Below are 61,456 nucleotides of genomic sequence, written 5' to 3'. Positions count from 1 at the left end.
GTTATTTGAAAACACGCCTACATAATACATACTAGATTCCTAAGCAAACATCAGATTCAACTTCCAGAAAAAACTCTAATCTTAAAAGACAATGGCATAAATTGGATGCCAATATATACATGCTTTCGTATATGGCAATGGCTGAGCTTGTTGTCTTAAGTGTTCCCAAAAATCAATTAGTGAACCATTATGACATTGCTTAAGAAAAAGTTAACAGGTGCAACAAATGCAATTTTTTTATAAATGAAAAATATAAATAACAAATTGCTAGTTGAATATGAAATTTAACCTGCGGGTAGTCTGGAGCACTAAAAATTGCATATAGTTTTCCTGATTGTCCATCGTGATCTATGCTGTATCCATTCAACATATCCCCAAAACCATCCCTTCCAGCCCTTGCATCTGGTCCTTCATGTGATCTGATGATCAGTTATGCAGGAAGAATAATATTTACTAAGCTAGAAGAATATTTGTTGGGCGATCAAATGATATTTATAACTTGCATTGCTTCTTTTATTCACATCTAAACATGTAATTCATCTTGTTGAACAATGACAGTTATTGTTGGTAACAATTTTTATTGACATTTCCAACCATCTAATAAAAAGCTAATTAAGTGTGGGATTTTAGTGATTGCATTCTAGGTAAGCAGAGAGATATAAAGAACATGAATTGGAGCAATATATCAAGTGTGTGCAAATTCAGATACATGAATAATACCATTGTCTTGCAGGAAAGGATGATACTGATGTTTTTATTTTCATTTAGCGCTGAAATTTCCGGTCCTAGGAATAACAAAAGAAACTAGAAAGACAAGTAGACTAAGCTTTAAGAAAGAAAGTAAAAAGAGAGAAGGGCAAGGGATAGAGATAAGAATGCCTAGAACATGATTATAGCTTGCTGACAGAAGAAGCATAATTTGGTAGGATAGACATAAATGACACCAAACACAACTTAAAAAACAGAAGACCAAGAAATCTTAATCAAACTACTTATTACAATAAAATAAAATAAAATAAATAGGAATTTTGTTATTCTTTACTAGTCAAAATATTATTATTTGGAATATTACCTTTAAACTATGTTTCTTTAAGAAAGCCTCGGTGCAATCAGGACCCCACCATAATCCTAATTTTCGACCTGCATTACCCCTCAGACCATCTCTGTTAGATGGTTTTGACCAGAGAATGTCACTCAATAATATATTAGGACCCTCAGGAGGAGAATCTATGCAAGCTCTTTTAACTTGAGATAAATCTGCTAAAGAACCAAGGTCCACTCTGTGTCTTCTTCCGTTTTGGCTTTCCTGAAGGGAAAACAGCGGCATGATTGCTGCGGAAAAGCCCTTCGTGAGTAGTATAAACACGGTCAGCAATAACCGAAGCTAATGGAAGCTCCTTGAAACACTCTAAGAATTTATTGTACACATCTTCGCTTTGATTGCCATATTTGGTCTGCACCTCCTTCTTAAAACCATACCTTGTAGTGCAATATCTTGATTTGTGATTTCCACGGAGTAGATACACTCTTTGAGGCATCAAGATCTGAAAATATAATGACAGAGTTAACATACTGATAAGTCAGGTATAGCATTTGGTCACTATAAAAGTTGCTAGGTCATTTAATATTTCTTTTTCTTTTTTTGACACAAGTCGTTTAATATTTCTATGTGGTACTCTTCTGTGTTCTTCTTTCTCCTCCTGGAGAATATGCACCAACAGGCCAATAACTGCAGAAAATTCATTGAAGATCTAAACAATTCTATATTAAGTATCATAACTGTCACCTTACCTTCCAAACCAGCAAGACCAAGAATACTTCAACGCCCCAAGCTCCTTTATCTACATAATTTCCATTGAAAACATAAAATTGGTTCTCAGAAGGCACTCCTGCATGCTTCAATAGAAGCATTAAATCATGAAACTGCCCGTGTATGTCGCCTACAAGTACAACAATGACTCTTGAATCCTCTCCAAGACAATTAATCTCCACACAGTTTGTTTCCTTACGGAAAATACTACGAGCAGCATCTATCAATTTGTACACCACAAAGCTCTGCACAACATGACATAATTCAGTTGGCGTCTTCTGTGAAGCCTTCTCAAGGATGAAAGTCATGTCCTGAACCCACTCTAAGGTGACGTAATCATCAGGAGGCCACAAAAGAAACTGCTGAAAGCATGATGACAACAGAGATTCTTCTACTTCATCTATCCCATTTTCAAATCCTAAAACATGATCGACGTCCAACATGTCATCTTCATGTATCATGCTTTGCGTCTCGTCAATTAGAGCATCCCCATTGCAGATCTTGGTTGACTCAACAACAGGAGTATTGTCTCTTGTCCGTTCATCCACAAAGCAAACCTGTAAAACTGATCAATGTATCTTAAGGAAAATCTTAAATGTAGACAAAAGAGGGGGAAGAAGTCAAAAAGATACTGAGCAGGCATCTGGAAGAACTTATTTGCACTTATCTTACAAGTTACAACACAAGCACTATCATAAGTGTCTAGAAGAGCTTATTAAATTAGCTTAGTATAAGTCCATGAGCTATTTTTAGCTTAGAGGAGTGCTATCAGTGTGGGTGATATCAATGTGGGTCCCACACTTATCTTTCGCACGCTCACTCTAACACTCGCTCTCTTATTGGGTGGTATCAATGTGGGTCCCATACTTCGGAAATGGGTCTCACATAAAGCGGTGGAACCCATATGGGTTTTGCTTAATAAGAGAGTAATTGTTAGAGTGAGTGTTGAGAAGAGGGTGTGCCTAACAATCCTCTTTTAGCTTATTTTCATAAGATCCAGAGGATGGATTATGCAAACTGATCATTGATGTCGAGGTTAAACTTGTTTCCTCTGTGATTATAAAAACAGCTTAAATAAGTTCCTACCTACTAGGACCTTATTGAATAAACACTTAATTCAGCTTTTTACTAAAACATCCAGTGCAGTTTAATCCTTACTTGGTCGGCAAGTAACTCAGGCCTAGCTGTTGATACTCTAGGTTGCTTATCAACAATCCCATGAGCAATTTCTTTCATCCTCAATACTAAATGCACCCTCTGGTCATCCAAGCCTTCATAGGACATCCTACTTAACATATGAATGATATCTCTGGATGCACACACTTGCAAAATGCCTCAAGTCAGTTCAAAGATAGACCAAAAAAACACCAATATTAACAAAATCCATCATGAATGAATACATGAAAGAAGCAAAGTCAACCATTTTCTCAATGTTGTATCGCAAGGCAGTGATCATGTCATTCTTAGTCACTTGTAAAATTTAAATAGCACTCACTTAATGACAGCTATGCCAAGAACAACGAATATTGTGTACAAAAACATAATTAACTTCTGATACACCCTCTATATACCAACCTTTCTATCTCGATCCTCAACAACTCCACGCGCTATTTCTCTCATCATCACTAAAGAATGAACTTGCTGATCATCTAAATTCACCAAAGACATTGAATTGATTCCTTCTATAATCTTATGACACCCACTCTTAATTATCTCTTTGTGATGCTCCATAACTAAAAAAAACTGGCAAATGTGGCAAACCCCCAGATGAAAATTTCACTCGAAACAGCATTAATATAGCTTTGCACAATGATTCAAGTCATTTGAGAAAGGAAAGGTAAAAACTTTGAAGAGTACCATATAGTGAAAAATGAAAACCAAAATTAGGGGAATGAAAAAAGGAACTCACTCAGTGTGTGTGCAATCGGAGCTTCAAAATTCTACTTTTTACGGTGAATGATGCATGTTTCCGGAATGAAATGAAATTAGGGTTTCTTTGCCAGTGATTCAAATTGGACAGGAGAAAGATGAGTGACGTTGAACATTAATAAAAAAACAAATATTTTTCTGCCGAAAATATATTTTATGGTGTTTTTTTTTTTACAAAGTTGGTAAAAAAAATTGTAAGAAATATGATTTTTAACATCCTGACAAAAAGATATTGTAAATTGGTTCTTCTTAACATCAATCTTCAAATCTAAAAAAATAATCAATCTTAAGAGATTATTAGTTAAAATGTTTGGTCATAGGTGTTATATCCCAAAAGATAAAAATGTTAAAATTGCTAGAATTGTGATTAGAGTTTGAACTTCATCTACTCTACTAATATATTGTTAGTTTTCAAGGGTAATTGTCATTTCGTTTGTTTGTAATATTAAATATTAGTTTGATTTTCATTCAAAAAATGGTCTTTAAATGTTTATGAAGGGGGATGTCAAATACATTGTTCTAATACTTTATTCATCAACTGCTTTTTTAACAAATAGAACGAAGGAATTGTTCTTGACCAAAAAAAAAAATAGGAACGAGGGATTGTTGAGGTGAGAAATATTTTTAGATCAAAAAAAACATTTACAAATGATTTATTTTTACTAATTTTAATGACACAAACGAAGCTCATATATTGGAGGTTGAATCCAAAATTTTCATATCTGACATATTTTTTTATGGTTAGTTTAGACTTTTTAAATTTTTATCATTAACTATTACGGTTAGTCACCAACAATCAATTCATCCAAATGGTAAGGGACTTGAGTCCCTTGAGCACTGGGTCATATTCTCCTATGAAGATTAATAAGTGTTAAACAACGATGAAAACTTTCTATGAATAATATAGTAACTCTAGATAAATAAATAAAAACTATTACAATTAGCAACAGTTACCGATAAAATATGTGTGGAAGGAAATTTAAAGTAAAAACAAAGGCTTGATTAGATATTATGTTTTTAAGGTTTTTGTATTTCTTACCATTTTTATGTCTTTTATGCTTGTTAGGTACCAAATATTGCTCAGAAACACCTTAAATTATCTTACATACCTTCGAGGACGATTAATTGCCGCTCGAATCATTTTCTTAAATCGGTTAGTGTCGTTCGATACATGTTTGTGAGCAATTGTTAGATATTTGAAGAGCAATCTTCTTCGGCTAAACCTTGATGGGCTTAGAACTTGCAATGTTAGAAAGTAAGTGGGCCACTTTACTTCATCTCTTCTGACAAAAATATAAAACTAATTTTCCACCCTCCAATTTTATTATACGTCCTCTGTATTTTCAATTTTATCTTGTTTAGATTATATAATTTGAACTATTTCTTCGATATTTCAGATTATATAATCCGAGCATCATAAAATTTCAAAAAAATACCTGCAAATTTCCCTCGTCATGTTATTCTTTTTTCAAACAGTTTGTAAACCATAATTCAAATTGTGTTAGTATATGGGCTCCAGTTATTTTTTAAAACTAATATGATAGGGGTTTGACATAATTTGGATTGTATAATTTGAATTAGTACCGTCATTTTTAAGATTATAGTTTCCGAACCGTTCAAAAAAAGAATTACATAAACCATGGAAATTTGTGGGTGTTTTCTAAATTTTTAAAGAGAAATTCTTACATGAACTCATACCTAAGAGATCATTCTTACACCCAACCAATTAAAATCAAACATCTCATTAAAATAATAAAAATAATTAATATCATAATTTTTTCTCATTATTTTTAATATTTCTCTCTCCTTTTTCCACTTTCTTTAACCAACAAAAACCACCCACCACCATTTATTGTTTCCATTTCCTTAATTAAAATCACATTTTTTTTAAAGTTAATAACATGTGTCATATTTTTATTGGTTGGGTGTAAGAATAATCTCTTAGGTAAGAGTTCATGCAAGAATATCTCATTTTTAAAATGTTCAGATTATTTAATTCGAACGGGGGCAAAATGGGAAATTCAAGCGGTGCACGAGAAGCTAATAAGGTAGAAAAAATATCAAAACTAAACTAGAGTTATGGACTTGGCAAAGATTTATAGAACAACACTCGTAAACCTAACTCCCTGCATATTGCTCAATATCTTGGAGGGTCATGCATTTGTATGGCGTCTAAATGCAGATGTGATGAAGAATGTTGAAGATTTGGCAAACCGATATATGTTTCATTAAGACGCATGCTTTTGTTGTTGAAAGACCGAGACAAGAATAATGTCACTCGTGTTGCACAAATAAGCAAGGGAGTATGCACCAATTAGAAGTGAGAGGTACTAGAAAAGAGATACAATGTTTTTCGAAGTTGATCGAAATTTAGAATCATGTTAGTTGGAAGAGAAGAAATTGTTTGGTTCTAAACTACTCACATATAATCTTGAAGAAAGTTTATGATTGACATTTGTGAACCGGTTCAAAAAATGATCATATAATCTTCCTCCGAGTTTATATCTCATTATGGAAAACGAATGAACTTACAATTTTTGTTCTAAGAACCTCATGAAAAATTTGATGAAATATGAAAAAGAAAATGAGATGTTTAAATTTACATATGAGGGTAAAATGGATAGTTTAATCAAAATAAATAAGAATAAGAGGATAAACATTGGGGCATAGAGCAAATTTTTCCTATAATCCACTATAGTTATAGAACCTAATTTAAATTAGAAAAGTTATTGTAGGAAATTAATTTCACCAAGCGTTATGAATCCGATTCAAAATGATAGCACTCGTGGTAGTTTAAGTATTTCTAGATTTATAGTATAAGATACAAAAAATACGCAAGAAATAATGAGTTAATATAAGTAGTAAGAGATTTAAACCTCCTAAATGAATGATTCATTGATCCGACTCTTGTTTTGGTTGAAAAAGAAAAACCACCTTACATGCTGAACATATTTTCTAGCAAAAATTAGTCAAATATATATAATTTTACCAAGGTAATCAAATCGCAAAAATTAGTCAAATATATATAATTTTACCAAGGTAATCAAATCTTAATTAGTAATAAAAAAGGGTGACAGATTGAATAAAATGCTAAGTATTTTTTTTTTTTTGGGTACAAAAATGCCAAGTATTTTCTAACAAAAATATAAAACTATAGAACTTGCAATGTTAGAAAGCAAGTTGGCCACTTTACTTCATCTCTTCTAACAAAAATATAAAACTAAAGAGATTTTGTTTTTGCATCCTCCAAGTTTCTTATACGTCCTCCGTATTTTCAACTCTATCTTGTTTAGGTTATATAATTTGAACCGTTTCTTCAATATTTCATACTGTATAATTCGAGTATCCTAAAATTTCAGAAAATACCTGCAAATTCCCCTCGTCATGTTATTCTTTTTTCAAACGGTTCGGAAACCATAATTCAAATTGTGTCAATATATGGGCTCCAATTATTTTTTTTAAACTAATCTCATGGGGGGTTTGACATAATTTGGATTATATAATTTGAATTGGTGTTGTCTTTTTTAAGATTATAGTTTCCGAACCGTTTGGAAAAAGAATTACATGAACCATGGAAATTTGTGAGTGTTTTTTGAATTTTTAAAATGTTCAGATTATATAATTCGAACGGGGGCAAAATGGGAAATTCAAGCGGCGCGCAAGAAGCTAATAAGGTAGAAAAAATATCAAAACTAAACTAGAGTTATGGACTTGGCAAAGATTTATAGAACAACACTCGTAAACCTAACTCCCTGCATATTGCTCAATATCTTGGAGGGTCATGCATTTGTATGGCGTCTAAATGCAGATGCAAAAAAGAATGTTGAAGATTTGGCAAACTGGTATATGCTTCACTGAGACACATGCTTTTGTAGTTGAAAGACCGAGACAAGGATAATGTCACTCGTGTTGCACAAATAAGCAAGGGAGCATGCACCAATTAGAAGTGTGAGGTTCTAGAAAAGAGACACAATGTTTTTTTGAAGTTGATCGAAATTTTGAATTATGTTAGTTGGAAGAGAAGAAATTGTTTGGTTCTAAACTACTCACATATACACCCTCCGATCATTATTACAAGTAAAAATCAACATTTTAGATTCATTCATTAAATGATGTATATAGTCTATAATAAAGACCATATACATCATTAATTGAATGAATATAAAATATAGATTTTTGCTTATAATAGTGACCGAAGGGTGTAATCTTGAAGAAAGTTTATGGTTGACATTTGTGAACCGGTTCAAAAAATGATCATATAATCTTCCTCCGAGTTTATATCTCATTATGGAAAACGAATGAACTTACAATTTTTGTTCTAAGAAACTCATGGAAAATTTGATGAAATATGAAAAACAAATTGAGATGTTTTAATTTACATATAAGGGTAAAATGGATAGTTCACTCAAAATATATAAGAATAAGAGGATAAACATTGGGGCACAGAGTAAAAATTTCCAATAATATACGATAGTTATAGGGAAGTTTTACCATGCACCCATGCAATTATACCTTCACCCCTACATTTTTTGTAAACTGTCCATTTTACCCTCATATTAGGAAAACATTTGCGGGGGTTTTCACTATCAATTCTCTTTCTGGGCTTCACCCTTACATCTGCTCCTTCTTCTTCTCTCTACGTCTGGACAAAAGTACAGGTAGTAAAAAGACCCTTTCATATACCGTTCATATGCTTCTAGTGCATAATTCAGTCCTGTTATTCCAATAAAATACTCATGTTTTATGGCTAATTCATCTCAAAGGGGGTGCCTATCAATTCATACCAACACCATCAAATTCCTATTCATGCCAATTTAATAAATTTCATATTATAATATCCCACCTCAATCAAATTCCAATACCTGCTACACCACCACTACAATGAACCATTTGAGGTTGCATTTGTGGGTCATATTGCCGATGTCTTTGAATAATTGTGAAACTGAGTAAATTCAAAAAACCATCACTATTGCAACCTCTCATAAAAAAGACGATAAAAAAATAGCTTTATGAAAAAACCAATTCTTTTTTTGAAGAAATGAAAAATCAATTCTTAATTATTCTTTATGTGAATCGTTTTTGTGTACAATTGGAAAGGATTGGAATCAATCGATACTGGAACTGGATGTCAAATCCAGAAAACTTCTTTACGCGTTAGCAAATTCTGGAAAATTTGGAACCATGCTCTGAGGGTGAATGGGTGTAATTTTTTAAAGGGTTAAAATTGGTATTTTTTATTATTTGTAGGGTGGGAGTATAATTGTTGGGGTATATGGTAAAATTTCCTAGTTATAGAACCTAATTTAAATTAGAAAAGTTATTCTAGAAAATTAATTTCACCAAACGTTATGAATCCAATTCAAATTGATATCACTCGTGGTAGTTTAATATTTCTAGATTTATTTTTATAATATCCAAAAATATACAAAAAAAAAATAGTGAGTTAGTCTAAGTAGCAAGAGTGATTCATTGATCAAAAATTAGTCAAATATATATAATTTTACCAAGGTGATCAAATCTTAATTACTAATAAAAAGGGTGACTAAAGTAGATTGAATAAAATGCTAAGTATTTTTTTTTGTTGGGTACAAAAATGCTAAGTATTTTCTATGCAATGGCGTGCTGCGTGCACCTTGCACGGCATGTTTTACCCGTTTCTTTAATTAAAGTGGTGGGTCAATGAGGAACATGCCGTTAAGGTCCTATCATAGTTAAAGTCTGCAAGCTTCTTGGAAATTATGGTCAATAGACATTGAAGTTAATGTGAATTGAGTGTTTGTAGAAACGTATTCTAAACGCTCAAGTCTTTCTTACAATTTTTTTGCTTTTTTTCATAACAAATACTTACTTTGGTGGCATTTCACATGGGAAAGGGCAATCCTTTCCCACCATGGGAAAGTCAATTCCATCCATTAGATCAAGAAAGGAACATAGTTTTATCATACATTCTCAACACTTTATTTTATTGTCACTATCTTCCACCATCTCTCTCCTTCATCCCCACCAACCCACCACCGGCAACACCATCATAACCAGTCCCAGCAACATCAGACTGTGGTGGCAAGAAGCTTTCACTGTACCTGGTTACTTTAGAACTTCGTTGATTGGTGTCTTGCCACACTCAAACTCTTTCCTTCAAAACATACTTGCAGTCAACTAAAAAGCTTCTGAAATTTGATCCACATCTTACTAAGAACGCTAAAACTGACGAATTCAGGGTGCTGTCTCATTAAAATTTATAAATCTTAAATATATATTGATTAATTCAATTACTCATGGCACTCCTATCATTATTGAGTTACTCCAAAGATTTAAAATTATTAATTAAAAATTAAAATATTTATATTCATAGAAAACTGGTATAGTGAAAATAATTGCTAATTGAGAACATATAGATGCATCGTTCCAAAGAAATGGAATTAAAGTTAAAGGAAAATTTAGATTCACCGGTGAAGTAATTGCTAGTTCACTGAACAGAAATGAAAATCAAGTGAAAAGGTAAAACAAAATTTTATATATTGATTCTAGAGATGCAATAGTGAAATTAGTGATCAACGATTGTGTCATTGGAACATTTGAAATGAATCACTCATATACAGTTAGATTCATTCCTCTGATCTTCATTTTTCAGCTTTAAACAACAAAATATTTACATCTAAAAAGGTAAAACATTTCAGATCTTCATTTTTCAAAAAATATTTCCTTTTTTTAATCTGATTTTGTTTGGCTTGTTTGATTTTCATTTGACTGTAAGGTGGTTTTGATGGTGTTGCACCGTTGATGGTGGTGGGTTGGTGGGGATGAGGGAGAAAGATGATGATGGAAGATAGTGACAATAAAATCTAGTGTTGAGAGTGTATGATAAGACTGTGTTCCTTACTTGATCTAATGGATGAAATTGACTTTCCCATGGTGGGAAAAGATTGCCCTTTCCCATGTGAAATGCCACCAAATACTTTTATGTTTAAAAATTACCAAGGTTTATAAACTCTACAACTATGGCTATTTTACTTTAGTTAAAATAAGATGTATTGCAGAAAGTCACACTGTATCTATCAAAAGAAAAGAAAAGTAAAGAGAAAGGAAATTACAAAGTTAGTAAGCCACTTATTCTCCACTTCTTTTTAAGCCATTCCATTTCCATGTCGTAATAACTTTACGCGATTTTGAAGTTGAGAACCGCGACTTAGAAAAGAAAAGAGAAACGAATATACAAAGGTATGAGATAGATGTGACCAAATGTCAACAATGAGTGGAACCCATGACACAACCAAATACACTTGAGCCTTAGCATGCACGTTATCAAAGTTAGGTATGCTAACTCAATTTTTATTTGACTAAAGCAGTGGAAAATACCTAGAAGTGGGTAACACAACACGACGCAGCTGCACCTTTATTTCCTATCAACTATAGTAGAAACAGCATTGCTTGCTATGCTTGCTATAACAATCATTCATTGAAAAAAAAAAATATCCATGTTGCTAACTTATAATAAATGCTGCTTAATTTGTTTACTTAATTAGCCACGTGAATTTTTTTGCAATAAATTGTACGCGCAAGCTAATTTTTACTCGATTTGGAGATTTACTCATGTACTCTCTCGATCACTGTATTATAAACAAAATTTTGTATTTTAAATACATTGAATAATTAATGTATCTCGTCTATAATAAAGACTAGATACATTAATTATTTAATATATTTAAAAAGTGAAGTTTTACTTATAATAATGACCGGAGATAGTAGTTTATTGTTATTAGTTGTTGAGAAAATTGCCTATAACTTTTCAAATACAACCTAAGTCTCACACATACACATATATATATATATATATATATATATATATATATATATATATATATATATATATATATATATATATATTTTTCCTTTGAGATATATTGAAGTTTAATTTTGGTAGAATAAAAAAAAATCACTTTGAACCTTCAAGATTTTTGTTCTATTTTGGTTTGTTAAGTTTCAAACGTAAGACACTTAGTCATTTAAATCAAAGTTACAAACTTCTACACCTTGACATTTTAAGTTACACACATGATAAAAAAAGTATCTCAAAATTGTAACTCCACAAAATTCTTCTTATATATAAAAGTTAACACGGGTGATTATTTTAACCCTAATTTTAACCTAAACCCTAATGCTTGGATTTACTGTTTTAACCCTAATGCTTATTTTCAAATATAACTTTATCTGCTTCTTACTCTTTCTCCTTGATCTTAAACAACTTATCTTCTTATATATCTTCTTATATATAAAAGTTACCCCGTGTGATTATTTTAACCTAAACCCTGCTGCTTGGATTTACTGTTTTAACCCTAATGCTTATTTTCAAATATAACCTCTTATACAACTTCTTATATATCTTCCTATATATAAAAGTTAACACGGGTGATTGTTTTAGCCCTAATTCTAACATAAACCTTAATGCTTGGATTTACTGTTTTAACTCTAATGCTTATTTTCAAATACAACCTTATCTGCTTCTTACTCTTTCTCCTTGATCTTAAACAACTTCTCTTTCTCCTAAGGACGACAAAGATGTTTAGCTTGCTCGAATGCTGTAGTCGTTTGATTTGTTATCGAATTCCTTCAATCTGCATAAATCAGACATTTAATAATTCATGTTTGGTTCACTCTTTGAAAAATGTTGCTGTCTACCTATTGTCTCCTGTTTTTTCACATGGACAATTGTATTTTGCAATATCGAAGGTTACTTTAAGGGATGGTTTAAAGATGTTGATCAATGATGAGGACGGCCAAGATACTGATGTGACATCAAATGTGGTCTACATAGAAGTTTTTCGTAATGTGTAGCACTTTGTTTTGTAGTATTGTTGTTATTGCATATTGGTACTATTTTTATGTTGACAGACGTTGGATTTTTTTTTCTTCAATAAACTATGTCATGTAATCGTAATAGGGTCGATGTCGTGGAGATTGTTTAATATGGTACATTACAAAAGTTTCTGGCAATTTATTTTATGAATTCAATTATACTATTTTTTCGATTCAAGTAAAATGTTTACTTTCATATTTACGTAATATTTGTTCTTTCGTATGACCCGTGCGTTAGCACGGGTCGATGGTCTAGTACTACTAATACACAATCAAACTCAACGTGTTTTAGAATTTATCCATAAATAAACCCGTATTAATTCTTGGGTTAAATATGTTTTTGGTCCCTATAAATATGTCAATTTTTCGTTTTAGTCCCTCTAAAATTTTCCTTCAACTTTTAGTCCCTATAAAATTTTCAATCTTCACTTTTGGTCCATCTTTTAAAGTAAACTCGTATGTAGAATTCATATTTTTTAATAAAATTTTCCAGAAAAATTCAAAATATTATAAGAATCACTCCAAAAAAAATTCAGAATTTTTTAACAAAACATGAATTTAATATGAATTTTTATATTTTTTACGGTTAAAAATTCATATTTAATTTATGTTTTGTTAAAAAATTCTAATTTTTTTTAGGAATTTTTTTTAGAATATTTTACACATTTCTGCATAATTTCATTAAAAAATACAAAAATTAAATTAAAAATAGGGACCAAAAGTAGTGATTGAAAATTTTATAGGGAATAAACGTCGAAGGAGTATTTTAGAGGGACTAAAAACATATTTAACCCTTAATTCTTTTATTGATTTTTTTATTAAAAGTACCAAAAAAGAAAATATACATTCATCTTTGGCATAAATTATGCGTGTCAATACACCAATTTCGTCTTGCTCATAAAGAGATAATGAATACATCCAAAACTGTAATTTGCTATAAGTAAACCAGTAAACAATCTGTTATTAATTTCTTAGGTAAAAAGTACCGGAACCCATGTGTAATATTTTTTTGGTTACAAGAACCCATGTGTGATCTGATCAACATTATAAATGCAGTCCTTTTTTTTTGTATGAGATTATGAATGCAGTCCTTTTTTTTTGTATGAGATTATGAATGCAGTCCTTGTAATGAGATGAGCATTATAAATGCAGTTTTTTTTTTAAGACAACATGACCCTAACAACATTTACAACGATAGTAAATTTCTTAAGGGTCTTGTTAATGAGTGCCCCCGGGGCACTCTTTAAGCATTCTATATTAAGTATAATTATTTTTTAAAAATGTTAAAATTTCAATTTCCAATGCACTTTATTACACAAACTTTCATAAAAAGTTACCATTTAAAGTGTTTAACCAGTGCCCCCAGGGGCACTAGTTAACATTTTCCATTTCTTAAATAGACTTCACGTATACATACTGTTTATTTATAATTTTTTTAATAAAAATACTTATTAATGGTTCAATGACTCTAATGATCATACATTAATAAAAACTCTAATTGAGAGTTCTTAAACGGGTATGACTGTATATGTGCATATGTATTGTGTCATTTATGTGCATTTTAAAAAAATTAAAAAGAAATTAAAGATTGTCGGAATAACATAAATTTAAAATGTGGGATCAACTTATATATTTTTTTTTATTGTGGAACCTATTTGTTGTTGAGTAGAGAGTCTTTATATAATTGACACTTGTAAGTAACTAATAGAGTTATAGAGGTATTCATTTTTTCTTTCTAATAAAATCCTTAACTTTTTGTGAAGTAAATGTCTCCTTATTAAAAACGTTAATAATATGAAATTTGGTTTAAGATTAGCCACATCTTTATATTCTAATCTAAAGATAATAGAGTAGACAAAGTAGGGCAAAGCCGTCTCATTCCAACAGTCGGACCTATTTTAAGTGGATATGTTCAAAAATGTTCAAAAGTAAAATCAAAATAATCTTTTACTGTGTGTTCAGTGTTATTTTTAGTAGGAAAATTGCTGTTGACAAATTGCATATGGCTGTGGCACACATGTAAAATACATTTTTGCCCCCTCGGCAGTTAACTGCCGAATTATGAAACCGGCTGCAGTTAACTATCGAGGAAAACTTCGGCAGTTAACTACCGCGGAAAATTGAAAACTTCGGCAGTTAACTGCCGAGGAATCCTCAAACCTTTTTTTTTTTTTTTTTTTACAAAAACCATTAATTTTTTTTATTCTTTAAACCTAAATTTTCCTTAATTAAATTTAATTCTTTAATCCTTTTAAGGAATTAAACACAATTTTTTTTTATGATTTCATTCATGTGATTTTGTTGCCATAAATGAAGAAATATGAGAGATGAATAATATTCGGTAGTTAATGGACCTAAAATGATAATTCAATAAAAAAAATGCAACAACAAAAAACGTTACAAATGATAGAATAATTATATTTGTAATTATTAGTAATTAATTATAATATTTAAGATATTTTTTTGTTGTTCACAGATTATAATATTTCAGATATTATTCATCTCTCTTTCAAATAATTATATTTGTAATTATTCTATCAATAATACCTTTTTTTTTGTACAAATAAAACCACTTTTCTATTCTTCAAAAAAAACATTTTTTTTAATTAATAAAAGTGATTGAATATGTAGTAATTCTATGATCTCATATTTTTTTATTTATGGCAACATAATCATATGAATGAAATCAACAACTTTATAAAAAGAATCGTGTATTTAATGGCAACAAAATTCATATTTCTTCATTTATGGCAACAAAATCACATGAATGAAATCATGAAAAGAATTATGTTTAATTCCTTAAAAGGATTAAAGAATTAAATTTAATTAAGGAAAATTTAAGTTTAAAGAATAAAAAGAATTAATGGTTTTTGTAAAAAAAAAAAAAAAAGGTTTGAGGATTCCTCGGCAGTTAACTGCCGAAGTTTTCAATTTTCCTAGGTAGTTAACTGCCGAAGTTTTCCTCGGTAGTTAACTGCAGCCGGTTTCATAATTCGGCAGTTAACTGCCGAGGGGGCAAAAACGTATTTTACATGTGTGCCACAGCCTTATGCAATGTGTCAACAACAATTTTCTTTTAGTAGTTTGATGGAATTGTTTTTTTTTTTGAAGGAAGTTTATTTTTAGTAGTTTGATGGAATTGTTCTTGCTTTATTGTATAATTCAATTAATTAATAATTTGAATAATATTATAAAAAATAAATTCTAAATAAATTAATTTAAGTGGCTGGTATAATTGAAAAAAGGGTAGTGTTAACTTATGCCCTTAGGGCACAAGTTAAGAGTCTAAAAATGGAATTAAATCATAAATTATGTCTTGAAAAGATAACATTTTAAATTTCTAGAATATTGAATGCACAATTTCCAACAAAATATTTCTATTTTTGGTTTCTTAAAAAAATATTGACATTTCCGTTAAAAAAATATTGTACCAAAATCATAGTCGCCAGTGTTTTTTAAGAACAAAAACACGTGTTCATTATTTTCACAATTTATTTATGGAAAACATAATTTTCGATTTTTCTCAAAATGATGATGAGGATGAAATTGGGTCAGGGACATTACTGTATCAGTACTGTAGTACTAGTACTCCTATGTGACGTAGACTCACCTAAATTGGTCCCAGCAACAAAACAAGAGTAGAGGAGTGCTTTTAATCCACGTCCTAAATCGTGGGGGCCACTAACATTCATCCAAAATCTCATAGTCAGTTTCTCTGACAACCCTACCATTATATCCTGTCTCTAGTTCTATTAGGACCTGCCTGCCACGTTGGATTTGTAGCAGCTCCCCTCTGCATTTTTTTATCTAAAAATATTTGTAGCTAAAAAATACTACACAATAATCACTAATTACAAATATTTCATCTGTTTATTAAAAAATCATTGGTCTTTTATTCTTTTAAGACAAATGCTAACCGATTCTCTCGAGACACTAGTTAAAAAATTATAAATAAAAATATTATTTTAAAAATTGTGTATTTTACTTTTTTAAATTTGAAAGTATTTTTTTTTAATGTCAATTTTGTTTTTTCTTGATATTTTTAAGAGCTCAATTAATGCTCTTGAAACACCGATTAACATAATTCTTCTTTTAAAGGCATCCATATCTTATTAGTTGATATACATACAAATTATGAAAATGTTAACCAGTGTCCCTGAGACACTGGTTAAGGAGTTATACAAAGAAATGTTATCTTGAAAATCATGCATTCTACTTTTTGAAAGTTAAAAAAATGTTAATTTCAATGTACATTTTATCTTTTTTTTTTTTTCTTTCTATTTTTAACCCCTTAACTCCTTTTGAAGTGTTTCAATCTCGTACTTTTGAATAGATTAAACGCAATATAAGATAAATAATTTTTAAACTTTTAAATAATTGATTAAGTGAATTTTTTTATTTTTTGAATTCCTCCAAAAAATTGAAAACATCTTATATATTTAATAAATATTTTATTAGTTTCATTATGATTATTTTTTATTATTTAAATTGATATATACTGTAATATAAAAATAGGTTATATTTTATCATGTAGATAATTATGAAGATATTTTTAAAAATTGGTGTTAAGATAAAGACATCTTAGATATTTTTTTATTAGTCAAATGCAAACAAACAAACAAAATTAAATACTAGTATTATTTCTACATACAATACAAAAAACTAAATTAAAAATATTTGAAAGAATATGTTACAGTAATTGTTATTATGCCATTTGTCATTGACTGGCGAGACGAATTCCAGCTTCCAGCTTAAGAAACCGTGTTTTCCCAATTTTTCCTTTAAAAAACAAACACAAAAAGTTACATAACAAATTCACCAAAACTAACTTTTTCAATTTTTCAATTCAATTCAATTCAAAAAAACTTAACTAAGAAATGATGTAGTAAAAAAAAAAAAAGTGGGAAATCTGGAATATAAGGGAAACTAAACATCGATTCCCTTAATTTCCTGCAGATTAGTACACAAACTCTCGTCAAGAGGAAGAAAAGAAACACACAGTTTCACACACCACGCGCCAATACATTCACGCGCCCCTTTCTCTCTCTCTCTCTCTCTAGACTTTGTCAATCTGCAAATCAAGCTTCTTCTATCGTCGTTTTCTATCTATCTTCGCCGTCCTTCACATCCACGATCACGCGTTTCAGGTTCGTTTTTTTCTTCTATTTATTGTTTTTCTCAATAATGCATTTTCTTGCTGAATTCATTGTTTTCGTAAGATTCATTGTTTTTGTAATGCATTCATGTTTTTTCGTTGATTTAGCTCCTTTTTTTTTTGCGTTTCTTTATTTACCTAATTCAAATTTGAAATTTCTTGAAGCTGCTTTGAATTCTTGAATTGGATATGATTTTAACGATTTTTTGTTCATGATTTTCAAAACCAAACATTGGATCACGATTTGCAAGATCTCTGTTCAGCTTTAATTTGATATGAATTTTGATTTGTTAAATGAAAATGAAAATTTATAACAATATGTTAACATGCGTTAAATTTGGATTATTTTTTCCGATTGCATGTTTTTTCTGTTTTTGTTGTATGAATTTTGATTTCTTGGGTTTATGTTGAATCTGACATTTTATAGGTTCAGTGTTAATTAATAGCATGCATTAAATGATCACTGTGTTTAATGATTTCTGTTTGTGTATTTTTTTTTTTTCAGGTTTTAGGAAAATCAAATTGGGGATGGAAGAGAGTGTTTGATTTTTCCTAGGGGAAAATATTTAGGTTTATGTTCTTGGTAGGTTGTGTGAGCTGTAAAGGAATTATCTTGAGCTGAAATCCCTTGGAGGTAAGATGCCACGGGTGAGGAGGATTAGGGCAAAGCTCCGGTGGAGCAATCTTTACACGTTTGGTTGTCTTCGGCCGAATACTGCCGATGAGGTGCCTCATCCACTTCAAGGTCCCGGTTACTCGAGAACCGTGTATTGCAACCAGCCTCAAATCCATGAAAAGAAATCTTTATTTTACTGCAAGAATAATATATCAACGACCAAATACAATGCTATTATGTTTTTTCCTAAGGCGCTGTTTGAACAGTTTCGAAGGGTTGCTAATATATACTTCCTTTTGGCTGCTTGCCTCTCGTTATCGCCAATTTCACCTTTCAGTCCACTGAGCATGATTGCTCCTTTGGCTTTTGTTGTGGGGCTTAGTATGGCAAAGGAAGCACTGGAGGATTCACGTAGGTTCCTTCAAGATGTTAAGGTTAATCGCCGGAAAGCTAGTTTCCATAAAGGCAATGGCGTTTTTGGTCTCAAGTCGTGGCAGAAAATTATGGTTGGGGATATAGTGAAAGTAGAAAAGGATCAATTTTTTCCAGCTGACTTGCTTCTATTGTCTTCAAGTTACGAGGATGGGATATGCTATGTGGAAACCATGAATTTAGATGGAGAGACCAACTTGAAGGTGAAAAGATCATTGGAGGCTACCTTTTCCCTTGATAATGATGGAGCTTTTAAGGATTTCTCTGGAACAATACGTTGCGAAGACCCAAATCCCAATCTTTACACTTTTGTTGGGAACTTTGAGTACGAACGTCAGGTTTATCCTCTTGATCCTGGTCATATACTCCTCCGAGATTCAAAGCTCAGGAACACAGAGTATGTCTATGGGGTGGTCATTTTCACTGGCCACGACAGCAAAGTCATGCAGAATTCTACAAAATCCCCTTCAAAAAGAAGCAGAATAGAGAAAAAGATGGATTATATCATATACACTCTTTTCTCTGTCCTTATAGCGATATCATTTATTAGTTCAGTAGGATTTGTTGTTAAGACTAAGTATGAGACCCCAAAGTGGTGGTATTTACGGCCCGACCAGATTGAATATCAGTATGATCCTAAGAAACTTGGATTTGCTGGGATGAGCCATCTGATCACTGCTCTTATTCTTTATGGATATTTGATACCCATCTCTCTCTATGTTTCAATTGAGGTTGTGAAGGTATTACAGGCCAGGTTCATTAACCAAGACCTTCACATGTATGATGAAGAAACCGGGACTCCTGCTGAAGCACGGACGTCAAATTTGAATGAAGAGTTGGGTCAGGTAGACACCATCCTCTCTGATAAAACTGGAACTTTAACCTGCAATCAGATGGACTTTTTGAAGTGCTCCATTGCTGGAACTTCCTATGGTGTACGTTCCAGTGAAGTTGAACTTGCTGCAGCAAAGCAGATGGCTACTGATCTTGAGGAGGAAGATTTTGATCTCTCTAATTTCCCCATGCAAAAGAAGGGTAAAGCGCCATGGGAAAATGTTGGAAGAGCTGAAGAAATTGAACTTGAGACAGTTGTTACTTCTAAGGATGGTGAGGATCAAAGGCCTGCCATAAAGGGATTTGGTTTTGATGACAGCCGGCTCATGAATGGTAATTGGTCGAAAGATCCCAATGCTGAAGTCATTTTGTTGTTTTTCCGGATACTAGCTGTTTGCCATACTGCCATTCCCGAGCTTAATGAGGAGAGCAACAGCTGTACTTATGAAGCTGAATCACCTGATGAAGGGGCTTTTCTTGTAGCTGCTAGAGAATTTGGTTTTCAATTTTGTAGAAGAACCCAATCAAGTGTTGTCGTACGCGAAAGAATTTCTGCTTCTGGACAAGTGGTTGAAAGGTGAGGTGGACATTTATGAAGTCTATTGTGCATTTCCGTTTTTTTTCTTCGGGAATACTTGCTATGGCTTTTACTTTTGAATCACCATGTCATATTTCTTGGCCTTAATATCCGATGTTTGTTTATTTTTGTGTTTCGGTTGAATTATACAGAGAGTATAAAATACTGAATCTGCTGGAATTTACTAGCAAAAGAAAGCGTATGTCAGTGATTGTACGTGATGAGGAGGGAAACATTATTCTTTTCTGCAAAGGAGCTGACAGGTTAGCCTAGTAATGTGATTTCTGTCTATTCTGTTTGTTGAACATATGAGGTTAATGATCAATTAAGACCTTCTATCGGTTTCAACATCAAAATTAAAATCCTCTTCAAGCTTGTGGAGTTTGTATTCGACTTACTGCTAGTAGTAGCACAGTTTAGTCTATATAACCACAGTAACTCTCTGCTTCCAGAGAAGAGGCTTGCATTAACACACACGCACACACACACACACACGAGCTGTCATAGATGGACTTTTATCTTTGCTCTCTAAACTTTGACATCCATTATTTTCTTGTTGTACAGTATCATATTTGATAGATTATCTAAGAATGGAAAGAAGTATTTGGAGACTACTTCTAGGCATTTGAATGAATATGGAGAGGTGGGTTTGAGAACATTAGCCCTGGCTTACAGAAAGCTTGATGAACAAGAGTACTCTGATTGGAACAACGAGTTTCAGAAAGCTAAGACAGCTGTTGGGCCTGATAGAGAGGCAATGCTTGAGAAGGTATCAGATAGTATGGAAAGAGAGTTGATTCTTGTTGGGGCTACTGCTGTGGAAGACAAGCTGCAGAAAGGGGTAGGCTTGATCATTACTTGTGGTCAATATATATTGCTGCTTTCCTATAATTTTTTCACGTACAAATTTTTATTCTTCTCAGGTGCCTCAATGCATTGATAAACTTGCTCAAGCTGGTCTCAAGATCTGGGTCTTGACAGGGGATAAGATGGAAACTGCAATCAACATCGGGTATGCGTACTGCAAATTATTTAACCCCACAACACTATCTGCATTTCAATTTTAAGTTTGAAGTTACTCAAGACAGCCTCTTCAAATGAGTTTGGTGATTTATTTTTTATATTTTCTGTGGTGCAGATTTGCATGTAGTTTACTTCGACAGGGCATGAAGCAAATCTGTATCTCTACTACAAATTCAGAATCAGTGATCAATGATGGGAAAGAGGTATTCCTTTCACTTAGATTGAGCAGAAAAAATTTACTATTTCACCAGGAGTCCATCTGATGTTAGGTTTACCCCTCACCCTCAGGCAATCAAAAGCAACATCTTGACTCAAATCACCAATGCCTCACAATTGATGAATCTGGAGAAGGACCCACATGCCGCTTTTGCATTAATTATTGACGGAAAAACTCTAACATATGCTTTAGAAGATGATATCAAACACCAATTTTTGGGATTAGCTGTTAATTGTGCATCTGTCATTTGCTGCCGTGTATCTCCCAAGCAAAAGGCCCTGGTAGGACCTTTTTTCTTTTCCCTTTGTATCTTTCTGGTTTCTATTTGATATTTTCTTACTACATTTTTTTAGTTGATCACTATAAATGGTGCTACTTGCCTAAGCTATCAAACTCGAGAGTCTTGGTAAACTTGTGTAGTCTCTGCAAACTAGACTCGTAAAATCGTAATAGTTAACTCAATATTGAAAAAACCTACATATGACATATATAGATGTTGTAATTATCATAAAAATAATAATAATTCAACATTTCAGCTCGAGAGTTTAACGACCATGCTACTTACACAAATATTGGAGTAACAATTGTGCGCTACTGCACTCTTGGCTCTATGTTGATGTTAGATGGGAAAAATTAGGTGTGGATCCAAGAGTTCTGCCATGCACTGTTATTGAAATACTTCTGTAGGTAGAATTTATATAGTATAAGTACTATCACTGTACCAACACTAAAAGTATGAAGTCGGTACTGTTTGATTGCATTTTCATTCCTCAATCTTTTGGCATCAGGTAACAAGGTTAGTGAAAGAAGGGACTGGGAAGACCACTTTAGCAATAGGTGATGGTGCAAATGATGTTGGCATGATTCAAGAAGCTGACATTGGTGTTGGAATCAGCGGGGTTGAAGGTATGCAGGTCAGTTCAAGCTCTTTAAATATAATTATGCAACACAAAATTATAACTGCAAATGGTGGATTACTGGATTTTTAACATTTATGTTTTTTAGTTGCAACAGCATATATTTCATAGTTATAAAACATACCAAGTTTTGATTTCATAAACCTTAAGCATTTTAAAAATGAATGGGGATGGTGACAGAGAAATCTATCATATTTACATATGTGGATGCTGAACCAGATTTCTTGTCAAGCCTTTTTGGTGATGTTCTTATTAATCAGTATTGACAATGCGATAGAGAAGTGAATCTCTCTTTGCTTTGTCAATCATTCATTTTGATTTCATATAGCTTAATCTCTACAAAATTAGAAAAGCTGAAAATCTGAAAAGATGAAGCTTCCCTTCTTTGATTGTTCTATGTTCTAATGTTTTTTAAAATATTTTACTATGGAGAACCATATGAGGAGCATCCAGTCTAAATTTAGTATTTACTTATTTCTGATGAGATGAAAAGCTAAAATTTCCAATTTAATACAAACAATACTATTGTGCAACCTATCTGCTGTCCATGATATGAACGTTTTGTTGAGGCACCATTACATGAAGTCGTGAGCATTAAAAGAACATGCTGATCAATGTTTTAAATTTAGGAAATTTCTTTGCTTCTGTTCATGTGAAATAGTGTAAATTGATTAACTTGTTGATTGGAGTTCATGTTCACTTCATCAATAATGAAAAATTATTTAGTTAAAATCTATGTTGGCCTGTAAACACTTCTTAATTGTTACGATCATCTCTGAAGTCAAGAAAACACGTGTTTTTCCTATTTGGAAAGCATGTAACATGTATAGAAGTTATATAACTCAATCTGGCAAATTCTTTTCAGGCGGTGATGGCTAGTGACTTTTCCATTGCTCAATTTCGGTTTTTGGAGCGGCTTCTGGTAGTCCATGGACACTGGTGTTACAAGAGAATTGCACAAATGGTAATTGGCATATGCATCTTAAATCTTGATTGTTATTCTCAGATTTTGAATGTCTTTCCTGCTTGTGCTGCTCATCCTGTTCAAGGACAGTAATGCATGTAACATTTTTTTCTTTTTGTATCTGTTATCCAATATTTCCCATCTAAACTGATTTTTTATGCATTCCAGATATGTTATTTCTTCTACAAAAATATAGCATTTGGCCTCACAATATTCTATTTTGAGGCCTTTGCGGGCTTCTCTGGTCAATCGGTTTATAATGATTGGTACATGATATTGTTTAACGTCATTCTTACATCGTTGCCTGTCATTTCACTTGGAGTTTTTGAACAAGATGTGCCATCTGAAGTTTGCTTACAGGTTTGTTTTCTTGAAATGCCTTATGGGTTTCATATTTTCATCCATGTTTGGATAACTCAGCCTCTGACATGCTAGTTCTATGCAGTTTCCTGCACTATATCAGCAAGGACCCAAAAATTTGTTCTTTGACTGGTATAGAATATTGGGATGGATGGGGAATGGTCTGTACTCCTCCCTCGCCATCTTCTTCCTTGTCATCATCATCTTCCATGACCAAGCATTTCGTCTGAATGGCCAGACTGCAGACATGGCTGCTGTTGGTACCACAATGTTCACCTGCATTATCTGGGCTGTCAACTGCCAGATTGCCTTGACAATGAGCCATTTTACATGGATACAACACCTCTTTGTGTGGGGCAGCATAGCCAGTTGGTACCTGTTTCTCTTATTATATGGCATGCTTTCTCCACATTATTCCATGACTGCGTACCAAATATTGGTTGAAGTGCTTGCTCCCGCTCCTATTTATTGGACAGCAACCATTTTAGTAACTGTTACATGCAATCTTCCTTATCTTGCCCACATATCGTTCCAAAGGTGTTTTAATCCCATGGATCATCACATTATCCAAGAAATCAAGTACTACAAGAAGGACGTTGAAGATCAACACATGTGGACGAGGGAGCGGTCTAAAGCAAGACAAGAAACAAAGATTGGATTCACAGCAAGAGTGGAAGCAACGATCAGGCAGCTGAAGGGGAAGTTGCAGAAGAAGCAAACATCAGGAGGGGTTTTTTCCCCATCATGACCGTTACAAAATGATTATTTAATAGGTTTCAATCTTTGTAGAGTTTGCGGGTTGTTCTTTTTTGGGCTCTAGTCTCATTCAAATTCTTTTTACATGCTTGTGTTGTTTGCTTTAGGGAGTGCGTTGAAGTCCCTTTCATTAAGGAAAAAAGCATGGGAGCCGTTGTAACATATTTAAGTAGAAGAGCTCACCACATTAGTTCATTCTGAGCGGTCAAAGTGTAATTCCCATATACCAACAGATGGTTACAATTCAAGTAAATTTTGAAGAAACGAGAGCAGCTACACAGTGTAATTACTACTAACTAGTGTTATATTTGTGGCAAGAGAATGGAAAAGTTGTCTTTTTTTGGTTTACTGCACTCTTGCCATTTTCTTTTGTACAATTTAAATTTACACACTAATGAATCAACGTGTATCTTGAACTCATTCATAATCATAACAACTCATTCATGATCATAAACACTTTTGGATGTCTATATTCACAGTCTAATCATATAAATAGTTAACATACACAGGGTTTACACACAAAAAAAGGGAAATTAAAAACAATGACAGGGCAGTCCGAGAAGTGAACAAAAATGGCTCGGAATTCTACAGAGAATTCACTTTCAATGTCTCAAAGAGACGCATAGTTTTACTTCAAACTTCTGGGGAAGAATTACGTTTGAAATACTACTAGTGGTAATAATTAATGCATCAACGGAACATGCTCTTGTAAAAATAAAAAAATGCCAAATATAGTAAGAGTCAATAATAGGATGGCGAAATGAAGAAACTACGCTTCCATATCCTGAACCGTCTAATTCTTGTCTTTTTATACTTAATTTCTTCTAGGCAAATAAAATCAATCCTCCTCGTAATCAGTGTCCGTTACTTACATAAATTTTATTGTAAGAATGCATATATTTCATGCTCCAAAATGAGCCATATACTTTTAGTTGAAGAAGCAGCTACGACATTTCTACGACACTGCCATTCATCTCCATGTGAAGGACATTTTAGAGGCACTATAACTAGAGGTGGTGGTAAATACATCATGCAAAAGAATTAGCTTGGATATATCTCATGGTGTTTGAGATTCAAACTCATAATCTTTCACTTTGTATGTTTTCTTTTTGTTCAAAACATCACCACTTAAATCGTCGTCTCGGCTGTGAGGGAAAAGAGGATAGTGAGTCTCTATTTCTGGAACAAGATCAATTGTCATTAGTTTTTTTAGCATTTTACTAGTATACATTTAAAAGATGGTCCACTGATCTTGTAAAAAAAAAGGTGTTCAACTAAAAACTTATCGTCAATAGAAATATTTTTTTTAAAGAAGCTAAGTTATATATAAAGAAAGAGTCTTGCTAACCAGTGCCCTCGAGGTAATGGTTAAGGAATCTACAAATAATATTTTTGTCTTGAAAATTTAAAATGTTATTTTTGATCAAGTAATGATTACACAACTTTTTCATTAAAACTTATTTGTTTTGGATACTTAACCATTGCCCCAAAGGCACCGGTTAGCATTATCCATAAAGAAATGATTAGCACCATTTAAGCACAAGTGTGTCTAAAATGGAGTCAACGGTAATAAGTACAAAAGATAAAGTTGCAAGACAAGAGATCGACACAACATCAAGTTGTTGAATAACTCAAATAAATAGACGAATTCAATCAGCAAGAATTAAAATCAAGACATGAAATAGATTTATGAAACTACCACCATAAATGAAGTTTGATCCTAGTGAACAATTGATCAAGAGACAAAGTTTTGTTGCTGAATATATGAATGTGTTTGGTAACACAAATAAGCTAGTTTATACTCCCTCTGGTCCTTATTACTATAAACAATTGACTTTTTAGGTTTATTTGTAAGTGATGTATTTAGTCTATATTTATAGCGAGATACATTAATTATTCAATGAACCTAAAAAGTCAATTGTTTCTTATAATAACTTAATAAGGACCCGAAGGAGTGACTTTGTTAACTAGCTTATAAACTTGTTTTAGTAGAATGAAACATGTTTGATAAAAAAAACTTTTTTCATTAGCTTATAGCGTTTTTTGAGATGCTATTTCAAGTAGCTTTTGAGCTTATAACTTATAGTTTTTTTTATATTTTCTTCCAATTTTAACCTCTTATTAATTTAATTTTAATTAAAAAAACTACCCACATTGTTATTCAACTGCCCACGTTTAGCATCATGGTATGGCTTTTCAAATATTCTTGTTCACTTTCTTTTTTATCTGCTCTTAATTAAATAATAAATAATTTTGTATAAAATTTACTATAAATAGTGAAGCAAGTTTAGTTAAGTAAAATTCATAAAAAGAAAGTTTTGTTAAATAAAAAATGTCAATTGAATTCATAAATACATTTATTATTTGGGAGATGGAAATATTTTGAAATAAATTTAAAAATTTAAAAAGAAATACATTAAGTAATAAAACTGTATATATGATTTATAAAAAAATACATCAAGTAATAAAAATTGTATATATGATTTATAAAAATAAAAATAAACAAACATGCCCTTTTATATTTATCAGCCACTTCAAAAACTAATTTTACTAAACACTTTTTATTTTAATAAGCCAACTTTTCAGCTATAAACTACTCATCAACTATCAGCCATCAACTATAAGTTAACTTTTCAACTATCAGTTAGCTTACTGATTATTTTCACCAAACACACCATATATATATATATATATATAAGAGTTTCTCTTCTTGCAAATGACCCAAATGTATCAAACCATTTAAAAATAATGACGAATATCTCTTCTAGCATCATGCATATGGATCTCATTAGGAAGAAAACATATATAAATGTATGCAGAAGACTTTAAACAAAAAGAAATACATCTTGGTAAATTTATTTTACTACAAGCAACAACAAAAATCTCATGCTAATTAAAAATAAATAATAATTGATCCATTTAATTTTGGTTTATGTAAGAAAAAAGAATTGGATTTTTCAAAACAAATTCCTTTATTTTTTTCAAAATAAATACCTTTATTAATATTGGAATTTATTTATGACATATAAATTAAAAGTTTTTTGTTACCAAAATAATTAAAAAAAATCAAAATTAACAAAATTAAGTATTAAAAAATATTTTTTTGAGTAAAGTATTAAAAAAAGGGTAAAATATGCATTTCATCCCTGCAATTATAGGCCATTTGATTTTTCATCCATGAACTTACTAATCCTCCCATTTTGCCCCTGTAAAAATTAATCATTTGAAAATTCGTCCCTCATCAGAGTTAATCACTGCCACGTCACTAATTTGATGACATGGCACTGCTAATTGAATCATATGCACGCGAAATGACCAAAATGCCCTTAGTAAGCTCAGGGATGAAAAATCAAATGGCCTATAATTGTAGGGATGGAATGCATATTTAAGCCTTTTTTTATCTATTTTAATTTTTTTGTAGAAAAAATTAATTAACAATGAAAAAAAAGGACTACAAGAGTCTTTACAATCAACAAAACAAATATCCTCGTGAGCATAGCTCAGTTGGTATGGACAATGCATAATATATGCATGGTCAGGGGTTCAAACCTCGACCACCACCAAAAAATCAACAAAACAAATTATCTAAAAGGAGACAAGAATGCTCAATAGGAACTTTACAAAGAAAAGGCCAAATAATCTAGAGAAGCAATTTGACAAATATATGGAGAGAGATAAAAAAAATGTTTATAAAATATACTCTATTAATTAATTAATTAATTAATTAATTAATCTCCTTTTCGTTATTAATTAATTGCTTATTTTTAATTTCATATGGCAATCTCTATCAATATTCAGTAGTACTTTGCAATTGCATGTCCTCCTTTTCTCAATCTCTTTCTTTAGGAAATCTAAATCATGAATCCTTAGCATTCCCTTTTGTGTCGTTATTAATTAAATTGTATTTTTTTTTTAAGTTTTATTAAATACGTGTCATATTGTAATTGGCTACGTTTAAAAGTTTCGTGTTAGGTTCACTCCCTTGTAAGAATTTCTCGTGACTAAAGATTTAAATGTGAGCCAATTATAATTTATAATTTTAATAAAAAAACACTTACAAAGATTATAATGCATGTTTTTTTTAATATTTATCATATATGCCTATGGTATTTAATGTAGTGTATTTTATAATAGTAAAAAAATAATAATTAATGGAGTATATTTTATAATCATTTTTTTTTATCTCTCTCCATATATCTGTCAAATTGCTTCTCTAGATTATTTGACCTTTTCTTTGTAAAGTTCTATTGAGCATTCTTGTCCCCTTTTAGATAATTTGTTCTGTTGATTTTTTGGTGGTGGCCGAGGTTTGAACCATTGACCTTGCATATATTATGCATTGTCCATACCAACTGAGCTATGCTCACTAGGACATTTGTTTTGTTGATTGTAAAGACTCTTGTAGTCCTTTTTTTCATTGTTAATTTATTTTTTCTACAGGAAAAATTAAAATAGATAAAAAAAGGCTTAAATATGCATTTCATCCCTACAATTATAGGCCATTTGATTTTTCATCCCTGAGCTTACTAAGGGCATTTTGGTCATTTCGCGTGCATATGATTCAATTAGCAGTGTCACGTCATCAAATTAGTGACGTGGCAGTAATTAACTCTGATGAGGGACGAATTTTCAAATGATTAATTTTTACATGGGCAAAATGGGAGGATTAGTAAACTCAAAAAATCAAATGACTTATAGTTGCAGGATGAAATGCATATTTTACCCTTAAAAAAAATATTGAAGCCCAAATATAATTTTCTAGTGTAAACCAAGTATCTCTACATGCAACTCCAACTCGAATAAACACGTAGCCAGGTGGTTTGATCTAGTTGCTGCTGGCTTGAGTCGTGAAAAGAAAGAAAACAAATTACGTTTGTTTGGATGCCAAAGCAACCCTGAGGGGAGGAGAGACAATCTCTCTCTCTCTCTCTCTCTCTCTCTCAATAATAATAAACATCTTCATTCCAGTGAGAGAAACTCTTTTTTTCTTCCAATTTTGTCCCTCGCCTTTTCTTCATTTTTCACTTCTATCCCGTTCCTTTTCCCCCTTCCCTTTCTCTTCACCAACTCCTTCAATTTCCAATCTCCAATTCCCAATTTCTAGGGTTTTATTAGGTTTTTACCCGATCCAATGGAACCTCGTATTGGTAACAAGTTCCGTCTTGGTCGCAAAATTGGTAGCGGATCCTTCGGCGAGATCTATCTCGGTATCATCATTTTCCTTCAATTTTTCAATCCATCATTATTATTATTATTTTCAATTATTATTATTATCACTAACTTTAAATTTAATTAATTTGAAAATTCAGGTACAAATATTCAGACAAATGAAGAGGTTGCAATTAAGCTTGTGAGTAACTTTCGATGTTTTTATGTTTAATTCCAAAACAAAACTTTCGATTTTCTTTTATGTTTAATTCCAAAACAAAACTTGCATGTTTGTTGGTCAAAGTTATTGATTCTAGCTCGTAAAGTTGTGATTTTTATGTGTATGTGTATGTTTGGTTTTGGGGTGACAATAATTGATTTCGAGTAAATTGATTATGTAAAGTGATTTGTGTTTGGATACATTCATGTAAAAGTGAGTTGGACAGTAAATTTGAGTGTGAAAATCAATTATTGAATCAAAAGCTACAAATCTTAGCTTCAAGTAGAATCAATTATGGAGGAAAATTCAGTTCTATTTGAAAGCAACAAAACATGTCAAAATCAATTCTACCCCTCTAGAATTGATTTTGGCTTCTCCTAAAATGGAACCAAACATTCATGTAGTTTTGTTTATTGTTCAATTTTAATGAGTTATGAGTGTGCAAAATTGAAATAAAGGTGTGCTTTATGGAATGTGTGGTGGAATGTTTTTTTGTTTGAACTTTTGTAGAGGAATTGATGTATCTAAAGGTGCTGATAGGTGTGTGTGACTAAGGTTGTTTGCCTGTGTCTAATTTAATTTGTCGCTTGTGTATTGGTTCGACAACTCAAAAGGGGTGTTTGGCTGTATACTCATTGTCGTTTATCTGCTGTTTTTAATGACATTAATGATAATTAACTTATTGAACAACGACGTTGATTGTTTAGGATTATAGATGTGTTTAATTGATGTTTAACTCTTTCTCATTGCTATTGGATTCAGGAAAATATCAAAACCAAGCATCCTCAGTTGTTGTACGAATCAAAGTTGTATAAAGTACTTCAAGGCGGAAGTAATTTCCTATCTTACCGAATTTATACCCTTACAATATCTTAGTTTACTTCATTAGACTTCATATTACTCGGATTAAATGTTTTCGGTTGGCTACTTTTATATGGCAGCTGGTATCCCGAATGTGAGATGGTTTGGCGTAGAAGGAGAGTACAATGTTCTTGTAATGGATTTACTGGGACCAAGTCTCGAGGATTTATTCAGTTTTTGTAGTCGGAAATTGTCCCTTAAAACTGTACTCATGCTGGCTGATCAGATGGTAGGATTTCCTTTATTGCTTCGTCTCTTTCCTATTTTTTATTTACCTAAATCTTAATATGGGGAAATCTCTAACTGTTTGCAGATAAATCGAGTTGAATATATTCATTCCAAATCATTTTTACATAGGGACATCAAACCAGACAACTTCCTCATGGGTCTGGGGAGGCGAGCTAATCAAGTATTAGTTAAATTCTCGCTTTTTCATTTAATTTTCTTATCCCTTTCTGTCATCTCTTGGATTGAATATATCCTTTTCAAATTTACCTCTTTTGTAGGTGTATGCCATTGACTTCGGTCTTGCTAAAAAATACAGGGACACCTCTACCCATCAGCATATACCTTACAGGTATTTTCTGCCATTTTTATTTAGTTTTTGTGAATTTATGTGTAATGGCCTAGTTGAATGTTGAAGCAAGTTTTAACTATATGAAATTAGAGGAAATTAGGACAACTATAATTTGATAATGACAAATGCATTATCTGAAACTTGAAAGTATTGTTTGTTGCATGACTTAACTATTCACTGGGAGTCGTTTATAATAAAAGTATTAGCTTTAATTCGGGTGATGACATTAGGTGGTGCTTTTTGTTTGGTTTTGTGTTTCATGCAGAGATGAATCTCTTGTTTACATTGTTGGAAGATTAAAAAATAATCTATTTCTCTCTAGAGCTTTGATGTTTAGAATACTATTGATAAATCGATTAACTACCAAATGTGGATGTGTAACAGAGAATTGCTGGAAGAATTTAATTTACCCACTATAGTAACAAGTTATATGAAAATTGGTAGTTCTGCACAGACAATCAATCAAGTCTAGATCCTTTTTGTCCCAATTGTGGGTGCTAGTTTCTATTTTTGTATTTATGAAAACATGTTTCTATACTTCGTGCATAACTAGCTGTTGTTAATTGTACAATAAGTAAAATCTCTTTAAGTAACTTCTTTAAAGATTGTTATAATCAATAGAAAGAAAATTAAGGTATTTTTCAACAGAGAAAATGGCGAGGTCTTAGGTGGATAGTCTAATAACTACAGGGAGGTGAAAGAAAACTGTAGGACTGACAATAGCGGTCTAACGCGGCGCGGAGCGGCTGAAAACAGCCTAGCGCGTCAGAACGCGACCGAGTCGCGCGTTAGGCAAAAGCGGAACAAAAGCGGGTCAGCGCGGGCAAAAAGCGGGTCAACGCGGGCAAAAAGCGGGTCAACAAAAAAATCTCATCAGAAACCACAAAATCTCATCTCTGTTCTCTGTTAATCATCCTTTTTTTTAAGTCAAAATGAAGAAGAAAGGGAAGAAGTGAAAGATTGATTAGAGATCTAGAGATCTAGGAATTAATATGATCAAGATGAAGTCTAAATGTGAATGCAAAATAAAATTTTCTCATCTATATTAATACTAAATATATTTTTTTCATACTTTTTTAGTTCTTAATTAATAATATAATATTTAGTTTTAGTGTCCGCGTCATGTAAAAGCGCCCGCGTCGCGCCCGCTTACCGCGCCGCGTCAATTTTTGGGGTGGCCGCGCCGCGCCGCGTTTCCGCTTTGACAACTATGGGACAAACCATTAGAAGAGATTTAGAGGATATTATTTTCGACCTAATATGTGATAGGACTTTGCGGTGTCAATTGATTCATGGAGCCAATCTCACCTGGTAGAAAAAGGCTTATATGTTGGGTTGATTGTGTTATTCATCTTTATTTATTTTAGTTTACTTTATTCGCTATTTTATCGAAAAACTTTATAATAAGTTTCTATTTATTGATTAAAATAGTACTTGCTTATTGTATTGTAGTCCCCAGTAATCAACTTAGTTGTGGGTTTTCGCTGAATTTTACTTGCTTATAATCCTTTTCAGAGAGAATAAGAACTTGACAGGAACTGCTAGATATGCTAGTATGAATACACATCTTGGAATTGGTACGTTCACACATCTCTTCTTCCAACTCACTTGCCTTTGTATCTATTGTTGGCGTTTGATTCTGAACTTGGGGAATGTTTGATCATTATTTATCAGAGCAAAGCCGTAGGGACGACTTAGAATCACTTGGATATGTTCTTATGTACTTTTTGAGAGGAAGGTATTTATCCTTGCCATTATGTTGTTTTATCTTCCTTATCAACTGCTTTTAAATTAATTATTTATTTACTTGGTATTTCTACAGCCTTCCATGGCAGGGATTAAAAGCAGGTACTAAAAAGCAGAAGTACGAGAAAATCAGTGAGAAGAAAGTTTCTACTTCTATTGAGGTACAACTGTATTTTAAAATATTGTTTTGGTACATACTATGTTTCAAACTCCTTTATCCTAATAAAGCGTGGCTTGCTTTTTTGTTAGTCCTTGTGTCGTGGCTACCCCTCAGAATTTGCTTCGTACTTCCATTACTGTCGGTCATTGCGGTTTGATGATAAACCAGATTATGCATATCTGAAAAGGCTGTTTCGCGACCTTTTCATTCGTGAAGGTTTAAGCCTCTTTGTTTTCTTATTTATATTTTACTTTTGAAATTATTAAGGTCTTTGATAACTAGATGGTCGGGTTTTGAATTTTAATGTTGTCTGTGTTTTGGCTTGTATTCTTTTGTTGCTGCAGGATTCCAGTTTGATTATGTCTTCGATTGGACCATTTTGAAGTATCAGCAATCTCAAATTGCCACTCCTTCTGCACGTGCCATTGTAAGTGGCGGTGTGCTATCTGGTAACGTTACTTGTTATTTTGTTTAGGTTAAATTGTCTTACTTAAGTGGCATATTGCAGGGTTCTGGTGCTGGGCCAAGTTCTGGCTTACCACCAGCTGTTGTGAGTGCTGAGAGACCATCAGGTATAATTATATTTACTTTTACGACCCTGGTCTATTATTTTAGGTGTGTGGCTTCATACTTTCTTAGCTTAACAATGTGTTGGACATTCTTTGTATATTTCTTGTTCTTCTATGTTTTTCATTTATCACAGTTTTTCCATTTCTTACTGTACTATTAGTATTTTTAATGGGGAAATTTCTTTTTTTTTTTTTGAAAAATTAATGGGGAAATTTCTGTTTAGGTGGGGAAGATGGTAGACATGCTGGTTGGTCTTCATCAGATCCTGCTCGTAGAAGAAACTCTGGACCTATTGTAAATGATGGAAACTTGTCTAGACAAAAAGCACCGGTACCAAGTGACTCAAATGGATCTAAAGAAGTTATGGTGAGTATATTCATTTATGGGACCACTTATGACCAAGTTATCTCTTGTAGAAAGCTACATGATGATGTTTTTTTTTTAACTATATTAAGCATACCACCTTTCTCATTACTTTCTGTTTAAGAAAATCAACGCTGTATTTCAAAATGGAAAAGAAATTATGAAGCTTCCCTTTTTTGCTTCTTTTCTTCTGTTCACAACTAGATTTATAAAGTATTGGCTGTTCCATGTGTGTCTGTGCAGAATTGAAGCATGAGCTAAGCAATTAACGCAAATATTTTTCAGAAGTCAGCTTTGTTTAGAAAAGTTATATATCATTCTTTGGACTCCGCTTCTTCAGATTTGCTACATCTAAGAGTTTTGTTCTGTGAATATACTTTGTAGTTTTTGCTTTTCAGCTGAAAGAAACTTAGTGTGTTAGTACTTTTGGGTTAGTTATGTCCTATGTGTTTGCCGAGGTTAATTCATGATTTTTGTCATGTATGACATAGCCTGCTTGTTGTCACAATACCCTGATTTTTTTTATTGCAGCTAGTTTTCATGTTATTTTTGACATTTTGGTCTATGGTTTATGCAGTTGTCTAGTTCTAATTTCTTCCGGCCTAGTGGATCTACAAGACGAGTAGGTGCTGTTTCCAACAGTCGTGATGCAGTTGTTAGCAGTGAAATTGAACCCTCTCTTCCTCTTGCCAGGGATGGTAGTCCTGGAGCACTCCTTAAAACCTCTGGTGCTCAAAGAAATTCACCTATCACATCATCGGAGCACAAAGCAACAACATCTTCTGGCAGAAACACATCAAACATGAAGAATTTTGAGTCAACTATCCGAGGTATTGAGAGCCTGAATTTCAATGACGAGAAGGTACAGTATTAGCAGCTGCCACTCTTGATCACCGTATCTTGTTGGTAAAATTTTAAAAAGTTTTATACTTTCTCACAAACTGCCGAGTGGATTGTTGTCTGTTGTTCATTTTGTTGAGGAAAGCTACTACAAGTTGGGACTTGTGACCACAAGTATATAAAAAAGATGCTTATGGGGTTGGTTTCCTGACAAAGCTTTACCCATAAAAAAGGCTTCTTCTGTTAATACAGTTTACATTTTACTCCCTTCAGCTTCAGCTTTATACAATCGTTCCTCTTTTATTTTCATTCTTTTTTTGTTGGTAAATTTATATTCATTCTTATCTTTAGAGGGTAAATCATCCATCTTTTTTACGTTCAAGTGGGAAATTTAATGCAACCAAAAAAATAATAAAATTTGAAGTTAATATTTATATTTGAGCAAATATTTATTGGCATCAAGTTTTTACACGTAGCATAGGTCACCTTCAATAATTTTGTTAAATATGAATATAATCCATTTAAATAATGAATGATATTATTTTATTTCGATAATTATTATTTATGTAAAACTTCATACAATTTAGAAGATCTTGAGCATGTAGTTTAATAGTAGACACTTACCTATATCTTAAGTGTCATATTATGCAATCGAATAGTGTTTCAACATTCATTTTAAGTTAAAAGTTAACATGATATAGATAATATGCATAAAAGTTTATGTTCATAAAAGGTCATTTCTTTTCAAATACTCCCTCCGTTTCAAAATGAGTGTCGCTTTAACCAATTGCACACAGATTAAGGAATGGAATAAAGTAGTCAAATGTCATAGCAATTTTACCAGATTATCCTAATCAACTATTGGTTTGTTTTTCATTAAAGCAAAAATAATACCTTGGAAGTAGTGTAACATAGTATTAATTGAAGGGTACAATTGAAAAGAAAATGTTATTATTGCATTGAAAATGTAAAACGACATTCATTTTGAAACAATTTTTTTTTGCTAAAACGACACTCATTTTGAAACGGAGGGAGTATATGAAAATATCCACCAGGGATGTTGTTTCTAACAGAAGCGCAACTAATTTCTCAGACGAAGAGCCAACGTTATGTTTTTGAAAGTATAAAAATAAGAATCATTGTTCTAAGGCCATTGTTGTTTAGATTTTATGTGATTTGATACAAATAGTCGATGTAAACGATAGATATTATTCAATGGTTGAATCAATAAAAATCACATTTTAAAAAAAATTAGTATTAATTAATAGTTTCACAATGCTCGAGTATAATATAATTTGATATCTTTTCATATTATTTGTCAACAAATAACCAAAAAATAATTTGTCAAAAAATAACCTAAATTTTAAAAAATAAATAGATTTGTTTTTAATATTGAACTTCAAGAGGTTAAAATCCTATAAAACTATAGAAGGTTATTGTTTGGAATCAGTCACTATTGAAAGGAAAAAAAAAACTTCCAATTTTGAGTGTCTATATAGTTTCTGTAATAATATAGCTGACACATTATTATGGGGTGAAAAGAAGGAAGTAAGTATGACCTAAAACAATATGGGACGTGATACTCTTTTTATCTTTTGTTTTACAGAATAGGAGCACTATATGGGATTGCGATCAGCTATAAGCAAATTTTATTGTATTAGGATACTTGCAAGTGGGAAAAACTTGAGGAAATGATATTGGAATCAAGGCCATTGATATATAAAAGGAGGATGATATTGAAATTTGAAATAATAGGAGAAAAAGTAGTTTAAAGGTTGAGATGTGAAAATTGAAAAAACTTTGAGAGAAAAGAAATGAAAAAATATGATTCCAATTTTATTTGCACGTTACACTTTTAATGATGAGTAAACTATCATTTTAGCCTCTAACTTTGTAGTGCACTTTCAAACAAGTCTTTAAGATTATGAGTTTTTAAAAAGATCACTATATTTAGTGCACTTTCAAATAAGTCTTTAAGATTTTTGGTATTTTAAAAAGATCATTCAATTTAATTATCAAGTCGATCTCTATATTTAACCACTTCCTGGCAATTAAGTTTTTAGATTTTAATAACTTACCATCAATTTTGTCCCTAAGTTTATCCGTTTACTATCAATTTACTCCTTTGACATATTTTTTAAAGGACCAATAAAAATAAAATTTGACCGAGTCGTGAACTTTTTTGAAATATTCATATAAGTCATAGACCTATTTGATAGTGTTATATAAAGTCGGGAACTAATTCGAAAATTTACTCTAGTTTTAATGAACGAATTTCATCTTATCTTCTATTTAGAACAAGAAAAACCTAGTTTTTAATTTATTGAATAACAGAATGATTGAAAATTTAATCATTCAAAGACAACAGCGGTGCGGTGCAAAGGTTTGAATAAAGAAAACTTTAATCATTCAATCTAGAAATGATAAAGCAAAAAGAGTGTTGAATTCTCACAAAACAAATCCAGTTTTTGACTTAGATAACGGATATTATTAATGAAACCACTAGTTATCAAAACTAAAGAAAATTACAAACTAATTAATCAAACTCTAGTTCAAACCAAGTAATGTCTCATTTTAATTCAGAACTGAGTATTATGAATTTTAGCAGCTACTAAGTGTATGTTTGATATTACAGTAGGTTTGTCAGAATCACGATGACTCGCCTTGATTTTGCAGAAGTTATAAAGTGCCGTTTTTGAAAAATCGTAGTTGGTCGCCGTGATTCTGACATACTCAATATCAAACATAAGCTAAAAAGATACTCATTAAGGCTATGACGGAGTTACATGCAAGAAATGAAAAGAAACAAGAAATTAAATAAAATACACATTAATAACCATTTCACCACCATCCATACATAGCTTGAGTGTAAGTATTTTTGATCCACCTGAGACTCTTTCTTAGAGACCCTTTCATTTTCCCTTCAGCACCATACATTTTGTAGCCAGCAATTCTCTTCTTCCTCTGCAATTCAGGATCATTCATGAAGCTCCAACTCTTTGATGGGATTTTCCCTTTCTTCATTTTCACCTCTTTATTACATGCCAGGTTTGGATTATAAACATAATTAGCACTGTAACATCTCAGTTCTTGCATGCTAGTTGGGGTCACCTTACCTTCAATTTGTAGCTTTTCATCTCTGCATGACTTTGATCTGAATTCCATGATGGGAACAAGAATAACCAAGAGGGAGAAAAAAATGAGGTTGTGTTTTAAGACAAGGCAAGAGGGTATAAGTTAAAAGAAATGGTTTGGTTGATGGATTTGCCGTTTTCTAGTTGTGTGTATGTGTGTGTGTGTGTGTGTGTGTATATATATATATATATATATATATATATATATATATATATATATATATATATATATATATATATCAATAAACCAAGTTAACTAAGGAGATTAATCTCTCGAGATATTTGAGATCAATTTAAGAGATTGACATCTCCCAACATATATTTTTCGACATGTATCATATATACTCCCTCCGTCCTGATATGTAACCACCCTTTCCCTCTAATAAAAGCATGACTTTGATCTGAATTCCATGATGGGAACAAGAATAACCAAGAGGGAGAAAAAAATGAGGTTGTGTTTTAAGACAAGGCAAGAGGGTATAAGTTAAAAGAAATGGTTTGGTTGATGGATTTGCCGTTTTCTAGTTGTGTGTATGTGTGTGTGTGTGTATATGTCTATATATATATATATATATATATATATATATATATATATATATATATATATATATATATATATCAATAAACCAAGTTAACTAAGGAGATTAATCTCTCGAGATATTTGAGATCAATTTAAGAGATTGACATCTCCCAACATATATTTTTCGACATGTATCATATATACTCCCTCCGTCCTTATATGTAACCACCCTTTCCCTCTAATAAAAGGGTGTTTACATATAGGGACGGAGGGAGTAGAACCTGAATTAAATGGTTAAGAGATTCAAATATCTACCAAACTACCACTTGTGCGTGTGCGGGAGGATGTTGGTTCTAATTGTATACTATTATTAGGATCATTTATGGCTTTTTCTTGCTAACTTCAATTCACATACTCCCTCAGTTTCAAAATACATGTCCAATTTTTGCAATGTGCGCTATTCACTTGACTTACTTTGACTATACTTTTTTACTAATGTATAAATACAAATATTAGCATGTAAGATGTTGTTTGATTTGTGTCGACAAATATTTTCAAAATATTATTTTTATAATTTTTTACTTTAGATAATTAAAGATATTAACAGTCAAAATTGTGCATTGACATATGTGAAGTAGTTGACTTGGACATATATTTTGAAACGGAGGGAGTACTAATTAAGTTCTAGTTTTCGTCTTCTAAAGTACACTCCATTAGTTTATGAGTTTTATTAACGAGTATCCCTGAGACATTCTTTAAAAATTCTAAAATAAAAAAAAATTCATAAAAAAAGTAAAATATTTCAATTTATAATGCACTGATCACACTGACTTTTATAAAAAGTTACTCCCTCAATCCTATATTAGATAACCAAGTTCACAATGTGCACCATTGACCTGACATATTTTGACCATGTTTTTCTACTAATATACAAAGATAAATAATATCAAATAAGATGTTGGATTCGTCTCGATGAATATTTTTCAAATATTAAATTTTCATAATTTTTTATAATAGATAATTAAAGATATTAAAGATAAAAAATATGCATTGGTATTTGTGATAGAGTCAACCGTGTCACTTAATATAGGACGGAGGGAGTATCATTTAAAGGTTTTAAAAGGGGACACTCGTTATCATTTGTCTTAGTTTATTTTTGAAGAAATTGTGAAATTACTTCATTTTCTTCTGTCAAATTAGGTAATAATTTGAGAGTATTAAATAAATGATTAAATTAAGGCCAGATACATCTTTTATGCATCAAAGTATTAGTTAAGTCATATGATTAAATCTTTTTAGCTGGAGGCAGTTGAAGATGATTTTAGTCTTTAATCTGTTGTTTTATTTGATGGAAACAGTGTCTGTGGGGTTGAGACTTATCCAAGTTTGCTTAACAGAGTAGAATTGTATGTGACTTTTTGGTTTGACTAGCTTTCACACGTTGTTGTAGTGCTAAAATCGATTGTGGGAAGCTGCCAAAGAGAAATTGGTCTTTTCACAAAAATACAAATTAATGGATAGACCCTTTTAACCTACTGCCTATTAACTTCAGTTCAAATTAACAAATTCCCCTAACAAAAATACAAATTAATGGACAATCATGAAAACACTATGATGTTTAAAAGGATAACCAACTCCACACACCCCACAATTTTACTTCTTGAAAATACCTTATATCTATATTATATATTATGTAACACCGACACTTCTAATGGAATGTATGTTTGATATCCGACACGTGTTGGTATTTGATACCGACGTGAAAACATGCATGTGATTATATTCAACTAATTCTTTTCCTAATATCTCTTCAACTTAACACTTTCAGAGAATTTACTAAAGGAGAATCGCCAATAATCCTACTTTCTTGCATTTCATCAATATTTTAATTTTTTGTAAAAAAAAATTTGGTACAAAAGAGGGCCAAAGGCCCAATCAATATTTTAATTTAATTCTAACATTATGGTTTATACATTCACTCATAAAAGAGTGTGTCTAATTGACACTTTTGGATGTGGTCCATATCTCGTATAGTGCCCTAGTTCCCTAGATGTTAAAAGTGATTGGTTTACCCTTCAAAAATTTAAAAGTGATTGGTTTATTTTCCCTGAAAATACTAATTAGAAAAGGCAACTATTGCCGAGTAAAATTGAATGAAAATGTTGCTCTCTATCATAGCATCAAGTGGTTGGACTTTGGACAGTAGCTTTTATTCATGTCTATAAGTTATGAACAACTTTCTCTGTAAGCTGATCAACGAATTTTCCATAAACTTCACTTTCAAGTTTTGGCCGAAAGTGCATACAGAATTCATTGTTTTTTCACAAGTGTAAGCAAAAGCAATTATGTGCGTACTAATAGCAAAGTCCCACTTTAAGATTTACTTGACAAAAAAGTCAAATTAACAGTACTTTAATGATTCATCTATGAAAGCAATTTTGACTCTATTATTTTGAATAATGATGCATCCTGATGCATCAAGAGCCTAACTTTAGGGTGAACAATCCAACTAAGTTACTATATAGTAGTGAAGTAGGCATTGACATAAATAGAATGGAACAAGATAATATCTTGTTCTTTGGTTCCCTTTTTATGGTATTATCAAAATGCTTTAATTAAATGCAATAGTTGAATACACAATTTCAAATACAATGTTTCAATAGTTGGTTCAGTAACAAATTCCCAACGTTGTAGATATAGACATGTCAGTATGATATTCACACTGATAAGGTGGAAACTGGAGAGCTCTTGCAATGTGGCTGGACACTCACGGAGTGCATTTTTACTAGGGGATTGAATCACCAAATCTTCCGAAAGTATTAAAAGAGGGAAAGCAAATTACTCTTAAGAGAAACAAACTTGCGAAGTGAACAGAGAAATCAGCAAGTGTTGATCATTGTCATATGCTTTAGATAAATAAATTATTATCAATGCTTAATAAAATTGATTTTGATGTTTTCAAATATTATTGATTTTAACTCCAGAGTAAATTCTACCTAGAAGCTGAAATATAAAAGAACCACTGTATCCAAACGAAATTACTAGCCTAGAATGAGCCCCATTCGAATCTGAATGCAGGACTAGTACCTTGGAGCTGATTTAAAAAATCCTCCCACTTTAAAGAGGTTCATCTCAAAAAAAATGTGAAAAAACAAGAAAGGAGATACTATCTTTTGGCAAATGCCCCCATACACAACTGAACTAAATCTCTGCTTTAGATCACCCCTTATTTTAGATAAAGTAAATAGTAGTCATGGAAATAAACTAAAATGCGACAAATCATGCATTAAACAAATATTTCTTAGATGTAGACACAGATTCATGTGACATGTATGATATAAATAAGGGTTGCTAGCATAAGGTTTAAATTTAAGGAAAAGAAATACACAAGACAGAAATAAAAAAAGGTCTAGAGCACCCTAATAATTAAGTGATTAAACAAAATTCATAGAATCCATTATAAATAGAGTCAGATGTCTTTGAACTCTAATGGGTAAAAATTGTAAAAGAAAATGAGCAGAAAATAGCACTTGTCAAAAACTAAAAAGCCCCCCGATGACTTAACAAAGAACAAAAATTAACTCATCAGAGTAGATCAGCAACATTTGAAGGCAGTTCCTCTACGATCACATTATAGAACTTCTGAATATCAGCCAGCATTCTTGCATCTTCCAATGTGACGAAGTTGATAGCAACACCTTTTCTTCCAAAACGCCCACTTCGCCCAATACGATGGAGATAGTTTTCAGGTTGGGTAGGCAAATCATAATTTATGACCAGAGACACTTGCTGAACATCAATACCACGGGCCAAAAGGTCAGTGGTAATGAGAACTCGAGAAGAGCCAGAGCGGAATTCACGCATGATGATATCACGAGTGTTTTGGTCCATGTCTCCATGGGTGGCTGAGACAGTATGGTCTCTGCCTCGCATCTTGTCAGTGAGCCAGTCCACCTTGCGCCTTGTGTTCACAAAAATGACACTCTGAGTGATGGCCAGAGTCTCATAAAGATCACACAATGTCTCTAGTTTCCACTCTTCCTTGTCAACATTCACGTAGAACTGCTTGATACCCTCAAGGGTCAATTCATCACGCTTTACCAGAATTCTAACTGGCTTATTCATGAACTTCCTTGTGATCTCCAGAGCCTCTGGAGGCATTGTAGCAGAGAACACTCCAACCTGAATTTTGGGTGGCAGCAACTGGAAGATGTCGTAGATCTGCATTTTTCAAACATATAAGAATATCAACTGTTAGTTATTTAAAACAAGATCAATTCATCTGGTGAGAAGTAGGTCAAATGAAGGTAAAGGGTTATAGAATATGGAAAAGTAGTGAGACATAACATGCATGAAACATGTGCATGAGAGCGCAACAAAAAAAAAAACATTTCAACCAAATTCAGTTCTAACAAACAATCAGAAACCCAACTCCAACCAAATTCAGTTCCAACAATCAGAAATCTAACACACCTGGTCCTTGAAACCACGTGAAAGCATTTCATCAGCTTCATCCAAAACAAACATTTTAATGCAATCTGACCGAAGAGACTGTCTTCGCAGCATGTCAAACACACGTCCAGGAGTACCAACAACAACATGGACACCAGTTTGGAGAATACGCTGATCCTCACGAACACTAGTGCCACCAACACAAGCATGAACCTTAACACCAAGGTAATCACCAAGTGCTCTCATAACCTTCTCAATCTGCTGTGCCAGCTCCCTTGTTGGGGCCAAAACCAAAGCCTGGCACTGAACCAAACCATAATCAAGCTGCTGCAAAATTCCAGAACAGAACGTCGCTGTCTTTCCAGTTCCTGACTGAGCCTGCTGAATCACATCGAGACCCTTGATAAAAGGAACAATTCCCCTTTGCTGTATTGCAGATGGCTTCTCAAAACCTTAAGCACAAGAACAGAACATCACACATGGTATGCTAGTGAGGTCAAGTGCATAAAAAGTTTCAATATTCTTTAAAATGAAATACTAGTACTACTACAGTGTATAGATGTATTTAGGTTAAAACGTAATAAGAACGGTTAAGAAAATACAATTTTAATCGTCTAAAATTTGAATATTAAGAAACAGAAATTTACAAAACATAACTTTCCGAACATGCGATTAAAGAAAAGAAGTAGCTGCCCTCGAAATTGTTTATATATACCAATGACAAGCATGGGGCTATATAGTGACAACTATCAAGGGGTCAAGTCAAACCCATTATATAACCTTGAGTTAATTAATTAATTGCCAAGCCCCCTGTCTAAAAATAAATGTCCATGATTTTTAAAGAGTTTTCAAAATATAGCTAGTCCAGCACCCAATTAATTTTTAAACTTTTGCCAAAAGGATTAAAAAATTGTGATAGGCACTAATTGGGTTAATGCTAATTGCATACTGACACTGTTATCATACATGCTTAATAAGGGCTTAAAGAAAAAAGGAAAAGTCATTTGTATACCATAAGCATATATGCCTCTCAGAAGATTTTCTATCAATCCCATTGCATCAAAAGTTTCATGAACTTCATCGTATGAGGTGAAGAATTCTTGTCCTTCAGTGGAAAGCCTGTAATTAAAATTATGCATTACTTCATGATTTACAGAATATAATACAGACAAAAATCATGCATTACTTCCTTACTTACAATTCATTCATCTTAGTGTCAAACTGCTTGGTATCAAATTGTGAACCTTCCGGAGCTAAACCTGCCATGACTATAGAACAAAACAGTACACTTTAGGTAAAAATTCAACAGATATACAACAAAAAGAACATATTCTACAAAAATAAACCAACAACAAAGGCATCCCCAGATATCACTGCAAGAAAACACATAACACAAGGGCAGTTCTAATAAAGCTAAATTTTTTAATTCCATGATTTAAAAAAAAAATTGAATTTCAAAACAATACAGATCCTCCAAATTTACAAAAAAAAAAAAAAAAATCAAACATTACTCTACATAACATAAACAAATAAACACATGAAAAAGCACCAATCAGAAAACAACAAATCCTCCATGAGATGATTCAAATCTTAAGGTAAAACTCAGTTTACAACAAATCATATCAAAATAATAATAAAAATTGATTTTTGCTTTTGTTTTTGTGTTAAAAATAATTGATTTCAAAAATCATAACTTCTATAAGAAACTGCATACAACAAACCTTACCACAAATCAAAACAAACTAATAATAAAAATTGAATTTTTGTGTTAATCGTGATTGATTTCAAAAATCAGAACTTGGACATTCGTAAAAAAGCAATCAGATCAAGCTCAGATTCAAAACACAAAAGTTCATGATTTAAAAGTAAAAAAGCAGATTAAAATCTAAAAGAATGAAAATTGGGGAGAAATTGAGAATTGAGATACGTATACCTGCTTGTGGAGTGAGCGAAGAAGAGAGAATTGAAGAGAGAATAGGATCGAAGAAAGATTGAAAATTAGGGTTTCCCAAACTCCTCGGATCTGCGCCGTGGAGTTGAAGGGAAGAGTGAGAGAGAGATTTAGGTTATATATGTGTGCTTTTTATTTGTAGTGTGTGTATGTATTCTACTACTACTAGGATTTGCTGATTGCACCCCAAAAAAGAACAAAATTTAGTTTTCATCTCCAAAATACCCCTAGTTTCATATTTTATTTTTTTTATTTTATTTGATGTTGGTATCCTCTAAAATTCTTGAACCAGGTGGGACCATAATCGATGTAAAACTATCCTTTAAAAGATTTATCATTGATTTTTTTTTTGAAGTAAAGTTGGATTCAAGGACCTCTAATTAAGTTGGATGAAAACTTTTTTTTTGAAGAATTGGATGAAAACTTTTATCATCTGATCCAAATATCCTTAATAATAATGTAAAACTCAAAATAGACAGTTTATTTATTTCGTAATCTTTCTTATTTATTTTTTTTTTTTTTTGTATTTAAGAATCGCTTGTAACTTATATAAAGTCAGTTTTGAGGCTTGATGTCCCAGGTTGAGCCCTATTTTTAGGGATTTTTTCTTTTGTCAGTCTACCAAAAAAATTAGGCATTTGAGTTTGATGATTTTATTAATTTTTTATAAACAGTTTTTCTTGAAAATATCAATGATTTTTTATTGATAGCTATGGCTGACGTTATGTTAAGGTAAAAAATATAGAATAAATCTTTTAAAAATTTGTTATAAAATATAATTAAGATATAAATGAAGTTATTATGCACTTTCATGTAAGTAGAAAAGAGCATGTTTGTGTCCATTCAGTAATGCTATTTGTCCCGATGCTATTCATCAAGAATTTGTCCCGATGCTATTTTAAACCAAATCACAATTCATGCATTCCCACCAAAAACGGGTAGTGGGGTAACGGGATAAGCAGCATTATTCTTAAACTCCGTGTTAAGCCAATGTATTAGCTAATAATGAGAGCTTATCAAAATACAGCAGAAGAGACTTATAAGATTGTGATAAGATCTTTTAATTGATTCACCCGAACACCATTAAATGACTTATGTTAATAGATAAGTTCACATAAGCTCGTAATAAGTCAATTCAAGCCTGCCCTAAATAGGGAAACCTGTAATATGAACTTGAATATTTGTAGAGTATTGTAGATTGTAGATTATGAAATATATGTGGAGGTTTTTGTAGAGAATATTGTTTATTATTTTGTTTTTGTTGAACAATTGTTTGTTAGGTTTTCGTAGCTCTTTATGTGGCGTGCGTTGATTTTACAAACTGGTGATGTGGATCGTATGATGTAAATGGCCTTTTGAATTTTGAAATGGAGTTTGGCTTCTCACTATTTGATGCTCATACAAGACCCTTCCCAATTTTTTAAGTAATGGAAGCAAGGTTCTAGAGACTGAGCTCATGGTTCATGGTGAATGAGGCTATGGCTATATGAGGGTGAAAACAGTGGCAACCAGTATGTAGTGTAGCAATTTGCTGAATTGGAATGGCTTAAGCACACATCAGGATTGGAATAGGATCAGCAAGAAGTTCAAGGGGGGACAATCATGTAAGCATTGCATTCTAAGACTAAGTCTAACTTTAGGGAAAAAAGTTAATCCAACCATGGATTTAAGGTTACAACACTATATCTTTCGGTAGCATTAGTTCAACTCACGATCTAGCATTTGATTGTAGTAATTCTAATTAGACTTTTGCCTTTCATTATTTAATAGACTATTCCAATAATTGTGAAGATGCTAGCCAATTTTATTCTCATGATGTAGGAGATGGCAAAATAGATTAATGTAGGAGCTTTTGCACTATCAATCATTCTCATGATTTTCTTTATCTTTTTTTTTTTAACAAGAAACTTCCATATTTTATATATCAAAGATTAATGAGACATTTTTTTCATCTATATTTTGGAGTATGAGTCATTGTACGTCTTGATATTGATAGTTCAAATGATGATCCACAAGAAGTAAAGCACATCACACGCAATGGAAAGAAAAAAATTCAAGTAAGATTCAAGAAAGAGTTTATATCACATCAGGTTGGATAGCTGATAAGTGCCAGAAAGTAGTAATTTAAACGAATATTCAAGGCACTTTTGTTACTTGTTTTGCAAGTTATTCAGGGAAAAGCCGAGAGAAAATCAATAATTGCCCTTTTACGCTTTATCTATCTTACTTTAACCAATTATGCAGGAAATTGACTCAAGCAAGACACTGAGCAAGAAGAAAAACAAAGAAGAAGTACAAAAGTCTACTCGCAATGGCGAGCAAAAGGAGATCAAAGGTGAGTCAGAGGCGAGCGATTCCAGTAAGTTCCAGAAAGTACTTGCCCCCAACTCACAATGGCGTGTGGATGGCGAGCAATTCCATTAAGTTCCAGTAAGTCCTCGCCACCAACTCGCAATGGCGTGTGGAAGGTGAGTAAGGAGGTCAAGAGTTCGCCATTGCGAACGATATTACTTGAGAGGCGAGTTTGGGCGGCCTAAACTCCCAAGAGTTGAAGTGGCACAAACCCACTGGTGAAGAAACCTCAATTCGCCATGGCGAATGAAGTTACTCGCGAGGCGAGTTGATGCAGAACATAATTCCTATAAAAGCCCACTTGATCATTTCATTTATATATCTTAGAATCTCATAGAATACTTGGCAATAGCTTTAGAGAGAGAGAGAGAGAGAGAGTGAGTGAGAGAGAGAGAGAGAGAGAGAGAGAGAGAGAGAGATAGGGCTTGTTCTTCATAGAGTGAGAGTGATAGAAGGTGGATTCTTCCTCATTTGTTGAGAAATCACAAAGTTGTAATGAATCTTTCTATTTCAATTCATTCTTGCAAAGCTTCCATGACAATGAGTAGCTAAATCTCCATTGTTGGGATTAGAGGTACTTGATTTTAGCTAAGCATGTAATATTTTGATCTTTAAATATACGGTTCTAGCATTTAATTTGATATTGAGATTATTCTTGCACTTTATTGTTTATGTTTGATTTAATTGTGATTGAAAAATACTCTTGAATCTAGGTTTAGAATAATCATCTATCAATACATAAATTCTAGACATGGAATTGATGTTTTGTTAATCACTCTTTGTATCCAAACTTAAAGCTTTCTTATCATTTAATAGATTGAGAAATCGTCGATTAAATGATAAGACCGACTCTTGGATCGTTTAATAGTTTGAAACATCGACGATTAAATGATACAATTGAAGTCACAATATTATTTGGACACAAATTGTAATATCCTGCCTGTCAGTATCAGATTATACCTGTTAAACGCGTCAGAGGATTAATGTAAAGTAAAGTAAGTTTATGGAGAATATTATTAAGTGATAACAGTCAAATACGAGCTAAGTCTCAGAGTCGTATTTAGCACGCTTAAGACAAAGGGTATTTTGGTAATTGCACGTCAAGGGAATATTTATATCATTTGGGGCCAAAATATCTTCATTCCACACTTGTCTTTCTCTCTCTAGGGTAGAGAGAAAGAATATTGCTCTTCCTTCTCTCTTCTTCTCTCCATCGATCTCTCCCTCTCTTCTCACCTCACCATGTCACCAAATCTTTCTCCTCAAGATCCACAATCAAGTTTTGGTTCCTATATTATCCTTCAAGTGATTGGTCACTTGGATGAAGCTTGTTTCCAATTCTTCTCCTCTCTTAAGAGAGTTTCAAGGTTGGGGTTTGATCCTTGGAAGTGGGAGCTTGAGCTTATTTATGTTATGGTTTTTCCCTTGATCAAAGAATGATTATGAAGATGGATTGGATTGTTATCCCTACTCTTTCTCACAAAGGGATTCTCTTGAAATTAGGGTTTGGTTGGATTTGAGTGAAGGTTGTGTTGGAAGTTGAGTTTTGTACATGTTATAGACTAAGCAAGATTAAGGGAAGCAACATGAAGTTTGGTTGGAGATGATTTTACCACTCCTCCTTAAGTAAAGAATTTCATGAGGTTAGGATATGTTTATGCTATGGTTTCATTATTGATTCAAGTATGGTTTCTTCATGATTAAGTAAAGAACATGATGCTTTGTATTGCAAGGAAACAACAAGATTGAAGTGGTTTGAACAAATGGAGCAAAAAGGATCAAGCTAGGGTTTTAGAAGATGGGAAGTGGTGATTGATGCTTGTAAGCTTGGGAATCAAATGCAAACATATTAGGTGAGTTCCTTAGATAGCTTACCACCCTTGGTTTATGTGTTTCATTCAAGTAAGAAAACTATATGAATTCTAGGATTTTAAGTGTAAGTTAGTTGCCCTTTTTCTTGCCATGCTTGCAATACTTGTATGTACTTGTTCCATGACTGTTTTTATAGGTTTCTAATGATCCTAAGGGTCATATAGCACTTGGAGATGCTTGGTTTGAGGTTTTTAAGTCAAAAATATCAATTTTGAAGTTGCTGGACTGTCACAGCTCGCCACGGCGAGTAAACTGCTCGCAAGGCGAGCTAGAAGGCCGAACAGGGGGTCCTGCTCGCCCCCAACTCGCCATGGCGAGTAAGAGCTCGCCTCCCCAGCAATTTTACTCGCCTAGGCGAGCAACACAGTGGGGGAACCCATTGTTTTGTTCGCCTCAGGTCGTTTCGGCATTTCGCGAGCGGTTTTTCTCGTGCAGTCTTTTTAAGAGAAATAAACCCCTCAAACCAAGATCCTAATTGTTAAACTTTGAAAGGAGATTTCTTTATAATGAAATGAGTATGTGACAAGTATGGTGAAGCATGGTAAATGAGAATGTTATGTTTGAATCGGGTAGTAAGCAAATCATTAAGCAAAGGAAAACTAGAACCTCGACATAGTCGTCGAGAACTAGCAAGTTAGTATGAATTCCTAGAATGATAGGATGCGAATTATATATTCGCACATGAACAAGAATAAGTTAGTAAGCATGATAAGTGTGGGTTGATTAGTCAATCACTCCACCATGATTAGGTATGTATATGAATAAGTAAGAGTTTACCACTAATCGGTTCGATTAAGGTTCCGAGGTAAACGATCAAGTATGTACATGTTTAATTTATGTATACGACAAGACCATGACTAATAAGTAGGTGGCATGTCTCTTGCTATCCACATCAGGGGGATACAAGAGGTTCTCGATCTAAGGGGAACGATTCAAGCCGTAAGGGACCCGCATGTCACTGAAATAAGCAAGACGTAGGTGCTCGTGTCTCTTGTTATCCACGCTAGGGGGATACGGGAGGTTCTCGACCTAAGGGGAACGGTTTAAGCCGCAAGGGACCCGCACGACACCGAGGGAGTCCGATGTACGTACATCGGTCATGTATGGGATTGTTCTCGGGGTTACTCCACCCGGGACTATCCGTAAAATGAACCAAGATAATAATGTTTGTTCAACGCTAACATAATGAATAATAAACTTAGACGCGATTATGTATGATATGTTTATGATCATGTATGTTTATGTTAAGTACAAGTTATGAAATAGATCAAGTAAAGAATGTTATGCCGATGACGATCTTAGGTTCCCCTAATCGTCCGGTTTAGGATTGTGTCATGAATATGTTATGTTAAGTCTTGATGCGTTTAACGTATCTTGAGTTAGCGGTCCTAGGATCCCTTGATCGCCATGACACGTATGATAGTAAGCCTATAACAAGTAAGATGAATTATGACGGCCCTAGTATGCACCACCGTCTAAGCATGCCAGTCCCCACACACGTATAATCAACCGTTAGGTTGTAAATTAGACACGTGGTGACCGTAGGTTTCCCCCGTGGTTGCCTATAGCCTAGGATTAGGTGGAACTCACTGAGACATTATGTCTCATCCCAATCCTTATTTTGTTCCAGGTATCAGGTTGGTTTAGCAAGCTAGTAGCCGAATGGATGATGCGACAAGTGTTCGTTTGTACCGCTGCAGGATGTATGGATATTCAAGGTTGCATACTGTATATTTATTAAGAGTTAAGTAGTATTTATGTTGTACAAACACATTTGTTGTATAAAATTATTCATTCGAAGTTTTAATGTTGTAAATTTCTATGTATCCAATACTAAACTAACGCACATGCTAGACTTTCTAGATACGTCTATTATGGGTGTTACACAAATGATATTGTCGAGGGATACGTGATAATATCAAAGAAAAGCTAGAATCCATATATGATCTCTAGGTTATGTGTGATGCTTGATCAAGGAACTCTATTCCTAACAAGTTTCACGCCTTATTAATCTCGACTTTTATTTTCACAAAATAGTTAACTTAGTTCTAAACAAACAAACAATCAATCTTTAACTTAAGATGATAACTGGTGTCGAACGGTCCGTGATATCGCACTAGTCCATGAGGAGACAATACATGTAATACTTACTTTTGATCGTATAAAAATACTACATCAATAGCTCAACTGGTTTGAACTAGGGAATTAAATGAATGAATTAAAAAGTTTAAGGTTCAAGTTTCGACAATTAAAAAAAAAATATTAACATAACATTTAACCTACTAACATTTACCTCCTTAAAAAAATACTGATATTTACCTTTAAAAAAAATACAAAATAGATTAATAATTTCCAACTGGCCACACTATATGTCTAGCAAGAAAATAAAAATTACCTGAAGAAACCTACTAAATGAAGCAAAACATCGTTGATTACTAACATAATATATATAGCTTAATTTTCCAAAAAGGCAACAACATATGTCTAGCTTAAAAATGAAAATTGCATGAAGAAACTGGGGAGCACTTCAGTGTCTTTAACGCGAAAAAGGCATGTGCCTTTGTACCAGTAAAAACCTACCATGTGGCAGTGCTTATTTAAAAATTAAAAAAAGGAAAAAATTGAATTTCTAGAACAGAAAAGGGGAAAACGCAAGAAGAAGGAACAAGAACATTACCCAGCCATCAACAAGTGCACAGCCGTCAACAAGTGCACCGCTGTCGCCTCTCTCTGATGTCGTCCTCCGCTGCACCGCCGTCACCTCTCTCCGGCACCGTCCTCTGCTTCGCCGCCGTCGGCAATTCACCTCCTCCGTAAAAAGAAAAACTGAAGAGTTTTTGTTTGGTTTTGTTGGTATTTTTCGAGGGAAAAAAGCACGACCAGTTGAGAAAAATGTTTCGTTCGTAAGAGTGAGGATTGAGTTTTGAATTGTTGCATTTGCATTAAGGTTTATCTTTGTTGAGTTGAAGTTTCTATTATAAACAAATTCAGTTGATGAAACTGAAGACCAAAAGTAATAGTGTTATGTTAAGGATTAAGAAAAGAGACATAGTTAAGATGATTTAAGGTTGTTTTGAACAAGAAGATCTTGTTGTGCTGAATTTTTTGATGAAATTAGATTCATTTATTTGGTTAGTATGAGAAATATAAGCTATGGTGGTGACCAAAAAGTTGAAGCTGAATTGACTTGAGGAAGATTAGTATGAAAGACAGGAAGAGTATTGGTGGGATATTCTCACTAAACTAGTGACAATACTGAGGAAGATTAGTATGAAAGACAAATTAGTATGAATTGACTTGAAATTGTTTATGTGAAAAGAAAACTAGTGACAATATTGTTTAGTAAAAAATTAATGAGAAACCATGTTTGTGTTCCTATGCATTTCTATCAATCTGTGAAGAAGAAAAAATATAGTCTGTTTGTAATATAGTGACAAACACAAACTGACTTGTTTTGTAATTGTTAAAAAAATACAGTGACAATCAGGAACAGAGCAATGAGGCTTTCATTGCATTCACTAAGGCAAAATATGCTTGTTCATTGCATTCAATGAGGCTTTCACCAAAAGTATTGTGATAAAAAAACAAATTCTATGTTACAAAAATCCATAGACATCGAATCTTCTTTAGGAGAGCAATAGCAGATAATTTCAAAAATTAGTCTCCAAAACATGTATATTGTCAACTTGAAATTACAAAATAAAAAATAAAAAATCGGTTCCATTTCTTTCGATGTAGACCAGAGGTCAATCAAAGTAATGCTCCAAAATTTGTATCATCAAGGGGTGCCTACATTAATAACAAACAAATAATTAGTATGGTGATTTTTGTAAATACAATGATAGTTCTTTATGAAAAGGATATGAAATTACCATCAACATGGTTGTGTAACTGAATTGATCCTCACGTGCTAGCAGGAACTCATAAGTTGGAGGTGCGGAACAAGAAACTCCATCGACCATATGGGTTGTAAATTCTTTATCCTAACATGATTATGTAAAATTAAAATAAGAAAAAAAATACATGTAAAACTAAAACAAATAATCTACACATCGACTTATATACCTAGGAACTTCTTCCTTGAGGTGGAGCGCATTTAGGTGCACGAGCTTTTTGCTTAGACTGTTGCTCAAGAAAACTTTTATGTCGCTTAGTTCTCCTTGAGCTGGGTCGTGTCCTGAATCCCTTTGGTTGCATAACATCATAATTCACAACTGTTGAATGATCGTTGTTATCACCGCCATTTTTTATAGCTTGTGTGTGATCCTCCATTACTTTCTTGAACAAGACAACTACACCATTATCAACAGACTTGAGGGATTCCTCACTATACGATGCTTCAGTTGTCGCTCTAATGAACTTAGAGACAACTTGTCTAAACATTTGATTTCTAGACAACTTAGGATCACCTTGAACCTCCTTTCCTCTAAAATCTTGCACAATACCACAACTAGCATCTCTTGTCCACCTTCCTAAAATATAACTACAAGCAATGGAAGTTGAAGCACAAATAAATGACACTTTTCAAGATTTTTCGTGGTTTTCATTAGTGACGACATATTCACAAAGAGAGTCAGATTCATGTTTATATGATATAGATAAAGCTAAGAATAACTTAAACCCAGATTGAAAAAACTCAAATATTGTGTGTGTGTACTTTTTCTATTTGGATTGGCATTGGTGAAGTTTCATATACTAACCTTGGAAGCTTATGTGAGGATGCATACACGCAACTCAGCTCATTTGCTGGCTTCTCCTCAACGACGCTTTTGAAATGTTTGAATAATTGTAGGATATCCACATTCCGTTTCATACAAGATTTGAAGTGAGAATTCAAACTTTCACCAAGCTGTGTACTTCGCATGCCAAGTGTTAACACTTCCTTCATAAAACATGCAACCCATTTTTTCTTAATGGCATAAGTTAAAATGATCCAAGTTTTATCATGAAGATTATAACCATTGACCAAGTCAAACCTTTTTCTCAAAATCCGCTTCAATCTCAATAGCAAAAAATGTTCCCCTTTCATTAAGCTCCCAAGATGTTTAACTCCATTCTGCAACAAGTGTCACATGCATAAATCATGACGAGTCTCGGGCATCACATCTGCAAGTGCCCTGGCCATTGCTTGATCTTGGTCAGTGAAGATCGTCTTTGGTTTTTTGTTGTTGTGTGCTTGTAACAATATATCAAACAACCATCTAAATGACTCACTTGTCTCATCAAACATTAGTGTTGCACCAAAAATGATTGTACCTCTATAGTGGTCTATTGACATGACTGGTACAATATGTGGTGTCCAATGAAACAACATCACTAAAATACCTGTAATCCAAAAGCATAGTTGCATCACACCAAAACACATTTGTAATTGGTTCTTTTATATCCATCTGATATGCATGAAAGAATGATGGATTCTCCACCAACTGTTGTTGAAAATATTACGAAACACATCCAACGTCATCGTACATCACACTTCTTTGTCTTTTTGCAATGATGTAGTTTCTTACATCCACTTGTGTAAATTCAACATTCGCTTTATGCCCTGCATGTGTACTCGTAAGTTGAAATGTAGCCTTCTGCCTTAATCCAGCGTCACCGGCCAGATCAACCTCATATGCTTGTACTTCAGTTATTTTTCTATGTAACTGAAGCACGTACGTTGTCTTGGTATTAGTAGATCGTGATTATGTTCTTCTACAAACTCATGGGTGGCCAACTTTCCATTTTTATCCGAAAGTGAAATTCTTGCTTTGCAGTTTGTTCTAGTCTCGGCTCTATGAATTTTTTCTTCATATGCATATTTTTTTTCCTTTATTCTGTAGCCCTTCCTTACAACAAACTAACCTAAATGACGATATACTAACGTCATTCTTCTCGTTTGCACATCTTATTCTAACTCTAAAGTCCGCACGTAAACTATAAGCAAGATAAAATTGATAAGTCTTATCTCGATTGTCAATGGATTGGAAAATAAACTTTATTGAATATATTACCAAAAACAGAGTTGATACAACAATAGTTTTTTTTGACAAAACTGATACAACACTAGCTGATACATATTAAAAGAAAACACTAGACATACCACATCAAAAGCAGAGACATATGTATTGTCATTATAAAAAAAACAGAGCATATGTAAACCATGGCAGGGGTTTACTTCAATCCTTAAATAAAACCCTAAATTTCCTAAAATTTGATCCTAATAAATTGAAATTGATCGACAAGGTTTACTTTCTATTCCTAATGAAGTGTAATTATTCTCTATTTTAATCTTGATTTTGGTTTGTTCATATTACCATAACCATTACAAAAGATAAAGAAAAAAACACAAACATAACAAAGAGTGGCGGCGGTTTCAATCTCATTTCGATTTGTTGTTTTCATTTGTTTTAGTTTTGTTTGATTACAGATGGAAAGATCTCGTTTGCGTTTCACATTCTTCTGGATGAAAATTGCATTCAAATAACATAACAAATATAATAAAGGCATACCTAGATAAAACGGTGGATGATGGTCTTTCAGTTTCAGATGACAGAGAGTGATTCTTTTACATACGACGTGATGAAGATGAAAAGTTAAATGAGTTAGAGAAAAATAATACAATAAGGGGATGCACATGTGATTTTTTTTTTTTTGAAGAAGTTAAAGTAGCCGACCCAAATTGGCACTGGAAAGAATCGAACCTAAGACCTCGAGGAGGAGCACACTCCCAAATCCCAAGCCAATACCACCAAGCCAACCCAAGTGGGTTAGGGGATGCACATGTGTTGTTTCTTAATCTCTCAACCATCTAAAATAAAGTTTCAACATCATCATTAGTTATATTTGAACCTAAAAAATAACATAAATACCAAAACATAAATAAATAGTTCATTCATCAATAAGCGCGCAGAGTAACACAAACAATCTAACCATTACTCACTTTCTATCTCACCTTATCTTCATTTCACCATCACTTTACTTTCTTTTTCTATTTACCATGAAGCATGTACGATTTGTTTAGAGTGTGTTTCAATTTCAATTTTTCTTCAAAAATAATTGTTTTATTTTATCAATTATATGCATCTTTTTCCAACACAACAGAGATGTTGTGTAGTTGAGGTGCAAAAAATTATTAAACATGTGATTTATACTTGTGTCCAATTAAGATTCTGATAATATTAAATAAATCAAAACTTAATTGTATCTCACAAGTAATAATAATAAATGTTAAATAATATGAGTTTTTTCTAACATGTGCAAATTTGCATTGCACATGTTAAGTTTAAATTGATAAGTTTGCATTGGAACTTGTATATTAATATTAAATATGTATCTTTTTCATAAATAATTTTTGTTTTTCATTAAAAGGTTTCCCATTTTAGTTACTCTAACATGTGTAATGTTGCACATGTTAGAACAAGAACCAAATAATATTATGATATCGAAACATGACATTAATAATATGAATCTATAAATTATACATTTATATAAAAAATTAAAAGTTAATGTTCTAAATCGTTAAACATCATTAACTAGAGTTATTATATAATAAAAATAAATTAACTAGAGTTATTACACATCATCATTCTTGCAGATAAACATCATCGGCTCTCAAGTACAAACGCGTTTTTACCAGTGAGGTCCAAAACACCCTGCGTGTATTGGATGGGGGCATCCTGATCTTTTTTAATCTTAAGCTGCCTGGAGAGTATAAATATGTGGATCAACATATGGACTGTTATCAAATGCCCAAATTAATATTCGTAGATAAGCTGCATCTCGAGGGACCCGAACCTTGGGAACTGATCGATGAGTTGAGGTCTAAAATGCATAATCGTCGTATGGCTGCTATCCAAGTTTCAATCGGCTTGGGGAAAAGATTTAAGGGACTGGTAGATATTGTCCAGTTCAAAGCATATTTTTTCTGTGGTTCAAATGGAAACTCCACTGTCACCAAAGTTCCAAATCATTTGGTAGGTTTGGTGTTAAAAAAAAGATGGGAACTCATAAGAACTTTGATATCAGTTGACGACTACAAGCTTGCTAAACCTTTTTCCATTAAGCTTGCTAAAGCTTTTTCCATCGGAATGCCTATATCATCTACTAATCTCGAGGAAGTTGTTCGTAGGGCTACAACGGCATTGAAGTTTACACCAATATTCATGAGCAGTTCTGAAAAAGCGAGTTTGCAAAACCTTTTAGATGCCATTGTTACGTACTTGCCATCTCCAACTGATGCTTTAGACGTGATGGGGGAAAAGATTGTGCTACCAGGAAACCCCTCAAGTCCGCTTGTAGCATTATGTTTCAAGCTAGGCAATCATCCTTTTCAGCTTGTCTTTACATATATATAAGAATCTATGCGGACTTTGTTAATGAAGGGGATATCATTGTTAATACTGAAACAGGAAAGACAAACAAGGTGCATCGTTTGTTCCTTATCCAGGATGATTTAAATATTCCAAATTTGCTTAATATTAAACACGCTCGTGCTGGGCAGCTTGTGGCCATGATTGACTTCCATTGCGAATCTCTGTTTTGTCAATCGGGGGACACGCTTTCTGATGGCACCATTAGATATGTTATGCCACCAATGAATCTTCCTGATCCTTCTAAAGAAGATTTAAAATCCATAAAATCCTTGAAAAATCATTGGCTCGCTTTGGGACTTGATCCAGAAATTGAGCAGGCGTTGATGACTTCGAAGACCAAGTCCTTTGTCAGAATGATCCACAAGCGTTTCATGACCTAGTTTTATTGTTGGTAATTGGCGGTTACAATGGACTTGATGTTTGGAGTCTATGTTATTTGTTTTGGTGAATTAAATTGTAGCATCTGTTTTATTACAGGAAATATTTTACTCTTTCAGTTATTCACATCCTCTGAAGAGGTTCAGCGTTTATTGTTCATTGAATTTGAGCTAGAATATTTACTCTTTTGATTGAATCTTATGGCATCTTAATTCTTAGCATTGCAATCTTATGAATGGCTATGATCAGTACTTGGTGGTCACATGTTTTGAGAAATGGGATCATAATATATGGATACAGGTTGATTGATGTTTATGTAAAATCTGCTCATTGTGCTGACACTTAAGATTTTGGACATAAAATGAGTGTAATGTTTATTTGTATGAGTGATGTAATTCATCTACACATCATCATTAGATATATTTGTGGTTAAAAAATAACACAATATACCAAAATACAAAAGAATAGTTCATTCTTTGTCAAAAAAAAAAAGAATAGTTCATTCAATAATAAGACGCAAAGTAACACAAACAATCAAACTCATGTTCGCTTTCTACCTCATCTCATTTTCATTATCTTCATTTCACTGTCACAATACTTTCTTTGTCTTTTTACCTTGTTGTATGTACGATTTTTTCAAAATGTGTTTCAATTTCAGTTTTTATTCGAAAATAGTTGTTTTCGTCTACACTTTATCTGCACCTTTTTTCCAACACAACACAAATACTGCATGTAACTGAGGTAGAGAAAATTATTAGGCATGTGGTTTATATATGTGTACCATTAGAATTAGAATTCTAATTAATATTAACTAAATCAAAACTTGCATGTAACAAGTAATAATAATAAATGTTAAATAATATTGTCATAACGAGATATGACATTAATACTATAGATCTATAAATTATAGATTTATGTAATAATTTAAAAGATTCTCTTCTAAATCATCAAACACCAATAACTATAGTTATTATATCATAAAAATAAATTAACTAGAGTTATTATACATTATCATTAGATATATTTGCAATTAACATAACACAGACAATCTTATCTCATTCTTACTTTCTACCTCATTACATCTTTATTATCTTCATTTCTCCATCACTTTATTTTTATTGTCTCTTTACCCTGTTGTATATACGATTTTACTGAAATGTGTTTCAATTTTTTTTTTAAACAATTGTTTTACTTTATCCTTTATTTGCATCTTTTTTCCAACCCAACAAACACGATGTATGTAGTTGAAGTGTAGAAATTATTAGATATGTGGTTTATATTTGTGTACAATTAGTAATGGTTATTAATATTGAATAATATTATCATATTGAGATACGACAATAGTATTGTAAATTTTTAATTTGTGAAAAATTCAAAAATTAATGTGCTAGTTCATTAAACATCATTGCCTATATTTATTATATCATAAAAAGAGATTAACTAGGGTTATTAGACATCATCCTTAAATGTTAAATAATAGAGATGACATTAGTAATAAATGTTAAATAAAATTTTCATAACGAGTTATGACATTAGTACTATAAATCTATAAATTATACATTTATCTAAAAATCTAAAAATTAATGTTCTAAATCTTTAAACATCATAAACTAGAAATATTATATCATAAAAATAAATTAACTAAAGTTATTATACATCATCATTAGATATATTTTTCGACTAATTTCTAATTAAATACATACTGTGGACTAAAGATCTAGTAAACTTAGCATAACCACCATCTCCTCAATTAGGGTCGTGGGAGTTACGTACAAGCCAGTAGCCTGGACCGAAACCCACAATCAAAACTCGATGTTTTTTTGCTCCGTCAAATGCCGATGCATCAAACAGTCCAACATAGATTTCATCCCCAGCTCCCAAATTCTCCATTTCTTCAATCCAGTCCAATTCCACCATCATAGATACTTCATCCCTGACATATGCTTTTCTTGGCTGCGCACAAGATTTAGATATCTGGTATCTCTTAAGTTAATTGTGAAGGTGAGAAAAACACAAGAAGGGGGGTTGAATTGTGTTTTAGAAAAATTCTTCGTTTCTCCTAAAAACTGAACACACTGATCAGAAGCTAAGCGAGACAGCTTCTGAAGTGATAATCAGAATCTAAATGCAGCGGAATAAAACAGAGAGAGAGAGAAGAAGAACGACACAAAGCAATTATACTGGTTCCTTCCACAATCCGGAAGTAGTCCAGTCCCCCTTGCACTTCCAAGGAGATTTCACTATGAGTAATATCTGATTACAAATGCTCAAGCACACAAGCAAGAGACTTCCAATGCTCAAGCACACAAGCAAGAGACTTCCTTTGCTCAAGAACACAATCAAGAGACTTCCTGCTCAAGCACAACTGCAAGAGACTTCCTAACTAAACAAAATTACACAGAAAATTGTTTAAGGTTGAACACTTGATATACAATCAGAGGTGCTCACAATACAAATCAGATACAGACTCAATGGACTTAAGAATTTCTAAGATATGACTTTGAGACACAGAAATTCTAAGTGAATGCAGAACAATTTCAGCAGAGGTTTGGTACTTGTGAAAATCTTGTGAGTCTTTCGTTCAGCGTTCTTGCATTACCAATTCTCTAGGTCTTCACTCCTTTATATAGTGGTGTGAAAGAGACGTTGTGAAATTGCCAGCACACCAAAGAGTCGTTGTTGAAGCTTGATCTTTCACCAATAATCTTTTGCCTGATTTGGCTGTTGTCCTATGAAGAACAAATTTGAAATCCATTCCTTATCCAAAGGAACATCTATGCAGGCGAAACCGTATTCTGGAGCTGTTTTCTTGTCCTGTAGCGCGGACACAAAACAGAGTAGTGGAGAACGTGGTTGTACAATTCGTACAAAGTACAATGTCAACGCTTTCGTCCAAATTGCAAACACACGCCTTCAAACACCTTTGAAATGACCGTTGCAAACTCCACTAATCCTTTGTTTGTGTTTTCGAATCCAATAGACAGCTTTTGCATTGATAATTCTTCAATTCTTGATTCTTTGCAAATCCAGTTGATATTCAGCTTCTGGTGAAATGGCTTCTGATGAGGCAGCTTCTGATGATGCAGCTTCTGATGATATGACTTCTGCAGCTTCTGATGACGTAGCTTCTGATGATGTGGCTTCTGGACCTCTTGTCTTCAGAAGCACTATTCTTCAGGAGCAGCTTACTTCAGGAGCGCTATTTCTTCAGGAGCAGCTTGACTTCAGGAGCGCTTTTTCTCTTCAGTAGCAAGTTGCCTTCAGGAGCGTCCAAGCTTCAAATTTTTGTTGTTTCCATAGCTCTTTATTTGCTCATTCAGAACCAATGATGATGTAACTTTATAATTATGGTCCTGTACACTTGAACAAATATTAGCTAGTCCAATTTACAATTTTTAATACCTTGTTATCATCAAAACCCTTTAAGGTTCATTGTTAAACACATTTTGTTCCAACAATCTCCCCCTTTTTGATGATGACAAACAAAAGTATTTAAAATTGATCAATTGTTG

At 32.8% G+C, this 61,456-nt stretch overlaps 5 protein-coding genes, 1 long non-coding RNA gene and 2 pseudogenes across 7 annotated transcripts in view; 4 read left to right on the top strand and 4 right to left on the bottom strand.

Annotated features, from left to right (window-relative positions):
• Positions 1-3,828, bottom strand: part of LOC146951150 (serine/threonine-protein phosphatase 7-like) — a 7,233-nt pseudogene extending 3,405 nt beyond the window's left edge. The window contains exons 1-7 of the transcript XR_015027810.1: positions 3,720-3,828; positions 3,382-3,553; positions 3,231-3,280; positions 2,969-3,133; positions 1,792-2,367; positions 1,075-1,544; positions 290-432 (exon numbers count right to left, since the gene is read on the bottom strand). The product of XR_015027810.1 is annotated as a serine/threonine-protein phosphatase 7-like (transcript). The remainder of the gene's footprint in view (positions 1-289; positions 433-1,074; positions 1,545-1,791; positions 2,368-2,968; positions 3,134-3,230; positions 3,281-3,381; positions 3,554-3,719) is intronic.
• Positions 3,829-17,536: 13,708 nt separating this feature from the next.
• On the top strand, positions 17,537-24,791 carry LOC146951149 (putative phospholipid-transporting ATPase 4). The gene is made up of 11 exons (XM_085747115.1): positions 17,537-17,739; positions 18,253-20,206; positions 20,359-20,469; positions 20,771-21,047; positions 21,130-21,218; positions 21,345-21,432; positions 21,518-21,727; positions 22,235-22,360; positions 23,229-23,327; positions 23,496-23,687; positions 23,773-24,791. Exons 2-11 carry the CDS (start codon positions 18,387-18,389, stop codon positions 24,433-24,435), a joined length of 3,675 nt encoding a protein of 1,224 aa, XP_085603241.1. The 5' UTR covers positions 17,537-17,739; positions 18,253-18,386; the 3' UTR covers positions 24,436-24,791.
• Positions 24,792-29,322: 4,531 nt separating this feature from the next.
• On the top strand, positions 29,323-35,237 carry CKL2 (casein kinase 1-like protein 2). The gene is made up of 14 exons (XM_085747111.1): positions 29,323-29,650; positions 29,753-29,793; positions 30,574-30,643; positions 30,753-30,901; positions 30,986-31,081; positions 31,179-31,249; positions 32,765-32,826; positions 32,924-32,987; positions 33,072-33,156; positions 33,245-33,371; positions 33,500-33,582; positions 33,664-33,727; positions 33,949-34,091; positions 34,666-35,237. Exons 1-14 carry the CDS (start codon positions 29,575-29,577, stop codon positions 34,960-34,962), a joined length of 1,428 nt encoding a protein of 475 aa, XP_085603237.1. The 5' UTR covers positions 29,323-29,574; the 3' UTR covers positions 34,963-35,237.
• A 2,156-nt stretch (positions 35,238-37,393) lies between these two features.
• On the bottom strand, positions 37,394-38,241 carry LOC146951147 (uncharacterized). Its single transcript, XM_085747114.1, has one exon. The coding sequence runs from the start codon at positions 38,091-38,093 to the stop codon at positions 37,770-37,772; it is 324 nt and encodes a 107-aa protein (XP_085603240.1). The 5' UTR covers positions 38,094-38,241; the 3' UTR covers positions 37,394-37,769.
• Positions 38,242-41,980: 3,739 nt separating this feature from the next.
• Positions 41,981-45,072, bottom strand: LOC146951146 (eukaryotic initiation factor 4A-11-like). The gene is made up of 5 exons (XM_085747113.1): positions 44,968-45,072; positions 44,233-44,302; positions 44,047-44,153; positions 43,056-43,486; positions 41,981-42,803 (listed from the first exon to the last, which is right to left on the bottom strand). Exons 2-5 carry the CDS (start codon positions 44,298-44,300, stop codon positions 42,168-42,170), a joined length of 1,242 nt encoding a protein of 413 aa, XP_085603239.1. The 5' UTR covers positions 44,301-44,302; positions 44,968-45,072; the 3' UTR covers positions 41,981-42,167.
• An 848-nt stretch (positions 45,073-45,920) lies between these two features.
• Positions 45,921-47,855, top strand: LOC146951145 (uncharacterized). Its single transcript, XR_015025498.1, has 2 exons — positions 45,921-46,589; positions 47,230-47,855. It is a non-coding gene; the product is annotated as an uncharacterized LOC146951145 (long non-coding RNA).
• A 5,104-nt stretch (positions 47,856-52,959) lies between these two features.
• Positions 52,960-55,517, bottom strand: LOC146951144 (protein FAR1-RELATED SEQUENCE 5-like; annotated as a pseudogene).
• A 1,503-nt stretch (positions 55,518-57,020) lies between these two features.
• Positions 57,021-57,946, top strand: LOC146951143 (elongation factor G-1, mitochondrial-like). Its single transcript, XM_085748716.1, has 2 exons — positions 57,021-57,510; positions 57,603-57,946. The coding sequence occupies exons 1-2, from the start codon at positions 57,021-57,023 to the stop codon at positions 57,944-57,946; spliced, it is 834 nt and encodes a 277-aa protein (XP_085604842.1).
• The last annotated feature ends 3,510 nt before the right edge of the window (positions 57,947-61,456 follow it).

The sequence above is a fragment of the Medicago sativa genome, chromosome 2 (assembly GCF_051527215.1).
Source record: "Medicago sativa cultivar Bolivia chromosome 2, Bolivia_mono, whole genome shotgun sequence".
Classification (NCBI taxonomy): Eukaryota; Viridiplantae; Streptophyta; class Magnoliopsida; order Fabales; family Fabaceae; genus Medicago; species Medicago sativa.
This window is presented reverse-complemented; position numbering and strand designations above follow the sequence as displayed.

Excerpts from the sequence above, each read along its gene's own strand:
- LOC146951149 (XM_085747115.1), top strand. The coding sequence starts at position 18,387 with ATGCCACGGGTGAGGAGGATTAGGGCAAAGCTCCGGTGGAGCAATCTT. Across the intron at positions 23,328-23,495 it reads ACAAGAGAATTGCACAAATG|ATATGTTATTTCTTCTACAA; the intron begins GTAATTGGCATA and ends TATGCATTCCAG. Across the intron at positions 23,688-23,772 it reads CATCTGAAGTTTGCTTACAG|TTTCCTGCACTATATCAGCA; the intron begins GTTTGTTTTCTT and ends AGTTCTATGCAG.
- CKL2 (XM_085747111.1), top strand. The coding sequence starts at position 29,575 with ATGGAACCTCGTATTGGTAACAAGTTCCGTCTTGGTCGCAAAATTGGT. Across the intron at positions 32,988-33,071 it reads ATGTACTTTTTGAGAGGAAG|CCTTCCATGGCAGGGATTAA; the intron begins GTATTTATCCTT and ends GTATTTCTACAG. Across the intron at positions 33,728-33,948 it reads GAGTGCTGAGAGACCATCAG|GTGGGGAAGATGGTAGACAT; the intron begins GTATAATTATAT and ends ATTTCTGTTTAG.
- LOC146951147 (XM_085747114.1), bottom strand. The coding sequence starts at position 38,093 with ATGGAATTCAGATCAAAGTCATGCAGAGATGAAAAGCTACAAATTGAA.
- LOC146951146 (XM_085747113.1), bottom strand. The coding sequence starts at position 44,300 with ATGGCAGGTTTAGCTCCGGAAGGTTCACAATTTGATACCAAGCAGTTT. Across the intron at positions 44,154-44,232 it reads GACACTAAGATGAATGAATT|GCTTTCCACTGAAGGACAAG; the intron begins GTAAGTAAGGAA and ends TTTTAATTACAG. Across the intron at positions 42,804-43,055 it reads CACGTGGTTTCAAGGACCAG|ATCTACGACATCTTCCAGTT; the intron begins GTGTGTTAGATT and ends TGAAAAATGCAG.
- LOC146951143 (XM_085748716.1), top strand. The coding sequence starts at position 57,021 with ATGCATAATCGTCGTATGGCTGCTATCCAAGTTTCAATCGGCTTGGGG. Across the intron at positions 57,511-57,602 it reads AGCATTATGTTTCAAGCTAG|GAAAGACAAACAAGGTGCAT; the intron begins GCAATCATCCTT and ends ATACTGAAACAG.